At 37.8% G+C, this 72,089-nt stretch overlaps 2 long non-coding RNA genes and 1 pseudogene across 16 annotated transcripts; 1 reads left to right on the plus strand and 2 right to left on the minus strand.

Annotated features, from left to right (window-relative positions):
• Nucleotides 1-473: 473 nt before the first annotated feature.
• LOC138829525 (uncharacterized) lies at nucleotides 474-44,005 on the minus strand. Of its 15 annotated transcripts, none has more exons than XR_011372656.1 (11): nucleotides 43,832-44,005; nucleotides 30,834-30,935; nucleotides 27,964-28,165; nucleotides 27,565-27,704; nucleotides 27,321-27,470; nucleotides 22,700-22,782; nucleotides 21,736-21,875; nucleotides 20,646-20,749; nucleotides 14,847-17,543; nucleotides 3,234-3,403; nucleotides 474-1,641 (listed from the first exon to the last, which is right to left on the minus strand). It is a non-coding gene; the product is annotated as an uncharacterized lncRNA (long non-coding RNA). The 15 variants fall into 15 exon arrangements; XR_011372655.1 differs by lacking the exon at nucleotides 30,834-30,935 and adding an exon at nucleotides 42,257-42,311; XR_011372651.1 differs by lacking the exon at nucleotides 30,834-30,935 and having other exon boundaries at nucleotides 27,565-27,696.
• On the plus strand, nucleotides 42,078-51,574 carry LOC138829527 (uncharacterized). Its single transcript, XR_011372665.1, has 3 exons — nucleotides 42,078-42,329; nucleotides 49,726-49,810; nucleotides 50,963-51,574. It is a non-coding gene; the product is annotated as an uncharacterized lncRNA (long non-coding RNA).
• Nucleotides 51,575-54,917: 3,343 nt separating this feature from the next.
• LOC138829528 (U6 spliceosomal RNA) lies at nucleotides 54,918-55,015 on the minus strand (annotated as a pseudogene).
• Nucleotides 55,016-72,089: the final 17,074 nt, after the last annotated feature.

Raw genomic sequence — 72,089 nt, forward strand, 5'->3', positions numbered from 1 at the left:
GGAATTTAGAAAACAAGCCCTGGCTGAGAAAAATTCTCTGGGGTTGAACAGATAGCTGTTTGGGCTGCCACTGCCCTTTTTAAAAATTCACTGTGTATTTTTGTTTGTCAAGCAGATCACATCTGGGACACTGGCAGAGAGGAAAGTGGGTAGAACTTTTCTTCTTCAGGGGAGAGATAGGGAGAGTTCTTTCTCTGCAAATCCCTTATCTGAGCAAACCTAGGTCCTGGGAATGAATGGACTCGGAGGAAGGCATTAGAGTGACAGGGAGGAAGAGGAAGAGGTGTAGCTTCAGAGTGAAGCCCGCCTCCTACTTCCTTTTCCATCTTTCTTTACTTTTTCTTCTTCTAAAGTTTCTGTTCTCTGCAGAGACCCAAGCATCCAGAATAGAAGCTCCCAATAGATTTATCTACTCATTTATCCTTCTCTGGGAACAATTGCTTTGTTAGCAGTGAAAAGATTTTTTCACCCAATCTTTGTTTTCACCCTTGTGGGCTTTCTGCTTATTATTGGTTGTTTTTTTTGTTGTTTTGTTTTGTTTTCTTGCTTTTCCTTTTTGTACCAGTCCTGGACACTGTCTCTGAATTATTTTTTGCTCAAGGCTGGCACTCTACCACTTGAGTCACAGCTCCAATTCTGGTGGTTTCTTTTGTTAAATTTTTTGGGGGGGTCCGGTCATGGGGCCTGAACTCTGGGCCTGGGTGCTGTCCCTCAGCTCTTCAGCTCAAGGCTAGCGCTCTACCACTTGAGCCACAGTGCCACTTTCTGGCTTTTTTTCTTTTTGCTTATGTTGTGCTTAGGAATTGAACCCAGAGCCTCAGGCATGCAAGGCAAGCGCTCTACCACTGAACCACCTTCCCAGCCCTGGTGGTTTCTTTTGGTAGTTAATTAAAAAAGAAGAGTCTCACAGGCTTTCCTACCCAAGCTGGCTTTGAACTGCGATCCTTAGATCTCAGCCTCCTGAGTAGTTAGGATGACAGCGGTGAGCCACAGGCTCCTGGCTCTGCTGATTATATTTTAAGCTTAAAATGGAAAAGCTTCTCTTTGAAATCTTCGCTTATGTGTCAAATGTCACTGGAGAGTTGGAACCAATTTACCATGTGTTTATATCATTTCATTCATTCCCTAATGCATTAATTCATTCATAATCCTGTAATATCATAAGCACAAGTCCAATGCTGGCCCTTCTTTCTTGCCATAGGGGGGATTTGGGCATGCCCTTTGAGGCCAGACTCCCAGGAGAGTCAAATGAAGAAATACCAAGGACTGAGGCAAGTACTGAGAAATATAGTCCCCAAATTCCTTCCATGGAATTTTGCTCCAGAATCCATGCTGCCTAAATCCTGGAATAGGTCACCTGCCTAATCTTGTTTCACAGACAAAGTTGGCACAAGTCAGCTGATGCTTTCTGTTGATCTCTCCTCCACATCTTCAGGAAGGAGACCACATAATTACATGACCAGAAGATCATGTGACCGTGTGACCACACGTCTCTTTCGCTGCTCCAAAGATAGCAGACACGTGGGATGGGGAACCACATTGGTTTCTGCATCAGGCTGACTCATTCCTTCTGTCTCTACTCCTTTCCAGCATCACAAATCTTGAGATAATGTTTGCTTGTTCTTCAGTTTTCTGGTCTACCTAATGGGAACAAAGATAATGTTTACCTCACAGGGTGATTGCAAAGCTAACTCATGGGAAGTCTCTGGTCTAGGCCCTGCCTCTAACAGTGCTCAATACACTGTATTCTTTTTCCTATCTGAAAGTGTATTTTGGTCCCAAACAGTACTATTTTCATAAGCAGAGAAGCATGATCATATGCTGTTGCTGTTCAGAAGGAGGTCATCAGCAAAAGGTTGTTGCTCAGACTGGGTCTCTCTCCTGCTTGGGGGCTCGAGTTGTTTGGTCACCCCATGCCTGTCGCTCCCTCAACATGTTAGAATTGAGCTGCATGTCTCACTTTGAACTATGATTATTGCCAGTAAACACTGGGCATAAACTGCATTGGAAATGATTCTTGAAGAGTTTAGTGGGACAGAAAATACACAAATGCAGAACATAGGCAACTAGACTAAGAGCCTTGACCATTGCCAAATGTAGAGTAGCAAAGAGATCAAGGAGAAAACTCCATGATTATTTCATCCACATGAGTCTCTCTGCCTTCGCTTGTGTGTGTGTGTGTGTGTGTGTGTGTGTGTGTGTGTGTGTGTGTGTGTGTGTTTAAAAGAGACAATATTATGATGATATTATATTGTGCTATAGATCCCCCAGATTAGTACCCACAGACGGTTTTGCTTGACCCACAGAAGATTTTAGACTTTCAAATTAGTTTGTCAGGTCTGGTGCCTGTGGCTCACACATGTCATCCCAGATACTCAAGAGGCTGAGATCTGAGGATCAAGGTTCAAAGCAAGCCTGAGCAGACCAACTGGAGAGGCTCTTATCTCCAATTAATCAGCAAAAAAGACAGAGGAAGAGGTGTGGTTCAAGTTGGTAGAGCACCAATCTTGAATTTTTTAAAAAGCTAAATCAGAGCATGAAAACCTGAGTTCAAGTTTCAGTGCCCACTACCACACACAAATTAGTTTTCAACATTTAAAGAATAGATGGTTTCATTCTGCATCTGGAGGAATAGATAGCTGGAGTTGAAAATTGCTACCATTAAAAAATGTCATTCTAGCTGGGAGCTGGTGGCTCACATCTGTAATCCTAGCTACTCAGGGGGCTGAGATCTGAGGATCTCGGTTCAAAGCAAGCCGGGGCAGGAAAGTCTGTGAGACTCCTATCTCCAATAAACCACCCGAAAACCGGAAGTGGCGCTGTAGCTCAAGTGGTAGAGCGCTAGCCTTGAGCTGAAGAGCTGAGGGACAGCGCCCAGGCCCAGAGTTCAAGCCCCATGACTGACAAAAAAAGAAAAAACATCCTTGTAATTATAAAATAAATGATGCACAGAGGGGTTACAGTTCCATAAGTCAAGTCATGAGGACAATTCTTCTTAGCCAGTGGTCACCCCTTCCCATGCTCTCTTGCAGTGTTTCCTCCACTCCCATCTCCACCAGTAAGTTGGATAGTTCATTTAAAAGTGTCCATTGAGTACTGTTACAGCATTGGTTCACCCTTTGTCCCTCCATTTCTATGCCTCCAACTTCCCACCATTTGAAAGGCCAGAAAGGTGATTGGGGGGGGCAGGGGAAAGGGGGCGCTACATTTCCTGGAACTTCATCTCCACTCACCCATATGGCTCAGTGGAGTTTGCTGCCTGCATCCCTGAGCAGATCATCTGCTTAGCATGATCCAGATTCTTCTGAGGGTTCTAACTACAGCAAGGCTTGCTCCATTCTTCCAGCCAAAAGGGGAAATAAAGGCAGATTGATATTTTCCTGTCTGTCTGACATTTCACCCCCTGTCCCAGAAAGAATGTGTATCATTAACTTTATTGATCATAACAGCCATTATTTAGTAGAATTTAGGATGATTTCAGCACCTTCTCTCAATGGATTCTTTTGAATTGTAGGCATTAACTTCTCCCACTTGGTAGAAGAGGAGACAGAAGTTCAAAGAAGCTAAGGAATTTACTGGGCCAACCTCTGATGCAGATTGACTGACAAAACACAACCCCCTGCCCTGGAACATTAAGTAAATATGATAAACTGTACTTCTCTTCTGTTCTTTATCATATCTAAACTGCTACAGGCAAAAGAAATAATAATCCTTGGAGAAGTATAAGATGTTATAGTTGTCTAAAATGGTTCTCATATGGGGCTGGGAAGGTGGCTCAGTGGTAGAGTGCTTGCCTGCATGCATGAGACCCTGTGTTCTATTCCTCAGCACCACATAAGCAAAAAGAAAAAAATCTGGAAGTGGTGCTGTGGCTTAAGTGGTAGAGCGCTATCCTTGAGCTGAAGAGCTGAGGGACAGCGCCCCGGCCCAGAGTTCAGGCCCAACGACCAGACCCAAAATTTAAAAAAATGGTTCTCATACAACAAAAAGAGATGACTATAAGGTCAACAATTAAATTAAAACAATCCTTTGAAAGACTCATATTACTTAAAGAATAACCTAGATAATCATGTATTTACTACTGAAATTAAGTTTTGAATGTATAAAAATGGCACTGAAGCAATAGAGAATGGCCCTAGTTCTCTCTAACCAAATAGACTTAGGGTCCCATATGCAGTTCCCCCAAGAGATAGACAATAACGAATAAACAAACATGCAGAGAATCACAGGAATTTGCACACACAAAGATGGAAAATCTCAAAGTCCACCCCCTGACCCCTCATGGCAGTGCTGTTAAGCATTGAAAGGGGCCCACTGCTTGTGTCTTCAGGAACACCAGCCAATCTCAAAAGGCAGACACAGAAAACTCCCATAGCACTGGACACAGACCGGGCAGAGACCAAGACCAGAGACCAGGCACAGCAACACCCAGTCAGAGACAGCTCCCACTGCCCCACTGCTCAGCCCACAATTGATATGAAGGAACATAGTGGCCTACCAACCTGAAATCTGCAACAATAGATACAGAAATCTGCCACAGCACTGACAGTCATCCAAAACCAGTTCTAGGATCAGTAAGTATCAGGCTGGAGCCACTCACCCCACACAGGAGACCAGTACTGCAGCACTGGTTAGTGACCCACAGAGGTTGATCTGGACCTCTCTCCCTGCTAAGAAGGAACAACACACTTGAAGCACACAAAGAGGCCTGAGCCCTTCCATATTCCCACCACCCCAACTGCTGGCTTCCAGTGGAAGGCTACAGGAACTCCAACTAGACAGGTGCTAGGACCCTGTATCCCCCATAGCACTGGCTATCCAGAGAAAGGTCAGTGTGAGAACCAACGTTCACTCACCCACAGGGACATGCCCCCTCATCCCAGAGTAGTCCAAATCTCGGCCCTCCCTAACAGACAAGTCAGGCACTGGTAGAGGGCTCTCCTGTCAGAAAACACAAACATGTGTGCTAACCAGCCACCTGTAGAGCATTTCCACCAGGAACAGCCAAGTGAATGCATGCACCAGCCCTATACAGGAGTGCAAGCTGCCTAGGTGCCAAACCCTGACGAGAACTGCAGGCCCATTAAACATTTGCAGGTCAAATCACAGGTACATGCTGTCCACCAACAGAGCACACCCTTGTTGGTAGCTGCAGCACTGAACCCTGCCAGGACCCACTGGTCCCTGTCTGGAACTGCAAAAAGAGTAAATGTATGAGTAACAGGCAGAGCACATGTAAACACATACAAGATGCACCAGACCAACTGCTGGTCACTTGTTGGAAGAGAACCAACCCAGGGCCAAGGCACAAAAAAAGCCCTGTGCACAGTGAGGACCCCAATCCTTCTGAAGCCAATGCCTAACCCAGACTCCTGAAGCTAACTTCAGTCCCCGCTGCAGACCAGACCAAGCTCCTTTCAGTTATCCCAGGGCTGATTATGCACACAGGTGCTAGCCAGCTTGGGGACCCTGCTTCAGTTACCCTACCCAGTGTAAACCAGCCCAGGCAAAGTGAAGGCTGTTGGTACCTGACAGGCAAAAATTGGGCCAACAGACAAAGATTAGACTACAGCACCGACAATCCCTGAACCCAAATGCATATACCAAAAGGAAAGATTACAAGAGTCATGGACAGTCAAGAAAACAAACCAAATCCAAAAGCCAGCAGCAATCCAGGAAAGAACTACAGTAACAAGGAAGAAGAAATGGAGGACAAAGGAACCAGTAAAGAAATGATGGCCAAATTGGCCAATGAAATAAAAGGGAAGATGGAAAAGCAATTTCAAGAACACAAAAAGAAATATCAAAGAAATTCCAACACTTCAAAAAAGATACAGACAAAAATAGACACAGTATATACCTCATTAAAAGATAGAATTAACAATGAGACCTGATATAGGAACCATAAGTTGTCAATTTCCACAATGCAAACCATAATGGAAGCTATAGGTAACATAATAAGTGAGATGGAAAATAGAATATCAGGAGTTGAGGATAAAACAGAGAATCTGGAACAGCAATTAATAGGTATGGAAAAAAGAACTCAAAAATTACCAAAAGGAAATCCAAGAATTGGCAGAAAAAGCCAAGAACTCAAATCAACATATAAACTGGGATAGGTGAGATGGAAAAATTTCAAAAGAGTAATGGAACACCTATTCAATAAGATCATTACAGAAAATTTCCCCAATCTTAAGAGAGAAAATCTCACCTGCATAACAGAAGCATATAGAACACCTAGTAGACACGATCCTAGAACACTTCTATACATATCATAGTAAAACCATTAGACCTGAGTAGCAAGGAACTGATTTTAAATGCCACAAAATCAAAGAAGGAATTACATTACAATGGAAAAATCAAAATCGCTGAGGACCTTTCCACATAAACCCTCAATGCAAAGAGCCTGATAATGTAGTTTCCAACAACTGCCTACTCAAATTGGTGTACCCAGAGAAGCTATCGAAATGAAAACCTTTCATGACAAAAATTAAAGAAATTCATGAACACTAAACCCACACTGCAAAAAATAATAAAAGAAGAATAAAATCTGAAGAAAACAATTAAGATCAGGGAATCATATCAGACAGAAATCACTAGAAGATCAATTTAGTAAGTGCAGGGAAAGGAAAGAAGCAACAAGAAAACAAGAAAATGGCAGATAACATAACACATCTCTCTCTAATAATCCTAAACATTAACACACTCAAATTCTCCAATCAAAAGAAAAAGAACTACAGACTGGCTCAGAAAAGAAGATCCATGGGGGAGTTAGGGGGTGAGGGGAGATGGGAAGGAATGGGAAGGGATGGGAAGGGGAAACAAAGGAGGAGGCAACAATACTTGATAATAAATGTACTCATTACTTTGCCCATGTAATTGTAACCCCTCTGTACAGTATTTTCACAATATAAATAAATAAATAGCAAAAAAAGAAAGAAAACAAGATCTATTAATTTATTGTCTCCAAGAGACCCATCTCACAGCCAAAGTAAAAACAAACTCCAAGTCATGTTATGGAAAAGATCTTCCACCCAAATGTACCCTGTAAGAAGGCAGTAGTCACCATATGGATATCTGATAAAAAACAGACTTCTCATTAAAATCAGTACAAAAAGACAATGTAGGTCCCTACATATTAATAAAGGGAATGATCCATAAAGAGAAAATCATAGTGGTCAATGTCTGTGCACCAAACAATAGCGCATCTAAATGTGTTAAACAAAAACTCTTGGATTTACAGAACAAGAAAGACCCAAACAAAATAATAGTGGGAGAGTTTCACACTCCATTCTCACCAAAGGACAGGTCAATCAAACAAAACAAGCCAAGAAGCCTCTGAACTAAATGACACCATAACCTCTTCTCAGTAGCTTGTGGAACATTCTCCAAAATAGATAATTTTATAGTTCACATAAAGAACCTAAACAAATAAAGAGAATTGACATAATCCCTTGCATCCTATTAGACCATAGTGGAATTAAACTAGTTTGTAAGAACAAAGCATACTGTAGAAATTAGTCAAATACAGGGAGGCTGAACAGCACACTACTGAGTAAGACCTGGGTCACAGAAGAAATTAGAAAGTTCTTCCAATTCAATGAAAATGGAAACACATCACAACAGCACCTCTGGGATACAGCAATAACAGTGCTGAAGGGAAAGACCTAAGCATAAAGAAAACAGAAGCAGCTCAAGTAAATAATCTCATGATATAATTAAAATTGCTAGAAAAGGAAGAAAAAAGTTAAATCTAAAGGGAGAGAGATGTTAAAAAAGGTTATGGCAGAAATCGAGATAGAAATTTTTTAAATATACCTGAAATTAATACAACAAAAAGCTTCTTCTTTAAAAAGTGATTAAATTGACAGACCACTTGTGAGGTTACCAAAAATGAAGAAGGAGGAGGAGGAGGAGGAGGAGGAGGAGGAGGAGGAGGAGGAGGAGGAGGAGGAGGAGGAGGAGGAGGAGGAGGAGGAGGAGGAGGAGGAGGAGGAGGAGACAAAACAACAAGATCTGGGATGCCACATGAAAAATTACAAAGTAGGCTTCATCCCACAGATGCAAGAAACATACACAAGATATATACATACATACCTACATGCCACATATGCAAATCCATAAATGCAATTCAGCACATCAACAGAGCCAAGATCAAGAACCACATGATCATCTCAACCGATGTACAAACAGCCTTTGACAAAATCCATCCACTCCTATTCAAAGAATATAAGGCACTTATATTCAAAGAACAGAAGGAAAATTCTTTAAAGCAACAAAAGTAATATATCATAGACCAACAGCCAAAAGAATACTACATGGGGAAAAACTAAAACCATTTTCCCTAAAATCAGAAACAATGCATAGATGCCCACTTTCTCCATTCTGCTTCAATATGGTTACAGGATCCTTAGCCAGAGAAGTAAGGCAAGAAAAGCACATTCAAGGGATCCACATAAGGACAGAAGAAATGAAACTATCCTTATTTGCAGATGACATGCTGTTATACCTGAAGGACCCCAAATACTCCACTCCCAAACTCATAATAGACCACTTCAGCAAAGTAGCAGGATACAAAATTAATCCACAAAAATGAGCAACCTTTGTGTATGCCAACAATGCTCAAGCAGAAAGGGAAATCATGAAAACAACACAATTTGCAATAGCCTCAAATATATATATATATATATAGGAATTAACCTAACCAAAGATGTAAAAGATCTATTTAGTAAAAACTATATACATCTAAAAAAGAAATCAGACACTAGGAAAGTGAAAGACCTCTCATGTTCTTGGAGAGGTACAATCAATATTGTGAAAAAGGCTATACTGCCAAGCACCAGTAGCTCACACTTGTAATCCTAGCTACTCAGGAGGCTGAGATCTGAGGATCACAGTTCAAAGCCAGCTCAGGCAGGACCAAGGCCCCGAGTTCAAGCCCCATGACCAACCAAAAAAAAAATGAAAAAAAAATGGCCCAATAATATAAACATTCAATGAAATCCCCACCAAAATCCCAATGGTGTTCTTTACTGAAATAGAGAAAACAAATAAAAAAATTCATGTGGAACAACAAAAGACCTAAAATAGGCAAAGAAATTCAAGTTCTACAAGGAGCCATGGTAATAAAAACAGCTTGGTATTAGTACCAAAATAGAACCAAAGACCAATGAGATTAGAAGACCTAGAAATAACACCACATACTTTCAGTTATCTGATATTCAACAATGGATCCAAATACATACAGTAGGGAAAACATAGCCTCTTCAACTATTGGTGCTGGAAAAACCAGGAAGCCACATGCATGTTTGTCAACATGCACTAACATCAATTCAAAATGGATTAAAGACCTCAACCTCAGACTCAAAACTCTGAAACTACTGTAAGACAGTGTAGGAGAGACTTTAGAACTTATAGGCTCAGGCAGGAATTTCCTAAATCAAATCCCAGGGGAACTACAGATTGGAGAAAGACTGGACAAATGAAAAGACATAGGTACTAAACAAGGAAGACAGCCAATCAATTGGGAAAAATCTCTACCAGCAATACATCAGACAAGGCCTAATATTCCATATAAACAGGGAACTCAAGAAACTAAGCCCCTCCCAAGTCTAATAAACCAATCACTAAATGGGCAATGGACCTCAAAGGAGGTTTCTTAGAATACAAGGTAAAAATGGCAAAGAAACTGTCATCCCTGGCCATAAAGGAAATTTAAATCAAAACAGTCCTGAGATACCATCTCACCCCAGTTAGACTGGTCAATATTCTGAATTCAGACAAAAACAAATGCTGGCAGGGATGTGGAGAAAAAGGAACCTATTGCACTACTGGAGGGTGTAAACTAATACAACCACTCTGGAAAGCAGTCTGGAGGTTCCTCAAAAAACTAAACATAGACCTTCCCAAAATCCAGCCATACCACTCCTAGGCATTTACTCTGAGCATCATGAACCAGAATATGAACAGGATACCTGCACATCCAAATTCATTGCTGCAATATTCACAACCTCCCACAAGAAGCACTCAGATGTCCCACAACAGATGAATGGATACAAAAAATGTGGTACCTATAGCCAATGGAATTTTAAACAGCCATTACAAAGGATAAAATAATGGCATTTGTAGGGGAATGGATGTAACTAGAACAAATCATGTTGAGCAAGGTAAGCCAAGATTATGGAGACAAAAGGTGCATGAGCTGGGCGTCAGTGGCTCACGCCTGTAATCCTAGCTACTCAGGAGGATCACAGTTCAAAGCCAGCCCGGGCAGGAAAGACTGTGAGACTCCTATCTCCAATAAACCACTAGAAAAATGGAAGTGGCGCTGTAGCTCAAGTGGTAGAGCACTCGCCTTGAGCTGAAGAGCTGAGGGACAGCGACCAAGCCCAAAGTTCAAGCCTCATGACCAACAACAGCAACAAAAAAGGTGCATGTTCTCTCTGATATGCAGATGTTAGATTTAAAGCACAACAAGATATGATCAAGTATACAGGGTTCTAGACACAGATATATAGTGAGACCAAAAGAGGATAGCCTTAGGAGAAAAGCACCAAAATGTAATACACAAGCAGCTCTTCATATATATATATATATATATATATATATATATATATATATATATATATATATATATATATGTATATATATATAAATCATAGACATATATATAAAATCATACACATATTGAAAAGAACTCCAAAGAAAACAAAGGACCTTTTCTTAATTTGTCTTATCATTTTTAGATGACTCTATTTTTTTACCTCATATATGGTGTATTCACATGCATATGTGAAAGAAGGTGGGGACAGAGCACAGAATCAGTGGAAGACAAGTAAAAATAGATAGCAGTGGGGCTCATCAACTGCATTGGACATTGATGTAAGTGAACCAAGCAACTAGTGGAGGAGATGGAAAGAAAGGCAAGAGAGAATGAGGGAACAGATGATACTAAGGAAAAGGAAAGAAATGTACTTATCACCTGACATATGTAAATGTAACCTCACTGTATATCACATCTAAAACATCAATAAAGTAATTTTTTAAAGCTATGTATAATGGGGAATGGTAATACTCAGCACTGTGGAGGCAGAAGCAAGGGGACTGCAAGTTCAAAGCCATCTCTACAGTAAAATTTTTTGTCTCAAAAAAACAAAAAAAGGATATGGATGTTACAGGTCTTGATAGACCATGTGAGGTTCTGGGTTAGATCTCTAGCACAAAACAAAACAAAACAACAACAACAAGAACTAGTCTTTGTATAATTAATTTACAGTGATAATTACTGAAAGAAATGGCCTATATAGGGCTGGGAAGGTGGCTCAGTGGTAGAGCGCTTGCCTTGCATGCATGAGGCCCTGGTTTCGATTCCTCAGCACCACATAAGCAAAAAGAAAAAAAACCCGGAAGTGGCACTGTGGCTCAAGTGGTAGAGTGCTAGCCTTGAGCTGAAGAGCTGAGGGACAGCGCCCAGGCCCAGAGTTCAGGCCCCACGACTGGACCCAAAAATAAATAAATTAATTAAAATGCCAAAAAATATTAAAAAAAAAGAAATGGCCTATATAAATAAAAACCAAGAAAGAAACCAACTAAAATGGTGCACAATAGAATCTGGCAGGGGGGAAAACTACAAAGGAAACATCACATCTGCAAAATCTGGTTTCAAGAAACATTAGTATGTATAAAAATCTTCAATATATAATTAATTTTTTAAAAAAGTTTTTAATTCCTCCTAAAACCTCTAGACCAAATTTTTTTTTCACTGAAGAATTCTGTCAGGTGATTTTGACACAGTAAATAATTTTACAATAAATGATGTCCTAGGAGTTGGCACTTGTAGTTATAAAATGTGGCATGGGAAAATTGGGAGGGAGCAGAGGAAGGGGTGATATTGTCCAAAAGAAATGGACTCATTAATTGCCTTATGAAATTGTAACCATTCTGTACATCAACTATATAATTATAAAAATATTTTTAAATATGCCAAGTTAAAAAAAAAACCTCATAGGTCTAAACATAACCCACAAACTACAACACTTTAAATGAAAGCACATGAAACTTCATGTATTTGTGTTGCTTTGAAAATGACCTCTGTGTACACTTTAGTGGGGTTTTTTGTTTGTGGTTTTAGTTTTGTCTTTGGATTGTTGTTCTTCATCACTGATGTCATGAAGCTTGGACTCAGCCTGGGTGCTGTCACTGAGCTCTTTAGTTCGAGGATAGTGGTCTACCATTTTGAGCCACATCTCTAATTTCAGGTTTTGAGGACTGTTCATGAGTGCGCCACTAGCACCCGGCTACACTTCGGATTTTATTATTTTTTGTCGGTTGTGGGCCTTGAACTTTGGGCTTGGGTGTTGTCTCTTCAAAATTCTACCACTAGAAACAGGGTCAATTCCGGTCTTCTGAAGATTATAGTCTTACGGACTTTCTTGCTGGCCAATACTAATACTGTGTCTTTGAGAAATCATTAACGACAGCCCGAGATTTCTATAGGTAACAAAGGCCTGGATATTTTTTCATGACAAGTTGATTAAAGACAAAGCATTGGGGAAGCTTTACAGATATTTAAGAAAAGGACACAAAACACCATCTCTAGAAAGATGGCTTACATTTACATTTTCATTCTAAGAAGGCACCCTCTAAAACTTCCTTTCTATTCATAAAGTACAAGTAATTCCATCAAAAGATAGCAGCAGCACATAAATAGTCTGCAATATGATACAAAAACAGCAAAGATGTAAGCCATAACATATTATGTAAAGAACTGAAAATATTCAAACAAGACCAAGAAAAATGATCCCATTTACACTATGTATCTCCTATAAGCTTACTTATAGTACAGCATTATATGGGCCAACCTTGTCTATCTGCTTGTTTTCATTGCCAATTAGGCAGAAAATAGCCACAAGTGAAGGTGTGATACAAGAGGTAGACCTCAAGCCTTTAACAAAAAGCCAAGTAAGAAAAGCAAGTTCCTGACTTCAAACCCCAGTACTAGCACAAAAAATAAAATAAAACTATTATTATCTCGATGAAAATAATAGGGAAGGTAGTGCCATTACATCAGCATTTTAGAGCTTAAATATAAATAAATTGATGTTATTTAAATGAAATTATGAATGTATATGGAGGAAACAGAGATTATGTTTTCTAACTGTGGAGTCAGGGAGGAACTTTAAAGCAAAATGTAAATATCAGAAACAAGAAAAAAAGATGGACTAATTTTGGCATAAAATAGTATGTTGGTATATATCACTAACAAAAACTAGAATAACATATTTGAAAAAAAATAATCTGCAACATATTTGATAGGTAATATATGTTGTAAAAATATTTTTAAGCTTTCAGATGCAGAGTGGTAGCTCAACAAAATGAAGCTGGAAATTGAAATATAACAGGGGAAAGTAAAGGGGAGGAGTGTAAATGAATGAAGAGTGGGTAGTAATGGCAGTATGCAGTGATAATATTCAATGCATATCCTATGAAATGAGGAAAGTTGAAGAAATGGCTTGGGTTGGTGAGAGGGAGGTGGTAGAATGATGATAGGATTGATATTGAGTAAGATACTTTGTACTTATAAACTGGTACATTGACAGATAAACCCTTTGTACAACTACTTGAAGATAATCAAAATATAAAAAACAAAAAAAATTTAGCTGGGTGCCAGTGGCTACAACTGTAACTCTAGCTTCTTAGGAGGATTTGAGTATTGAAGCCAATCTGGGCAGGAAAATCCATGAGATTTTCACCTCTAATTAATCACCAAAATGTCAGAAATAAAAGTTCTGGCTCAAGTGGTAGAGCACTAGCCCCAAGCAAAAAGAGTTCAAAAATAGTGCCCAGACCCCATTGTTCAAGCCCTGTACCAACAGACACACACACACACACACACACACACACACACACACACACACACACACACACACACACACACACACACACACACACACAAATGTCTCAAAACTCACTAAAAAGAAATCTTCCTAGGCTGGTAGTAGTGACTCACACCTCTAATCCGAGCTACTCAGCTTGATATCTGAGGCACTTAGTTCAAAGACAATCCAAGCAAGAAGATCCTTGAGCCTTATATGTAAATAAATAATAAAAAACCAGAAGAGGGGCTGTGGCAATACACAATACAGGCACAAAAGGCAAAACAAAACTTGTTTCAGTCAAATAACATCATATATTATACTCAGAGTAATATAAATTGTCAAAAAGACCTTTTGAAAATATATACAAAAAGCACTAAAAGTACTAGTACCCTTTAACCCACTGGCTGTAACAAAACAATAAAAGAGAGGCAATTGATAAGCTAAGATGATGTTTACCATGCTAATTCATAACTTAAAAAGTGAAGAAACATATAAACTAGCTAGTAGGTGATTGAATAATACAATACTTTTTATCATGACATTCAGACATACAATGTTAGTCTACGTATATATTTATGTAGATAGATGATAAATAGCTAGATAGGTAGATATATGAGCAGAAATATATTTGCTGCTAATTATTCAATATTAAAAGCCTCCACAAGCATTTATATATTCCTATTCTAAGTTCTTGTCTCCTGCCTCAACATAAAAGGAAAATAAACATCCATAACTAGCATTTTACTTTTACAGGAACTGAGCACAATCTTCTCAAACAGGTCACTCCATCTTTCACCACACAGTCAAGCCCTCTACTTTTTAAATTTACATATCTCCTTTTTAAATTTGAGGCTAGAATTCTTACACTTCTCCCCCCTCCTCTCTCGTGACAACTAAAAGTGTAAATGGTCATCATGTTTTTTAAATACGCTCATTGAAGCCAGGACCCAATCACCTTCTTAGTCTTACTTTATTTCCATTCTTTTTGTTGTTGTTGTTGGTCATGGGGCTTGGATGCTGTCCCTCAGCTCTTCAGTTCAAGGTTAGCACTCTTAACACTTGATGCACAGTGCCACTTCCAGTTTTCTGAGTGGTTTATTGGAGATAAGAGTCTTATGGCCTTTCCTGCCTGGGTTGGCTTTGAACCGTGATCCTCAGATCTCAGCCTCCTGAGTAACTAGGATTACAGGTGTGAGCCACCAGTGCCCAGCCTCACTTTATTTCCAAAAGAAAGCGTCCAGCTCTCAAAGCAGAGCCTTATACAAAACATGTACCAAATAAATTTATTCCATTAACATTTTCTATGTACTTACTGCATGACAGCAGGACAATACAATACTGTGTTTGGATCTCAAAAATCATGAAATATGTTCATGTATAAATATGACTAGTGCTTGGGAAAATTGGGAAGTGGAGTAGAAGTATCAATAGGTTATTGATATATTATTATCCTCACAATAGTATGTATATTAGCTCAAATTCCCAAAAATAGCTCAACAATGTCTTATGCATGTTTTAAATATTTGATAACAATATGTCTATATAAATATATCAAGTATCAATAGATATTTGGGAATAAGAGAGGTAAAATAGAGAAAAAAGGCTTTGATTAACCTAGACATAAACAATAAACAAGTACTACTATACTGAAGCCTGTATCTTGAGAGGTGGAGATTAACACTGTCAAATTCAGATTCACCATACATCTTCCAAGAATACAATTCTGAAGATATATAAGCAAAAGTTATGGTTATAGTTTGGAAAGAATCCAATGATAGATCTGAAGTTTGTCTTCCTTTCTTAGGGAAATAGAAATGTAAGAGGAAGATATCAAAACATTCCCAACACAACAGTTGATTTCCTCCTGGTATCATTTAGTGCATTTTTAATCTAACTTGACTCATTTTCTAAATTGTTACAGTTCCTCAAACTATGGTGCAGAATGACAATATGAAAAGAATGCAAATGCAGTGAGACAAAGGTAATCTCTACAAATTAGTTCATTTAAACTTGCTTGCTATTTTCTCATTCAAAAATGCTATACTGATGCATTTCACTCAAAGTGGATTTCACTCAGTATTCTTTTGCTTGCTTGCATTTTGAGTTCTGCTGCCTACTTTGTTAGCATAGGGTTGAGTAAGGGCAGTTCATGCTGCAAAACACAAGAAAAAAAACAGAATGTCTGTAATCTTAATGCAAAATGTTGCCATCTATTGTTATAGGAAATGATATTGAAATTTCAAAACCTAAATGAGTAAGATGAATCAGTAACTGAATAGAATTTGTCACATAATGTTTCCAATGGGAATAATAAAACAGTACAATCATCAAGGCATTTTTAAAAAGAAAAGAAAAGGTAGGCATGGTGATTCACATCTGCAATCCCTACTCATTAGACTGAGGAAGATCATTGTTCAAGGTCAATATGAGACAAAACTTTACAAGACCCTATTCTCAACCAGAAAGAGTGTAGAGGTGTACACCTATCATCTCAGCTAGGGCACGTAGACACAAACACACACACACACACACACACACACACACATACACACACACACACACACACACACACACACACACACACACACACACACACACACAAAGAACAAGAGGATTACAGCCTATGCTGGCTCATGCCAAAACCAGAGATTTTTATCTCAAAACTCACAAGCACTTCTGTGCTCATAAGAGAGTAATTGAGGGGGCTGGGAAGGTGGCTCAGTGGTAAAGCGCTTGCCTTGCATGCCTGAGGCCCTGGGTTCGATTCCTCAGCACCACATAAGCAAAAAGAAAAAAATCCGGAAGTGGCACTGTGGCTCAAGTGGTAAAGCGCTAGCCTTGAGCTGAAGAGCTGAGGAACAGCTCCCAGGCCCAGAGTTCAGGCCGCACAACCGGACCAAAAAAAAAAAGAGAGAGTAATTGACTACCATGTCAAAGACTTGATTTCAAATCCTAGTATTTCCAGAGAAAAAATACTTTAAATGATGATAATATAGCAACTTTCAATTGACTATCCTTTGAAAAAGGGGACTTAAAGATAGATATTTGAGGCATCTGAACACTGGTTTTAAGGTGAAAGTTTCCAAGAGTTGGCTGGGAAGGAATTCTGGACATGGGTTCTCTGCAGTTTTTCAGTGCATGAAAATACCATGGCAATTCAGAAAATTTCGGCATGAGCCAAGGAGACCTAGGGTTTCTCCTATTCCATCCTGTAATGTTTTCGGAGTGTCTGCTTTGACTTCGAGGTCTTTGATCCATTTGGAATTGATTCTGGTGTAGGGTGATATATAAGGATCTTGCTTTAGTTTTCTACAAGTAGTTAACCAATTTTGCCAGCAACATTTACTGAAGAGGCTGTCTTTCTTCCATTCTATTTTTTTAGCTCCCTTTTCAAAGATTAGATGGCTATAGGTCTGTAGGTTCATTTCTGGGTTTTCAATTCTATTTTATTGGTCCTGAGGTCTGTTCTTATGCCAATACCAAGCTGTTTTGATTACTATGTCTTTATAGTAGAGTTTGAAATTTAGTATTGATATTCCTCCAGCAGTGTTCTTTCCGTTGAGGAGCGTTTTTGCTATTCGGGGTCTTTTATTGTTCCATATGAATTTTTGGATTGCCTCTTCTATTTCCTTGAAGAAAGCAGGCCAAAATTTTCTGAATAGAGACCTGGAAACACAACAAATCAAAGAAAGTTTGGACAAATGGGATTGCATGAAGTTGCAGAGCTTCTGCATGGCAAAGGACATAGCTAGCAAGATCAATAGAAAGCCCACCGATTGGGAGAAGGTCTTCACTAGCCATACAACAGACAAGGGTCTCATATCTAAAATATACTTGGAACTCAACAAATTAAACCCCCACAACAAATCCTCAAAGAAACAACTGTCCAATAAATAAGTGGGCTAAAGACTTAAAGAGAAACTTCTCTGAAGAAGAAAGAAGGATGGCCAATAGACACATGAAGAAATGCTCAACATCCCTAGCCATAAAAGAAATGCACATCAAACAACATTGAGATACCACCTCACTCCAGTTAGAATGGCAAAAATCAAGAACTCTAACAACAACAGATGCTAGAAGGGATGTGGACAGAAGGGATCCTTACTTCATTGTTGGTGGGAATGTAAACTTGTTCAACCACTTTGGAAAGCAGTATGGAGGTTCCTCAAAAGACTTCACATAGAGCTCCCCTATGATCCAGCAATCCCACTTTTGGGCATTTACCCAAATGTTTACAAACAAGACCACACTAAAGCTACCAGCACAACTATGTTTATTGCAGCATTATTTACCATAGCTCAGATATGGAACCAACCCAGATGTCTCTCAGTAGATGAAAAGATCAAGAAAATGTGGTATATATAAACAATGGAATTCTATGCCTCCATCAGAAAGAATGACATTGCCCCATTTGTTAGGAAATGGAAAAACTTGGGAAAATTATATTAAGTGAAGCAAGCCAGGTACAAAGAAACATAGGTCCCATGGTTTCCCTTATTTGCAATATCTAGTATATATATGAGTCAAGCGGAAAAGGTCAGATAATGTGATGTTAGGAAAATGAACCCTTAGATATGTATTTTAATGTTTTTTTTCTTTCATGCATTTGTTTCTAATGCATTTGTAAGATTATTTCTTTGTTGCTTTGTATGTCCCTCCCCCACAGGATAACCCCTGCTTTCACTATATTTGATGTCAGTATAACTTGTGGAGGAGATGGAGAAAAACAAGTCGTTTAAGGATACAGGTGGACCTGTTGCAACAATGAGAAGTACAAGTTGTCATGTCGAAAATGAGCTTTACAACGTTGGTGTGGGGGTGGGAGGTGGGAGGATTGGGTTGGAGGGTGGGGAGGAGGCTGGGAAGGGATGTGAAGTGTAAACAAAGGAGGAGGCTGCAATGCTTGATAAGAAATGCACGAATTATCCTGCGCATGTAATTGTAACCCCTCTGTACAGTATGTTCACAAAAATAAAAAAAAAAAAAATAAAATACCATGGCAAGGGCACTGAAAACCAGTGAAATAGAAATCTCCCTTTTATTTTACTGCAAGTCTTCAGAAATACAAGAGAAGCCTCATTGGTCTAAAGACTGTAACAAGAGTATTGTTTCATTAGGAGATAATGGTGTTTTTCAGCCACTGTCTTCTTCTAATACATGGAACAGATTTTAGTAAATATTGCGCAATTGATTCTGTACAACTTAAAATTTTGAGGCATGGAGTAAAACCAGATCTTTGGAATCAAGAATCAAAAATAGAGCAGTATAACTTGGCAGAGTTAAAGAGGGAACAAGAAACAAAGGAAGTAAACAAGAACGAATAAGGGAAGGGCTAAGAAAATATTATAAGTAAAAGAATCAACACATTAAAAAACTGAAGCCTATCAAAATACATCGAAGTATCCTATTGACTTGGTCAACCCTTCTACATTTAGTTCTATCCTAGTTATTATGGCTGCTCAGTCTCTGAAAGCTCAGATCTACAATGTTTAGAATTAAGAAGTAAATTGATACAATATAAAAAATAGGAAAGTAGCACATTTTTTTTCATTTGCAACTTATTCACATCCTTCAAATTTAAAATACATAATGGGAAAATACAGTTAAATAATTACCTGGTAGAGCCAATAAAATTTGACTCAGTTTGGGGGAAAAGATTAAGGTGGTTATGGATTTAGAATTTCTTACAATGACATTATGTACAAGACATTATGTCGAAAAATGAATCTTACAACTTTGGCGGGGGTGCGAGAGCACGGGATGGGAGGGCAGGGATGGTAAGGTGGAGGCAACAATGCTTAATAAGAATTGTACTCATGGGCTGAGAAGGTGGCTTAGTGGTAGAGAGCTTGCCTTGCATGCATGAGGCCCTGGGTTTGATTACTCAGCACCACATAAACAAAAAGAATAAAGCCGGAAGTGGTGCTGTGGCTCAAGTGGTAGAGCACTAGCTGTGAGCTGAAGAGCTGAGGGACAGTGCCAGGCCCAGAGTTCAGGCCCCATGACCGGACCACCCACCCAAAAAAAAGAATTGTACTCATTACCTTGCTCATGTAATTGTAACCCCTCTGTATGGTATTTTCACAATAATAAAAACTTATTACTAGTAAGTTTTAGCAATGTTTATCTTACATCTCTAATTTTGATGATCATCAAAAGAAGTCTGACTCTTAAAAGAACTTATGTTCTTATACAAATAGAATATTTATCTGAAAAGTAAAGCTTTCCTTTAAATGCTAATTTCTTCAATTGGCTACTTCATCATGAGATTTGAAGTTTATTGTCTTTCTTCTAGAGTTGATTTTTTGTTATCAGCAGTTATAAGAATAAGTCAAATGCATGATTTCAAAAGAACATCTGGATAGTAGAACATTTGCCTAGCACAAGTGAGAGGTCCTGAGTTTGATCCTCAGTAGCCCAAGAGAAGGTGGAGGAGGAAGATGTAGGCAGAAAGGGTGTAATGGGTGTGCAGAAGGATAAAAAGGAAGAGAAAGCAGAAGTAAAGCATCATATTATTCACTGTGAAACTGGTAGAAAAGCATGACCTTATTCTGTTATTTCTGCTGACACTATAAGCAGGAGGATTCATAGATTTCTCATAAGGAACAAAAGTGCTGAGCCATACCCAGGATTGGAAAAAGCAATTGTTCCTGTTTCCATCATGTTAAATGTTTGTATGTTGGTTACCCTGAGGATAATTTCTTTCAAAATTATCTCTATTTTTCCTGCAATTAACTTCATGTCTACGTATCTATAGGTTTAACTTACCTAGGTTTTAGTTTGATGTGTTTTCTCTCTTGAGTTGAAGAGGTAACTGTGAAGAGTATGGGGCTCTGAAATGGAATTAACTTTGTCCAGAATGTTATCTTGTGCTGTCAAAATAGTTACAATAAATATTTAAAGATCTGTGATGTATCATGCATCATATAGCAAGCAGCTAATGTATTAATGACATACTTCTGGTGTACATTAATGACTGAGATTTCTGATGTACTTATTAGTAAAGTTTTTTAATCTCTCTTGTGTACTTACTTGTAAAGTTTTTTTTACTGTCTTCAAGTATAGCTACATATGCATTTGTCTGACCATATATCATTGCAAGTATGGCTAATTTCTTAGGGTTCCTCATTACATGGTCATTTTATGGTACCTCCAAATTTTTTGGTTGTCAGAGCCAAGGGTGTTTTATTTCCCGTCTAACTGCCATGAATTCCCACAATGATGAAAACTCATTGGGTGGTTAGTTGAGATCCTCAGTAATCCGTGGCTTATATTTACATTTTTCTCTTAAGAAGAATTTTTTATTAATATCAGAACTTAATATTAATATTACAATATAATATAATCATATTATAATAACATTATTAGTATTGAGGCTTTTCTTGGCCATTCCTTGAGGATTTTCCTTGGAAATCTATTGTCTTTTTCTAGGTATAATTGTGTATCCTACCCCCAAGGATTTTGAGATCCAAGGTTTCAGAGATCCAAATTTCAAGCAAATCATTCAGAACTCTGTTTATATTGCCTACTTTTATATTAATTTACAGCACTATGCCTTCAAAATACTTTATAAATTTGCCCATTCTTCTGTCCTCAAGAATTTGGACAGGCTTTTAAACAATATCTTAGAAATCTATTCTCTTGGTGCTTTATGTACTACTTCACTTACCTTATTAGGATCTGTTAACCATAATCTTCTGGTACTATTGCTCTTATCTTTTTTCTAATCTTCTCTGTGGGGTATCATGTATCCCCTGAGGTGAGACCAATTTTAGGCCATATATGGTTCCCTCATCTGTCTCATCTTTCTTCCCAGACATAAGTATTAAGAACTAACTTAGCTAGTTTTCTTGCTCACCTGAATGATTTCTCAGTACAATGTAATTCAATAGTACATCTTACAGATGAATAATCAGAGATGTGTGATCTTAGATTTCCTTTTCTTCTTTCTGTTAAGTCAAATATATGCCTTCCCAGTTCTCCAAACCTCAAAACAATCTGTATAAAAAAATAAGGCATCAAAGGTATATGATAATTGGTTATTATTTTTCATGAAGTTTTTTTTTAATGACTGGTAGACAGGACAGACAGAAATGGCTGCCTTGCTTTTGAAGTTTTTTTTTTTTTTTTAATGACTGGTAGACAGGACAGACAGAAATGGCTGCCTTGCTTTCCCTTCATCTGGTTCACCTAATTCCATTTTGGACATTTTGAGATGTGTTATCACCTCAACCTACAGCTACATTCAGAAATCACTAATCATGGAAGTTATTTTGCTACTCTTATTCTGAATGATTATTCAATTATTTTACTGAATATCAATATAAGTTATGATATGCCACTTTCAAAATAAAGAACAGAAAACAATTATCACTCATACAATGCTATTCATTCATTAATCATTTAACAAATATATTTTGAACAGTTTTGTGGGTTGGGGGACATGGGTATATCTGCTGTACTGGAGCTTGAATTCCAGGCCTGGGTGCTGTCCCTGAGCTATTTTGCTTAAAGCTAAAGCTCTACTACTTGAGCCACTTCTGACTTTTACATAAGTTAATTAGATATAAGGGTCTCACAGGCTTTCCTGCTCAGTCTGGCTTTAAATTGTAATTCTCGGATCTCAGACTCCAGAGTGGCTAGGATTGCAAGAATGAACTATTGGGCCGAGCTGAGAGCTAGAGATATAGTGTTGAGCAAAAACATTATATCTAGTCTTATAAACTGTAAGTCTTCTACAGAAAAGGGTCATTAGACAATTACCACACAAAACAAGTAAAGAATAGCATTAATTCCACAAGGTGCAAAGCAATTGTACTCACCTATTCAAGTCCACAATTGAAGGGCAAGCTGATACAAAAAGTTTTCCCAACAGACAAGGAAAGTTTACAGGAACCCAGGAAGCCTGTGAATAACAACTTCCTTTAGATAGGTAGAGTTGAATATCAGCACTTTCCTGTTTCCTCTAAAGATGCTTTTGGTCTAAACCCTTTATCTCTGAGGAGTTAGGTGAGTCACAAAGGAATGGATTGGTCTCAGAGAGCCTTGTTTCCTAGTAGTGATCAAGAACCCTGAGTATCCCATGTTATAACCTCAGGTGAGGGATGTCTTTTTTATACTGTCCTGGAGCAGCTGGAGGTCTATAGACATAATGAGATAAGACAATATTCAGTAAGCTAGAAGACATTTATCTGCACTTGCTGTTAGCAAGGAAGCTTCTCCCCATAGTTTTCAAAGGTCTAGCCTCTCTAGAGTAGGTTCAGTTTTGGACAAGTGGGTGGAAGAGCCATGAAACCGGAGAATCAGCAGGAATTTTGCCAAAAAGAAATTGCCCATTCACTTTAGGGTGAAAAATGTATTTTAGTAAGACTTAGAAGAGTGTGGCTTCTCATCAGTGGCACAAGCTCAGCAGCATCATGGGACAAGCCACTGATACATGCTGCACTGCAGGAACTCCAAAACATGACAAGAAATGTTACAAATGCTATCATACATCATATCTTTTTTGTAATGTGTACAGAAAAGCTATATGCATATATAGAACCAGTAAGTAGTCTCTCTTGGGGCCAAGTATCAGAATGGGGTTTGCCACATTGACCCCAAGATGGGATGCATCATAATTGCATGGGGTATGGCATGGTAGGGTATGTCTGTAATCTAGGCTATTAAAAAATTAGAGGCAGAAAGAATTACTTGAGCCCAGGAACATAAGCCTAGCCAAATATAACATAAGCCAGACAAACAGCAAACAAAAAAGCATTAGTAGCTCCCCAACTGGCAGGGTAAAGAGGCTTCATGGAGGCAGTACAGGTACCAGTCCTTGTCTTTAATTGTTCCAGTCCAGGGACCACACATGAGAGTAATGAAGCCTTTCGATCTGTGAAGATTTGGCCTGAATTATCACAGCATGTAGCACCTAAAATGCATGACCAGTAATAAAACTGCACCATTATATACATCTAATCCAGATAAGCTTTCAGAGAGCAAAAATATTTTTAAAAATACAGAAAAGAAATTCAAATAAACACATGCTCCACTTTTGTATTCTTATTTATTATCTCAGTAGCAAGTTCATAAATAGATGAGGGAGCCATCTGGGGTAGAAATGATAAAGGAATGAAATAGAAGGAAAAAGTTGTTTTTTCTGACTACATTGCCTTATATTTTGTAACGAAAGATCTTCTCAGTCTATGTACTCTCTCAGAAGTTCGTATACAGAACCTTCTATAGAGGAGAAAGAAGATCAACTGACTTGTCTGGATGGGATCCTTACAGATCCCATTTCTCCTAAGCTGGTGGGTCTTAGGATTCTTGCACTGCATATGGAAAAGTCAGACCCATAAAAATACATACTTATATCTATTTTTTTCCAAAAACTTCCATGTATTTATTACTCAGTTCATTCTTAGAGCAAAGTAAAAGAAAAAGGGAAATCAGACTTTTAATTTAAACTACAAATATTTCTGGGTAGTATTAAATATTTCAGTCTGAATTATGTAGAGCATAAATATTTATGAATTATCTTGATTCTTCTCCAATGTAGGAGTTGTGCATAACTTTGTTATGAGCTTTGTATTTTTTTTCTAAAACCATTGGAAAATGGGCCATGTTTGCTTTTGTTTCTTGAATGACTACACTCACTTCATCCTGACAGTCTTTGTAAAAAGACCTGGTAAACAGCCCTTTTAAATATATACATCATGTTGAACGCATAGAAAAACATATCTATTGAAAGTTAAAAATCCATTGTTGTTCTATGTTAAGCAAATCAAACAAATTTGTCACACAATACCCAGTCTTTATAAATTGGTTCTAAATTGATACACTAAAAAAAATCTAGTGATTTTTCATTGTTTATATGGTGAATTTGTCTAAGTTGTCAAATCCCTTTGATTTCTTTTAATTTTATGTCCAAGACTGGAACTCTAAATCAGTATATTCTGCTTTCGCTCATTGGCTCTACCAACTAATCCAAGCTTCCAACCTCAATTTAATCCCCTTTAAAATAAGAATAACTGATTTAGGAGTTACTCTTTTGCTTACTTCTGTTTTTTTCTATAATGTTAAATAATTTTTGATGCAGTTAAATCATATTTCCATTGTTAAAAATGTTTTAGGATGTTGTTCCATTACATAATCCCTGTACTTGGTTTTCTAGAATGATTCTTAAATAACTCTAGTCATTTTAGTTGGACAGAAAGCTCTACAAACTGAGATTTTAACATATATCAAGTATGACTCTATAATCCACAAATCAAACTAATAGATTGAAAGCCAATAAGAGTCAAATTGTAGGTTACTGTCTAAGAACTTGGAAAAATCACCAGGATTGTTATGATGTTGAAAAGATTACGTTACTGCATTGTTGGTGGGATTGTAAACTTGTTCAACCACTTTGGCAAGTAGTATGGAGGTTCCTCAAAAGACTCCACATAGAGCTCCCCTATGACCCAGCAATCTCACTTTTGGGCATTTAACCAAATGTTTACAAACAAGACCACACTAAAGCTACCAGCACAACTATGTTTATTGCAGCATTATTTACTATAGCTAAGATATGGAACCAACCCAGATGCACCACAGTAGATGAATGGATCAAGAAAATGTGGTATATATACACAATGGAATTCTATGCCTCCAGCAGAAAGAACAACATTGCCCCATTTGTTAGGAAATGGAAAAACTTGGAAAAAAATTATATTATGTGAAGTAAGCCAGGCCCAAAGAAACATAGGTCCCATGGTATCCCTTATTTGCAATACCTAGTATATGTCTGAGTCACGCAGAAAAGGTCGATTAAGGTGATGTTAGGGAAATGAACCCTAAGATATGTATTCAAATGTTTTTTTTCTTTCATGCGATTGTTTCTAACACATTTATAAGATTATTTCTTTGTTGCTTTGTATGTCCCCCTCCCCCATAGTATAACCCCTGCTTTCACTGTATTTGATGTCGGTATAATTTGTGGAGGGAAAGGATAAAAACAAATCATTTAAATAGGGATACAGGTGGACCCATTGCAACAGTGAGATGTACAAGTAATTATGTCGAAAAGGAACTTTACAACTTTGGTGCAGGGGGGTAGCAGGGAGCATTGGGTGGGGGATGGGGGGAGGATGGGAAGGGATGGGAAGGGGAAACAAAGGAGGAGGCTACAATACTTGATAAGAAATGTACTCATTGTCTTGCCCATGTAATTGTATCCCCTCTGTACAGTATTTTCACAGTAAAAAGAAAAGATTAGATGATAAAAATGTATTTCAAGTTGTTTAGCATGATTTGTCTAGGCACCAGAGTTCTGTGAGGGGGAAAAAAGGAAATCTATGTTGAAGTTCACATAGATATATAAAAAGTGCTTCAAGTTTATTAGGCATAAAGCCAATAGGCCCCAAAATAAAGTTTAATTATAAAGCCAAGCTGGATATGAAAAACAATGAGGTAAAGTAGAAAATTCTTGAAGGAAATTAATATATAACTGAAATGGCTTCTGGAGCTTTTAAAAAATTATAACTGGCAGACTAAACTAGAAATCAATCATCTTATAAATATGTTAGAAACAATAGCAAGAAAGAAAAACAATTTAAGTCCTTATCTTGAGGTAAATGCTTGATAAGAAATGTACTCATTACCATGCTCATGTAATTGTAACCCCTCTGGTATGGTATTTTCACAGTAAAAACAAAACTTATTAATAAAAAATCAATCAATTGCCTTTAAATCAAACATTGGTTATTCTTCATCAGAAGTTCTTAAAACATGACTGGTGCATATTGTAGAAGGCATGAAATTTTTGTTTTGCTGTTTTCTGGCCCTTCTATACCATTAGGGATACTGTATTATTCTTTGTGTAATCACCTCAAATCCAGATTACTTTAGAATTATTCAACTTGGAAGTTCCTTTGCTATACTCATATCCTGACACACTCTTTAACTATTCTATACTGAGTATTGATATAGTGAAAAATATTCCAGTGTTAAAATAATAAAACAAATAAGCTACCACTAAATGAGAGCTATTCATTCACAATTCAATTAACAAATTATTTTAGGCAGTTTTATATACATAGCCTCTGCTAAGGGCTAAAGAAACAATGATGACCAAGACAAAGGTTATTTCTAGTCTTGTGAGCTGTAAAGTTTTGTATGGAAAAGAGACACTATGCTGGTAGCTCATGCCTATGGTCCTAGCTACTCAAAGCCTCATGTGGTAGAGAACTAGACATCACACACACACACACACACACACACACACACACACACACACACACACACACACACACACACACACACACACACAACAACCTCAGGGACACTTTTCCAATCCTTAGTTCAAGCCCCAATAATGGTACTAAAGAAAGAAAGAAATAAGAGGCACAAAAAAATATCACACAACCCACATGACTGACATTGTTACACAGCAAGGAAGGAAAAGAAGGTACTCACCTATTCAGATCCACAGTCTAAGAACAAGTTGGTGAAAAAGTGTTCCCAGAAGACCAAACAGGAGACCCAAGAAACTTCCCAATAGCAACCTCTTATGGGTAGGCACAGTTAAGTATCACATCTTCCTTCTTGCTCTGAAGAATGCTATGACTAATTACAGAAAACCTAATGGGTTAGGTGATTCACAAAGGAATAGAATGTTCACAGATACCTTCTATAGTTTTCCAGTAGTGTTATCAAGTACCTTGAATAGGTCTGGGAAGTTGACTCAGTGGTAGAGTGTTTGCCTTGCATGCATGAGTCCCTGGTTTCATCTCATCAGCACCACATAAGCAGAAAAAAGCTGGAAGTGGTGCTGTGGCTCAAGCCACTCAAGCTGAAGAGCTGAAGGACAACACCCAGGCCCAGAGTTCAGGCCCCACAACCAACAACAAATAAAAAAGAAACGTCAGTAGTCCAATGTAATACCTTCAGATCAGAAATATCTTTTTCAGTTATCCTCAACACTGAACAACTCTACAGCCAGGGAATGTGTGGAGGCTGAGCAGGCAGTATTTGAAGGAGGAAGGACCATGCCTCCTGCATCTTTTACAGCAATTATATTCAAAACATAATAAAACTTCAGTAACAAAAAAAGAAATACCTTTTCTCATGATACTTGCATAGCTGGAGGACAGCTACACAAAATCCAACACAAAACATAAGTAAGAAATCCTTTCCTTGTTGTGCTTCACTATCCAGGCTTCTCTAAGGTGAACTCAGTTTTGCCTATTCCCCAGTCGATAGAGAAGCCATGAGTCAGGAGCAAGGGCACGACTTTTGCCAGAAAAAGGACTGCCAGTTTCCTTTAAGGAGAGAGGACAAAATAGGTCAGAGGAAAAGTGTGTTAAGAAATAATGTGAAGTCCCATGGTTTCCCTTATTTGCAATATATAATATATATATGAGTCAAGCAGAAAAGATCAGATAAAGTGATGTTAGGAAAATGAACCCTTAGATATGTATTTTAATGTTTTTTTTCTTTCATGCATGTGTTTCTAACGCATTTATAATATTATTTCCTTGTTGCTTTGTATGTCCCTCCCCCACAGTATAACCCCTGCTTTCACTATATTTGATGTCAGTATAACTTGTGAAGGAGATGGGGAAAAACAAGTCGTTTAAGGATACAGGTGGACCTGTTGCAACAATGAGAAGTACAAATTGTCATGTCGAAAATGAGCTTTACAATGTCGGTGCAGGGGTGGGGGGAGGGGAGGGGAAGAATTGGGAATGGGGGGAGGGGGAGGCTGGGAAGGGATGTGAAGGGTAAACAAAGGAGGAGGCTGCAATGCTTGGTAAGAAATGTGCGCATTATCCTGCCCATGTAATTGTAACCCCTCTGTATAGTATGTTCACAAATAAAATTAAATTAAATTAAAAAAAAAAGAAATAAGGTGAAGACTGGTTTCTCATCAGTGGAATGTGCTTACAGCCATGAAGTACAACCCTGTATAAATGCTGTACTTATGGAGGAACCAATAGACAGCTGTCTATTTGCCTATGTGCAAATGGGGATTGGCTACAATGAACATAAGATCATATTATAGAATGATTAAAAAGAATTCTTTTATTAATTTTTTTTTGTCAGTCGTGGGGCTTGAACTCTGGGCCTGGGCGCTGTCCCTCAGCTCTTCAGCTCAAGGCGAGCACTCTACCACTTGAGCTACAGAGCCACTTCTGGTTTTCTGGTGGTTTATTGGAGATAGGAGTCTCACGGTCCCTCTTGCCCGGGCTGGCTTTGAACCGCGATCCTCAGATCTCAGCCTCCTGAGTAGCTAGGATTACAGGTCTGAGCCACCAGCACCCGGCTATTAATAAGTTTTTTTTTGTGAAAATACTGTACAGAGGGGTTACAATTACATGAGCAAGGTAAAGGTAATGAGTATGTTTCTTATCAAGCATTGTTGCCTCCTCCTTTGTTTCCCCTTACCATCCTTGCCCTCCTACTCCCCTGCCTCACCCCACTCTACACCCCCTTCCACTAATGCCCCACACAAACATGCCAAAGGGAACCAGGCACCAGTAGCTCAAACTTGTAATCTTAGCTACTTAGGAGACTGAAATCTAAGGATCAACATTCTAAACCAGCCCAGTCTGTAAGAACCTGATCTCCAATTAACCACCAAATGGCTGGATGTAGAGCTGTGATTCAAGTGGTAGAGCACTAGTCCTGACCAAAATAGTTGAGGGACAGTGCCCAAGGTCTGAGATTAATCTCTAAGACCAACATACCCACACACACACACACACACACACACACACACACACACACACACACACACACACACACACACACACACACACAAACACATAAACACACACACACACACACACCAAAAAACTGGATTGAGCCTAACATGGTAGGGGTGTTCCTATAGTCCCAGGTGCACAAAAAGCTGAGAAACTAGAAATAATTGAGACCTTGTACTAAAATGAACAGCAAACAAAAGGCATTAGTTGTTCCCCACCTCAGCTGGAGGGCCCCTATGGTAATAGTTTAGATAAAAGAATGATCTCTGTCTAGTTCAGCACAGATACTACACAGTGAGTAAATAAGTCTTTAGATGATTACACATAGGGCTTTCAGTCATCACAGTGTGTATCAGCCAGCATTAGTGATCCAGAACCTCAAACGCTCCATTATGTACATCTATGCTGACAAAGCTTTCAGATGATGTAGCCCAGAAAATATCTGATAGCCATTGTCTAGAAACTCACTAAAGTATTAAATAATACCTGTCTTGAATTTCTGATTCATAAAATTATGAGCAAATAGTTGTTTTAAACTGCTAGGATTTGGGTAATTTGTTACATGGCAGAAGCCAGGTGAAGGGAAGTGATAGGGTAGAGAGGAAGGTTAACCAAGAGTTAAGTCCTAAAAGATAGTTAAGTCTTCATGTTAGCTGAGAGATGTGGTTCATTATACTACTTCACTACTTCTGTTAATACCTTAATTTTGGCTTTGTAAAACACACTGACATAACCATATTATATACAGCATATTACAATATAGTACAAAATTATAATCACCCCATTTTGTTTATAATCAAAACTATTATCAGCCTATATTAGAATGTTGCAAATTCTACCAACATTTCACAGATTTTTTCAAGTAAAAGATTTTAAAAAGGGGGATTGTCCCCCAACAAAAAATCTTCAAAGAAACAACTGTCCAATAAATAAGTGGGCTAAAGATTTAAAGAGAGATGTTAAGGGAAGATGGCGGAGGAGAAGCTGGAATCTGAACAAGCTCTCGCATAGAAAGGAGTTTTAGAGTTCCAGTGAACAGTCCTAAGCCAGAGAATCACACCAAGTGTGTCATCACAGGACAGAGAGTTAGACAAGAGAGGGGAAACCAAGGAAACGCAGCAGCTGCCGCTCCGGCGGCGGGGCCGCGGCACCAAGGAAACGCAGCAGCTGCCGCTCCGGCGGCGGCGCCGCGGCGGCGGCGACCACCGCCGCGGAGACATACCTGAGACACAGAGAGTCGGGGACGAAGGAGCCAGACGCAGCGGACGAGCAGATTCTACTCAACACCAACAAGAACCGACAAGGAGCGAACATCTTCATCCTGCTGTTTGCAGACCAGAGACGACCCAGGATCCAAGACTCGGCGTGAGTACAAGCCCGACATCCTCACTCCTCAGGGAGCAGAGGAGGGAAGGCCACCCCTCCCCCCCCAGCACCGGTGATCTGCATCTTGGATACCGACAAAGTTCGGAGGAGCTGCTAGCTCCACCTCAGGCCTTGGAATAAAATGAGTCATTTAGCAGGTCACAAGAACTTAACGGCGAAGTGACCTGCCAGACTCAGCTCCATCCAGGGAAAAGTCACCCAGCTCAGGCTCCAGCCATCGGAGTGCCTTGCTTCACTGGGTAACCAGAGCCAGAGGCTGCCCCTCCCTCTAGCAGCCTCGACAATCAATTGAAAAACAGAAACCCTGAGAATGGCTCCAGGCTGGGCGCTGTGAGCTTTATCACAAAATAGCCCCAGGGAAAAGCTACTGTATATTGAAAGGCCTCAACTCTACCCAGAACCTAGCCTCATCACCACATCCCCCTCTTTTGTGACTCTCAAAGCAGACCACCCTCCCAGAAAACTAACCTGGGAGGGGGATCTCAAAATCTTGGGTAAAGCAGAGCATTTTTCTGCCTCTTCCAACCAACCGACTTAAGAAACCAATCAAGCCACAGGACCTCAAGCTGACCAGAGACTCCAACAAGAGACTGGTTGCAGACAAAAGGGAGATACAGGATTCTTCCCACTCCTCCCCCCCCAAAAAAAAAAATCAAAAGACTTTTTTTTCTTTTTCTTTTTCTTTTTTTTTTCTTTTTCTTTCTTTTTTCTTTTTTTCTTCTTCTTCTTCTTTTCTTTTTTTTTTTGCTTGTTTTTTGTTTTTTGTTACCATATATATATATATATATATATATAAATTTTTTTCCCTTCTAAAACTTTTATTAATCTTTAATCTTTGCCTCTTCTGAAAAAATAATTGTTTTCCAGTAACCTTTTTTTTTTTCTCATCTTATAATTTTTATTTTAGGAATACGTGAATAAGAGTTTTCCTTTCTTTTCTTGTCTTCTTTCTCTTTTTCTTTCTTTCTTAATTATCTTTTTGTTTTTTATCTAGCTCTACTGAACTTCTGATATATTCTTCTCCCGTTCCCATCCTTAAAGCTTTTCACAACTCCTCTATGTCCCTCCCCTTCTCTGAACATATTCACATTCCTCTCTAAATAGACGGTCTTTTAACCTCTATAATAACATTAATTTTTACATTTCTATTCTTTTTCTAGTCTCTCTTTATTCCCCTTTCCGTCTCTTCTTTTTCTCTCTCTCTCTACTTGCATCCTACCCAACTCATTTCCTGCACTGTGATTAGGACATAGTTAACTCTCCCTGTGCCTCCCCACACCAATCTATTCCTATTTTTTACCCACATCTCTCCCTAATCCTAATAATTTCTGGTTTTCCAAATTCTTTTCTGCGGTTCGAAGTCCTTTAACATATAGTCGTTTGATGTTGAATAGATGTATCTGTTGAACTAGATTGTATCTGTAGACTATTGACTGTACAAATGCAAACTTTGGTTGATGGTTGCCTTAAGATAGTGTTCTAGCACAAAACTGGTGCAATCTTTATCTCAAATGGGCCGAGTAAGCCGGAAAAACACAAGAAAAATGGCAAATTCGGGTATCTCAATTCCCAACCTTGATAATCAGGGATTAGAACAGATAAAGAATAATCCAGAGGAGAGTTCCCAAATAGCTCTACAAACACTAAGAGCAAACATGATAAATGAGAAGTTTGACAATGTACAAAGGACTCTGTATGAGCGTGATAGGGAGAGAGAGGAGGCATCCCAGAAGATTATACAGGAATATCATAAGCGTGAGGAAGCTTCTCAAAAACTGATACAGGATTTGCGTGAACAACTTGAGAATACTCAAAGAGAAAGGGAGGAATGGCGTGAGCAGGCAGAGAACACTCAAAGAGAACTGCAGGAATCCCACAGAAGGGAGGAAACTAATCAAAGAGTAATTCACGAATTAAGAGACCAGGTAGAGAATACACAAAGATCACTAAAGACATTCATGGAATCCATTAACAAAGAGCTGAAGGAAGTCAGGGAGACCACAAAGGGAATGCTGAATGGAACCCAACAGAAGGAATGGGAGTCCAAAGAAACCATAACCAATCAACTAAGTGATTTGAGAACAAACACTGAACACCAAATTAAGGAAGTAAAGAAATTCATACAAGACCTAAAACAGAGCTTCAACAAAGAACTTGAAGCCATCAAAGCTGACCAATTAGAAGGAAAAGAGATAAAAAACAAAGTAGAGAGTCTTGACAACAGGTTAGACCATGCACAAGATCGAATCTCAGGGATTGAAGACAGCCTAGATATTATAGAGAAAGAACATACAACCATCCAAGACAAGTCCAAGAAATATGATAGGTCTATCCAACACCTGGAAGACACCATCAGGAGGCCCAATCTAAGGATAATGGGTGTAGAGGAGCACCTAGAAACAGAAGTTAATGGTCTAGGAAATTTGTTTAACAGGATCCTAGCAGAGAACTTCCCAAACATACAAAAAGAGAGGCCTATTCAGATACAAGAAGCTTTTAGAACCCCAAATAGACCAGACCAGAATAGGACATCCCACCGTCACATTATAATCCACACAGGATCAACCCAGACCAAGGAAAAGATCCTTAAAGCTGTCAAGGAGAAAAGGTTAATCACCTATAAAGGGAAACGAATTAGAATTACCTCAGATTTCTCAGCAGAGACAATCAAAGCAAGAAGAGCCTGGAATGACGTATGCCATGCCCTAAAAACAAACAACTATCAACCAAGAATACTGTACCCAGCTAAACTCTCCTTCATAACTGAAGGCCAAATAAAAACCTTCCATAGCAAAGAAAAATTGAAACAATACATCTCCACCAAACCAGCCCTGCAAAAGATTCTTAAAGATGTCCTACACATAGAAAACCAACAAGAACGCAACAAAGGCCAAGAAACTGCACCCAAACTGAGAATCCAAGAACCTTAGGAAGAACCCAGATTTCACAGCCCCCAAGAAGGTGGATAACATGGCAGGAACTCCCAAATACCTCTCAGTCCTATCTCTTCACGTTAACGGATTGAACTCTCCAATTAAGCGACATAGACTGTCTAGTTGGATTAAAAAACAAGACCCTTCTATCTGCTGCCTGCAGGAGTCACATCTTGCCCGTAAAAACAAACACATTTTCAAGGTTAAAGGCTGGAACAAAATCTACCAAGCAAACGGCCCTCATAAACAGGCGGGAGTTGCAATCCTAATATCAGATAAAATAGACTTCAAATTAAAATTCGTGAGAAGAGATAAAGAAGGTCGCTACATACTAATTAAAGGATCTCTCCTTCAGGAGGATATTACAATTCTAAATATCTATTCGCCAAACAATGGAGCACCCAAATTTATCAAAGAAACACTACTTTCCCTCAAATCCAATATAGATCCAAAGACATTAATTGTTGGGGATTTTAACACACCACTCTCCCCACTAGATAGATCAACTCGGCAAAAACTCAACAGAGAAACCGCAGATCTAAACAGCTGCATAGATCAACTAGACTTAACAGACATTTACCGAACATTTCACCCAGCAGCATCAGAATACACGTTCTTCTCAGCAGCACATGGAACGTTTTCTAAAATAGATCACATTTTAGGCCACAAAGCAAACTTGTCTAAATTCAGAAACATTGAAGTTATACCTTGCATTCTCTCTGACCACAAGGGAATAAAATTAGAACTCAACACCAAAAGCCACCAAAGAAAGTCCGGTATCACATGGAGGCTGATCAACACACAGCTGAATCATGAGTGGGTCATGGAAGAGATTAGAAAGGAAATTCAAATGTTCATGCTATTCAACAAAAATGAACACACAAATTACCAGCTCCTCTGGGACACAGCAAAGGCAGTACTCAGAGGCAAGTTTATAGCTCTGAGCTCCTACATCAACAAATTGGAGAGATCGGAAACTAACAATTTAATGACACATCTAAACCTCCTTGAAAAAGAGCAGCAAGATAAACCCCAATCCAGTAGACGGAAAGAAATAATCAAAATTAAATCAGAATTAAATGAATTAGAATCCAAAAAAACTATAGAAAGAATCAACAAAACAAAGAGTTGGTTCTTCGAAAAACATAACAAAATTGATAGACCCTTAGCAAACCTTATCAGAAAAAGGAGAGAACACACCCAAATTAATAAACTCAGAGATGAGAATGGAAACATCACCACGGAAACAACCAAGATTCAGAACATTATAAGGGAATACTTCTCACAACTTTATGCTAATAAGTTTGAGAACTTGACAGAAATGGACCTTTTCCTAGCAAATATTGACATGCCAAAACTAAACCAAGATGAGTTAAACCAGCTTAACAGGCCCATATCAAGCATTGAAATAGAAACAGCAATAAGAGACCTCCCAGCTAAGAAAAGTCCAGGACCAGATGGTTTTACAGCGGAATTTTACAAGGCCTTCAAAGCAGAGCTCACACCAATACTCCTCCAACTCTTCAATGAAATTGAAAGAGAAAGCTCACTACCGAACACATTCTATGAAGCCATCATAACCCTCATCCCAAAACCAGGCAGGGACTCATCAAAGAAAGAGAACTATAGATCCATTTCTTTGATGAACATTGATGCAAAACTTCTCAACAAAATTTTGGCCAATCGACTTCAACAATTCATCCAAAAAATCATACACCATGATCAAACAGGATTCATTTCAGGGATGCAAAGCTGGTTCAATATATGCAAATCAATTAATATTATTCATCACATCAACAGGAGCAAGAATAAGAACCACATGGTTATCTCAATAGATGCAGAAAAAGCATTTGACAAGATCCAACACCCCTTTATGATGAAGGTTCTGGAAAAATTAGGAATCCATGGAACATTCCTCAATACAATAAAGGCTGTATATGACAAACCTACAGCCAGCATTATACTCAATGGTGAAAAACTAAAGCCATTTCCTCTTAACTCAGGAACAAGACAAGGATGCCCACTCTCTCCACTTCTCTTCAATCTAGTATTAGAATGCCTAGCTACAGCAATAAGACAAGATGCAGACATAAAGGGGATCCAAATAGGGAAAGAAGAAATAAAACTCTCCCTCTTTGCATATGACATGATCTTGTATTTAAAGAATCCCATAGACTCCACTCCCAAATTACTCAAGCTGATTCAAAACTTTGGCAAAGTAGCAGGTTATAAAATTAACCCCCCAAAATCAATGGCTTTTCTATATGCCAACAATGAGAAAAGTGTGGCTGAAATTAGGAAAGCAACTCCATTTGTAATAGCCCCACAAAAAATAAAATACCTAGGAATTAACTTAACCAAAGAAGTGAAGGACCTCTATGATGAAAACTTTAAAATCTTGAAAAAGGAAATCAACACAGAACTTAAAAAATGGCAAAACCTCCCATGCTCCTGGATTGGCAAGATTAACATCGTGAAAATGGCAATACTTCCCAAGGCTATCTACAAATTCAATGCGATACCTATCAAAATTACACCCTCATTCTTCAAGGAAATAGAGGAGGCAATCCAAAAATTCATATGGAACAATAAAAGACCCCGAATAGCAAAAACGCTCCTCAACGGAAAGAACACTGCTGGAGGAATATCAATACCAAATTTCAAACTCTACTATAAAGCCATAGTAATCAAAACAGCTTGGTATTGGCATAAGAACAGACCTCAGGACCAATGGAATAGAATTGAAAACCCAGAAATGAACCTACAGACCTATAGCCATCTAATCTTCGATAAGGAAGCTAAAACAATAGAATGGAAGAAAGACAGCCTCTTCAGTAAATGGTGCTGGCAAAATTGGTTAACTACATGTAGAAAACTAAAGCTAGATCCTTATATATCACCCTGCACCAGAATCAACTCCAAATGGATCAAAGACCTTGAACTCAAAGCAGACACTCTGAAAACATTACAGGATGGAATAGGAGAAACCTTAGGTCTCCTTGGCTCAGGCCGAAATTTTCTGAATAGAGACCCGGAAGCACAACAAATCAAAGAAAGATTGGACAAATGGGATTGTATACGGTTGCAGAGCTTCTGCAGGGCAAATGACATAGCTAGCAAGATCAATAGAAAGCCCACCGTTTGGGAGAAGATCTTTACTAGCCATACAACGGACAAGGGTCTCATATCTAAAATATACTTGGAACTCAAAAAATTAAACCACCCAACAACAAATCCTCAAAGAAACAACTGCCCAATAAATAAGTGGGCGAAAGACTTAAAGAGAAGCTTCTCTGAAGAAGAAACAAGGATGGCCAATAGACACATGAAGAAATGTTCAACATCCCTAGCCATAAAAGAAATGCAAATCAAAACAACATTGAGATATCACCTCACTCCAGTTAGAACAGCAAAAATCAAGAACTCTAACAACAACAGATGCTGGAGGGGATGTGGACAGAAAGGAACCTTACTTCATTGTTGGTGGGAATGTAAACTTGTTCAACCACTTTGGAAAGCAGTATGGAGGTTCCTCAAAAGACTTCACATAGATCTCCCCTATGATCCAGCAATCCCACTTTTGGGCATTTACCCAAATGTTTACAAACAAGACCACACTAAAGCTACCAGCACAACTATGTTTATTGCAGCATTATTTACCATAGCTAAGTTATGGAACCAACCCAGATGCCCCTCAGTAGATGAATGGATCAAGAAAATGTGGTATATATACACAATGGAATTCTATGCCTCCATCAGAAAGAATGACATTTCCCCATTTGTTAGGAAATTGAAAGGTTTGGAAAAAATTATATTAAGTGAAGTAAGCCAGGCCCAAAGAAGCATAGGTCCCATGGTTTCCCTTATTTGCAATATCTAGTATAGGTATGAGTCAAGCGGAAAAGGTCAGATAATGTGATGTTAGGAAAATGAACCCTTAAATATGTATTTTAATGTTTTCGTTTCTTTCATGCATGTGTTTCTAACGCATTTATAAGATTATTTCTTTGTTGCTTTGTATGTCCCTCCCCCACAGTGTAACCCCCGCTTTCACTATATTTGATGTCAGTATAACATGTGGAGGAGATGGGGACAAACAAGTCGTTTAAGGATTCAGGTGGACCTGTTGCAACAATGAGAAGTACAAAATGTCATGTCAAAACCAGCTTTACAATGTCGGTGTGGGGGGGAGGGGGGTATAATTGGGTGGGGGGAGGGGGGTATAATTGGGTGGGGGGAGGGGGGAGGCGGGGAAGGGAGGTGAAGGGTAAACAAAGGAGGAGGCTGCAATGCTTGGTAAGAAATGTATGCATTATCCTGCCCATGTAATTGTAGCCCCTCTGTACAGTATGTTCTCAAATAAAATAAAATAAAAATAAAAATAAAAAGAGAAGAAACAGGAACTAAGTGACATAGGGTTGACTGTATTGGTTTATAGAATATGCAAAGTGAGAACTTCACATAAACAGAGGAAAGAGTTTCCATCCAGATATATCTTTGTCAGCTGGAGACTTGACAGGTTAAGATAAACTTAACAGATCAATGTCTCTTCATCCTAATTGGAACTGAAAAAAAACCCAGTAATAAATGTTTACCTATCTACCAGGTCAGCACAGGCTACACACAGGAACTCAGAGTCGCCTATATCATAAAACAGTGAAAAAGCTATTTACTACAGTTTGGGGAGGTCCTTTATCAATTTTATGCTATTCTAGTAATGGCTTAATCTTTTAGCTTTGCATAAAAGATTTAAAACTGCCTTTTGAATGACCATCTATTTCACAAAGATTCCAGAGTTTAAACTTTTCACCTCTGGCTGCACAGAATGAATCAGTAGTACCTGAAATTTACTAACCACTTATAAACTAGGTATATGGAATGAAAGGGTACAGAATGTAATGCAACACAGGCAGGTTTCAGCAGCTCAGCGTGACATTTAGCCAGTGATACAAATTAAACAGCTAGGTGACATGGAAAGACCTAAACGAATCTAGCAAGGTGCTTATTCTTAAACCAAACAGAAGGAAGTTTGTCAGGTGAACGAACACAGCAACACTGTTATTTCAGAGGTCAGAAGGCTTGCTGTCCAAGCACCAGCTATGTCTGTACTTTCTAACATGCTTAATGCATGATACACACCACTATGTGCACAAGTACACACACTTACACACACACACATTGAAAAACCAGTTGCTTTCATTCTAGTAATTTTTATCTTTAGATGTTCTCTCACTTATTCAGAGTATTCTGAACTGTAAGAGACTTGAAAGCTACTATATTATCTAACAGAAGAAAGAAGAAAACTAAATTCCCATATCTTGGTTCTTTCACTATATTCTCAGAAGGGGATTTCGATATATATAAACATAAACTGCAGACTGTGAGTGTCCTGTAAATGTACAAGTCATTTTTACTTTCTTTCTTTTTTTTTTGGTCGGTCGTGGGGCTTGAACTCTGGGCCTGGGCATTGTCCCTCAGCTCTTCAGCTCAAGGATAGCACTCTACCACTTGAGCTACAGCACCACTTCCATATATATACATACATATACATATACATGTATACATATACAACATATGCATGTATATACATGTTATATATTATGTATGTATATCTACATATATGTTGCATGTGTTATATACATGTATATATGTTATACATACATGGATATATGTTATATACATATATACATGCATGCATAAACGTGTGTATATGTGCATACATACATAAACATGTGTGTATATACACATATATACATGTATACACACATATATACATATACATATATTCATACATCTATATCTTCTCCTGAAGTTGCTTTTTAATCAAAAAAAATGTTTAGACTTCAATTTTGTTAATTTTTTTGAAGAACCAACTCTTTGTTTTGTTGATTCTTTCTATAGTTTTTTTGGATTCTAATTCATTTAATTCTAATTTAATTTTAATTATTTCTTTCTGTCTACTGGATTGGGGATTATCTTGCTGCTCTTTTTCAAGGAGGTTCAGATGTCTCATTAAATTGTTGGTTTCAGATCTCTCCAATTTGTTGATGTAGGAACTCAGAGCTATAAACTTGCCTCTGAGTACTGCCTTTCCTGTGTCCCAGAAGAGCTGGTAATTTGTGTGCTCATTTTTGTTGAATAGCATTAACCTGTGAATTTCCTTTCTAATCTCTTCCATGACCCACTCATGATTCAGCAGTGTGTTGTTCAACATCCATGTGTTACCGGACTTTCTTTGGTGGCTTTTGGTGTTGAGTTCTAATTTTATTCCCTTGTGGTCTGAGAGAATGCAAGGAATAACTTCAATGTTTCTGAATTTAGACAAGTTTGCTTTGTAGCCTAAAATGTGGTCTATTTTAGAAAACGTTCCATGTGCTGCTGAGAAAAACGTGTATTCTGATGCGGTTGGGTGAAATATTTGTTAGATGTCTGTTAAATCTAGTTGATCTATGCAGTTGTTTAGATCTGTGGTTTCTCTGTTGAGTGTTTGCCAAGTTGATCTATCTAGTGAGGAGAGTGGTGTGTTAAAATCCCCAACAATTAATGTCTTTGGATCTATGTGGGATTTGAGGGAAAGTAGTGTTTCTTGGATAAATTTGGGTGCTCCGTTGTTTGGCATATAGATATTTAAAATTGTAATATCCTCCTGAAGGAGAGATCCCTTAATTAGTATGTGGCAACCTTCTTTATCTCTTCTCACAAATTTTAATTTTAAGTCTATTTTATCTGATATTAGGATTGCAACTCCCGCCTGTTTATGGGGGCCGTTTGCTTGGTAGATTTTTCTCCAGCCTTTAACATTGAAAATGTGTTTGTTTTTATGGGCAAGATGTGACTCCTGAAGGCAGCAGATAGAAGGATCTTGTTTTTTAATCCAACTAGACAGTCTATGTCACTTAATTGGATCGTTAAGTCCGTTAATGTTGATAGATAGGACTGAGAGGTATTTGGGAGTTCCTGCCATGTTATCCACCTTCTTGGGGGCTGCAAAAACTGGGTTCTTCCGATGGTTCTTGGATTCTCAGTTTGGGTGCAGTGTCTTGGCCTTTTTTGTGGTCTTGCTGGTTTTCTCCTCACTCCAGTTAAAATGGCAAAAATCAAGAACTCTAACAACAACAGATGCTAGAGGGGATGTGGACAGAAGCGAACCATACTGCATTGTTGGTGGGAGTGTAAGCTTGTTCAACCACTTTGAAAAGCAGTATGGAGGTTCCTCAAAAGACTTCACATAGAGCTCCCCTATGACCCAGCAATCCCACATTTGGGCATTTACCCAAATGCTCACAAACAAGACCACACTAAAGCTACCAGCACAACTATGTTTATTGCAACATTATTTACCATAGCTAAGATATGGAACCAACCCAGATGCCCCTCAGCAGAGGAATGGATCAAGAAAATGTGGTATATATACACAATGGAATTCTATGCCTCCATCGGAAAGAATGGCATTGCCCCATTTGTTAGGAAATGGAAAGACTTGGAAAAAACTTATATTAAGTGAAGTAAGCCAAGCCCAAAAAAACATAGGTCCCATGGTTTCCCTTATTTGTAATATCTAGTATATGTATGAGTGAAGCAGAAAAGGTCAGATAATATGATGTGAGGAAAATGAACCCTTAGATATGTATTTTAATGTTTTTTTCTTTCATCCATTTGTTTCTAATGCATATATAAGATTATTTCTTTGTTGCTTTGTATGTCCCTCCCCCACAGTATAAACCCTGCTTTCACTGTATTTGATGTCGGTATAGTTTGTGGAGGGGAAGGGGAAAAACAAGTTGTTTAAATAAGGATACAGGTGGACCTGTTGCAACAATGAGAAGTACAAGTCGTCATGTAGAAAACGAACTTTACAACTTGGGGGGGGGGAGAATTGGGGGGAGAGAGAGGATGGGTATGGATGGGAAAGGTAAACAAAGGAGGAGGCTACAATGATTGATAAGAAATGTACTCACTATCTTACCCATGTAATTGTAACCCCTCTGTACAGTATTTTCACAATAAAAAAATTAAAAAAAAATTTGGACTTCAAAGATTGCAGAGGCGCACCTAGGAGCTAACTGAGATATCATGAAGAAACCAGTTTTAGTGTTCCAGTGAAAAATCCAAGGCTCAGAGTCACCCAAGTGAGCCATCATAGTACAGAGAGTTTGGCCAGAGAGGAAAATTTCAGGCAGCCTGTTTAAGGAGGCAGATTTGAGCATACACCAGTGACCGAGGTGGCAGTGGCTGTGGCTGCCAACATAACAGTAGACCGAGCCTGAGGAAAAGGTGACAGAAACAGAGTGCAAGCAGCTTCTATTCACTACCAGTCTGAATTTACCAGGAGCAAAAATCTTCATCCTGCTGACCACAGATGGACGCAGATCACAGATAGCCTGAAAAACCAAGGGAAGGTAAGTACCCAAAAAGGCATTCCCATTCCTTCTCACAAAACAGAGTTTGGAAGGTAGCTCTTCCCCTATCATCCCAGAAGAATGTCATCTTTCATATTGGCAAAGACGGAGCCAGGGCAGCCAGTAGATACCTCAGGCCTTAGAATTAGACACTGCTGAGCCATTCAACAGTGCAAAGCAACCCAACCACTGGCACTCAGCTCCATACTGGGGAAAGTTGACCTTTCCAGATGGGGGAAGGACCATCCAAGGCAGGGCAACTTTCTTCACAGAGTAAACAGAGCCAGAGGTGGCCCCACCCTCTGCGGCATGGCAGCAGCAGCTCTCCATGCTGCAGGATGTTAAAAATAAATAAATTCAAAACTGGAGAGTAAGAGAAAAGTCCAGGACTAGATGCATTCACAGCTGAATTCTACAAGGCCTTTGAAGCAGAACTCAATTGATACTACTCCAACTCTTCAATGCAAATGAAAGTTCACTACTAATCTCATTCTAGGAAGCCTGCACAACCCTCATCCTCAAAACAGACAGGGAATCATCAAAGAAACAGAACTCAAGACCCATTTCTCAGATGACCATTAATGCAAAACTACAAAATCCTGGCCAATCAACTTCAACAATTCATCAAAAAAATCATACACTATGATCAAACAGGATTCATTCCATGGATGCAAAGTTGGTTCAATATACACAAAACAATAAATGTAATACATCACATCAACAGGAGCAAGGATAAGAATTACATAGTAATCTCAATAGATGCAGAAAAAAGATTTGACAAGATCCAACACCACTTTATTAAGAAAGCTCTGCAGAAACTAGGAATCCATGGAATGAACATTCCTCAATATAAGAAAAGCTGTGTATGACAAACTTACATTATAACTTATACTATAACTAGTATTATACTTAATGGCAAAAGTAAAGCCATTTCCTCAAATTTCAGGAAGGAGACAGATTGTCCACTCTCTCCATTCCTCTTCAGTATAATATTAGAATACCTAGCTAGAACAATAAAACAAGATGCAAACTTTAAGGGGATCTAAATAGAAAAACTCTTCCTCTTAGTAGATGACATGATCTTGTATTTAAATAATCCCCTAGACTCCACCCTCAAGTTATTCGAGCTGATCTGAAACTTTGGCAAAATGGAAAGGTATATAAATTAACCCTCAAAATTCCGTGGCTTTTCTGTATGCCAACAATGAGAGTAACCCTATATCCTCAAATAGTTATACTTTCTTTCTGTTAAAGCAATCAAACTCCTCTCATTGCTCTTTTGGAAACATGTATATATTTCCGTAGTCAGTCTACCATGAACACTACAAGTTACTTCTACTGAATTATAACTCTCTACATACGGAGCAATATTTTTCCATCTCTCCATTCCCATTCCTAACTTCTATTTCTTATAAAATCACTGTTCTATTCTCAATTTCTGAACATTTAAGTCCTACCACGAGTGAGATTATGCAGCATTTGCTTTTTTGTTCTTGCCTTACCTCACTTAACATGATTTCCAAAGGTCACAGTAATGTCAGCATCAAAGGCCAACACTGTTCCAACCACAATAGAAAACAGTTCTATTCGACGTTCTAAGTAGGTGAGTGACTAGTGTCCCTCCATAGAAAACAGTCACAGCTTCTGGTTCTAAACCTTTGAAAGGCAACTGTAGCCAGAGAATAGGATGAATTAAGCAGTTAATAAAATTTAAAATCCCTACCTAAGTCCTAAGTAACATATTAACCTCAGATTCCTAATTAGAAAATGCATGGCTTGCAATAAAAGCATTTGCTATTAATGAATGTAAATTAATGCAACCAGTTTAATAATGTTTAACTATTGAAACTAATATTGAAACATTTGTTTGCCCTCTTTCTTCACAAGTTAATAAAAAACCAAGTAAATTAGAGCACTGTGACATATCTCAATTGAAGAAAGAAAATCCTTCCTTTTAGAATGACGGATTAATGAAACGAATTAAAATCAACCTCAAAGAAATTATGAGTGAAGGGGCTGGGAAGGTGGCTCAGTGGTAGAGCACTTGCCTTGCATTCATGAGGCCCTGTGTTCGATTCCTCAGCACCACATAAGCAAAAAGAAAAAAGCCGGAAGTGGCACTGTGGCTCAAGTGGTAGAGCAGTAGCCTTGAGCTGAAGAGTTGAGGGACAGCGTCCAGGCCCAGAGTTCAGGTCCCATGACCGGACCCTCTCCTCCCCCCCAAAAGAAATTATGAGTGAAAACTATTGTCTACACTACTCTAGAAGACAAAGCCAATTTCAGTGTAGAACTTTTCTGGCATACAAGAAATTCTTACAGTCTCACTGAATTATTTCACTACTATAATATCCTAGGTGTTACATATAGAAGGCACATAGGATGCGTATACAAATAAGAGATGGTGTTAATAGTCCTGTAGTTAGACTTTTCTTCATGTATCCCATTTCAAACACATCTATCCTCAAAACCTTACCCATGGCTGCACATTGGTGGATATCCATAAAGTAGGCAAATAGCTCTCAAGAAAATTCCACAGCAAGGTCAGACTATGCTCAAGAAAACTCTTAAAACTCATTTTAATAATATTTTGTTTCATTTCTCCTCAGTACTATTTCCAAGTTCCTTCCAAAATTTTCCCTTGTCCTTTGATTGTCACCTAATTAAAACTATTAGTTAATGCACCTAATTCTACGTTTACGAGCCTATAATCATAAATTTAGAAGAGATGTTATAGATGTTCAATACATTTTCCTAAAATTGAACTACACACTATGGAAGCAATAATATCAGGGAAATCTCTAATCTTTTGCCAACCTAATTACTTCCTCAATGTTCTAGTGTCAGACTATTTTGAAAGAGCTATATAATCCATTCCCTGAGAGCTTCTATCTACTGATTGAATCTTGCCATTTGAAGCATATATCGTGTTCTATAACTTTGTTTTCCTAGAGTTTCAGAAAACATAAAATTTTAGCTTCGTTTCCTATAGCACAATAGGAAATTTCTTCCTATCTTGATTTCATTCCTCTGAATATTCTGAGACAACCTTATACTTCTTCACTAAAAGCTATTGTTGGGTTGAACCTGATGCCATCCCTTTCACCTATTAGACTCATTTTTGTAACTTGAGTGCACATTTACTGTATGGGTAAGCCCAGGATATTTTTGATACTTGGTGCTAAGTAAAATTATTCTGCTCCACAGTGAGTGAGATAGTTAACAGTTCTAAATAGAGAATATAACATTTACCTCTACAAAATTTAGTCATTTCATCCTGTTCAAATTTCTTGAAATTCAAATTCCGTAATCCAGCATTAAAAATATAAGTAAGTCACTATTTAAACTTACGGAGTTAGATTTGCATAAATAGGTAAAACATTCGTGTGTGTGTGTGTGTGTGTGTGTGTGTGTGTTTTAGAAAACATTGGTTTTCTGTGGTTTTTGCCTTTTCTAAAAGTCCATTATATATGTCTAAAAATACTATTTTTAAAAATACAATAATAAGTAGCTTTCAACTGCTATGGATCTTAATATTAAGACTCTATTAGCCTTTGAAATTCTAAATTTAGTCACATATTGTTAATCTAACAAAACTATGTACACCTTCTTTGGAATTAATCTATGAATTAGCAGAGTATGTCAACATATATAGAAATAAAATTAGTTCTATTATTAACTTCATCATGTAAATCATATTAATGATTACAATGTCATGTTCAATTTCAGAAGACACATATGATTTTTGGTAAGATTCTAGAAGTCGTTGATAAATACTCAACAACCAGCATAAAGTCTTCATGCTCTGTGCCAAGCAAGTAAGGTCTAGTTAAAGTGTGATGGGAAGAGTCAGAGTACAATATATCCTAAAGCCATCCACAGCAATTCAGAGCCAGTAAGTCCCCCAAGATTATTCATTTTTTTTGGTGGGGGGAATCTGGTCATGGGGCCTGAACTCTAGGCCTGGGCACGGTCCCTCAGCTCTTCAGCTCAAAGCTAGCACTCTACCACTTGAGCCACAGCGCCACTTCTGTCTTTTTTCTTTTTGCTTATGTAGTGCTGAGGAATCGAACCCAGGGCCTCATGCATGCAAGGCAAGTGCTCTACCACTGAGCCACCTTCCCAGCCCAAGAATATTCATTTTTTATGTCTTAAAAATAACCTGAATTTCAATGGCTTTGCAGTATCCCACTGTATTTGATTTCAACTAGAATTTATGCCTGAAAACTCTTAACTTCTAATGTTAAAACATGTTAGTTTTATGTACCCAAACATTTTCTTAGTGCTCCAAATGAGGAGTTCTGGTCCTCTGACCTACCCCATGAAAAACATTGTGTGGTCAAATAAGCAGAAAATCTATTCCTTTTGGGTATCTATAATCCTCTTTGTCTATAATCCTCATTAGCTTTCTGTTTAAGATGGGTAGAACATTCCTTAACTCACCTAACCATATTAACTTTCCACAGGCTACCCTCAACATTTATTAACATTTCACTGACCTACAGAAACGTGGGGAAATTTTTACTTCTTTTCTTTAGTTATACATTTATCCCAGTAATATTCCATAGAGCTTTGTATTTCGTATTTTAAATTTGTCCAGATTTGTGAAGAAATCCCTCCTATTCCTTTAAGACCCTCTAAAGGTTAGATGCACATACTATTTCTTTTCTAAAAGAAGTTGGCAATATAGGTGGGAAAAAGAAAGTTTAGTGATAATCCTTATCATCTGAGACACTGAAGATCTTTAATTACTTGGATCTTTCTAACATATTCAGAGAGACTCAGAAAAGACATCAAAACGAAGAGGAGTCACCAATACTTTCTGGAAGTCCCTTAAAAGCACTAAAACCCTCATTTCTGTTTGGCTAAGAAAAATTCCCTTTCTCATTACCTAAAATGCTTGACCAACCTTACCTCTCTGAAATGAGGTTCCCCCCCCCTTTTATTAAAAAAAAAACAGTCTGTTACAGATTATTTTGTTTTATTATTTGTAGTTTTTTCCTAGCTGTTCTGAAAGAAAAGGAATTTCTAAAACCATAGAGAGCTAATGCTATTTTTTCAGAAGTACACAGCAAAGAAAAATGAGTTTATAAATAAAAAAAATGTTTTGACAGGACATGTAACTTCAAATTCCAGACTTGTTTAGAGCTTGTACAAAGTTTTTGATAGACTGATAGAATCAAAAGATGGTAAAATTCTTTAAATGACTCTATGTGTGAAAGGATCCATTTGAGAAAATAATCATAGGTTAGCTGAAGAGGGGGGGAAGGAACAAATATCGAGAGTTCTTTTGGACTTTACCCTGAAGCAAGCCAAGTAAAACGAAATGTTTAATGAAATCTGTCTAAATCCAACCAACACATGCAGAAAAATGCCAAGAGGTCACTCACCCGGAGATACTACTAATGGTGGGACAAGTAAAGCAAAGGATGGACTTAATTCTGGGGTGATTTGAATCATAGCCACAATTAAAGCTTCAGTACCATGTCAAATACATTTCAACACTTTAAAATCCTTTGCTTGCATAAAGGTTTTCAAGTCAACTAATGACTAATGACTACGTGGAACAAAAGCAATGTATGAGAATTGCAATTATCACCACAACAAAGGAAAGAAAGCATAGGTGATATTAATGACCCACTGTACAGAACTCACATTAATTTATCTCCATGAGTAAATGAAATAACTCCTTAAATGTGACTCCCTGCCAACATTCAAGCTCAATGCAATCGATCTTTCACACTGTAACCAGGGGAACCTTACAAACCTCATCATGGTTATTTCCCTACCTAAATAATGTCACTAGCATCCTGCTTCTCCAGAACTAAACTACAAATCACTGGTTTAACCTGAAAATCCTTCCCAGTTTCCCTTTGTCCCACCCTCTTCAGCTACATCATTTGCCCTAACTTCTCCATCCTCACCCCATTTCCACAATTTATCCAGAGCTCCACACATAATACACTTCTTAAATTTTTCATACCTGAACCATTTCATCAGCTTTCTCTCTTCTTGGATTGCCTTCCCTTCATTGCATCCCTTAGGAAATGATCTGTTGATCAAATTTATGTTCAAAGATCATTATCTCTTTAGAGGTCTTCTTTGCTCCCCTAGGTCAAATTAATGTTGATCTTCTTGTACCCACAGGAACCCCTTACAATAGATAATAAATTCTAACACATTAACATTATTAAGAAATGATTTTCTAGACATAGTTTTACTCAATTAAATCCTAACAATAACCTCATGAGGCTGGTACTATGATTATTATAATCAATTTTCAAATAAGACAGTCTGAGATATACAGACACTGAGTGTTCTAGATGAGGTCATTCAAGCATTCGCTGACAAACACAAATTTGGATACAGTTGGTCTGTCCCATTTAAAGATTATCCCACAGTTCCATCGCTTGAGGTTCTCCTGGGATCAAGCTAAAAAGAGAATCCAGGGCTTTGTTTGACTAGAGGTTCCATGAGGCAGGAGTCAACTTCCATAGGAAGCCTCAAAATCAGGGGGAAAAAGCAGATCCATGTTCTAAAATGGGCGATTAAGTCAAGCAAACCAAAGAGATAAGATTTCACAAGCCCTCAAATAAAGAGCAAATACAAATGTCAGAAACTGGGCTCTGAAATAAATAAAAAGTGAGAATAAGTCTGGTTCCATAAGCAGGGTAATTTCTAACTCCTTATGTCCTGAAAAATGAGTTAGGAGAAGTTCTCCCTTAGAGGAAGTAGAAATAAATCTATCCATGTGCTTCAAAGTGTCAGGAAACTATAAACTCCCCCTTCAAAGCTTCTTCACTTCCCTGTTCAGGATAGAGGAGGTCAAATTTTGAACAGCTCCTCACTGGCCTGGGCAAGGTTCTCTCCCATCTGAACAGCACATTCCCCATACAGCAAAACAAGAACCACAGTCATTTATTTATAAATCATAGACTACTCAATTTTAAGATTTCTGTGCATGATGCTGGAATTAACTTCTTGTAATTGCTAAACAAGCACTCAATACTGAGCCAAGTCCCTAGCCCTCATTTATAACTTTTATCAGCTTGCTATTTGTCTTAATTGGCACTGCATTTCAGGTCAAATTTCACCAAATTTCTTCAGCAATATCCTTGTTCCCTCTGGCACCCTATTCTGCAAATTGCATTTTTCTTCACAGATTTAGTGGAAAAGGAACACATTTTTTAGGACCCTACTCAAATGCATTTTTCTTCATGAATTGTTACTTTTTCAACTTTACTGAAAGTAAGCTGATTCTCTCAAATTCCTATACACATTCTTTGTACCAATTAAAGGTATTCTCTGTATTTTTCATGTCAATAGCCATGATTGATGATTCTATTCCCAGTGCAACTACCACTAATACTAGAATCTATCTCTTTTTTTCCTGTGCTAGAACTGAGTTTCAACTCATGGCTTGGAATTCTCAAGTTCTCAGTTGACCATACCTTCACTTCCAACATTTTTCTGATTAGTTGAAGGTAAGAATCTCACTGATTTTCCTACTCCAAACCCCTCTTGAGCAGCTAAGCTTATACATGTGAGCCCCCAGAGCCTGGGTTCACTTCTTAAGAATATGCTATGGGGGCTGGGACGGTGGCTCAGTGGTAGAGCGCTTGCCTTCCATGCATGAGGCGCTGGATTCGACTCCTAAGCACCACATAAGCAAAAAGAAAAAAGCTGGAAGTGGTGCTGTGGCTCAAATGGTAGAGCACTAGCCTTGAGCTGAAGAGCTGAGGGACAGCAATCCAGGCCCCAAGTTCAGGCCCCACAATCAGAACACCCCCCATCCCCCCAAAAAAAGAATGTGCTATGTGCCTTTACATATAGTCACTTATTCAGCAACCTGAAATGCAGTTGTTGTTTCATGTCAGTAAATAAGAATAACTTTGAAAAACTATGAAATAATCTTTTGCTGAAAAGACATATTCTTTTTTTTTGGGGGGGGGGTCCGGTCATGGGCCTGAACTCTGGGCCTGGACGCTGTCCCTTAGCTCTTCAGGTCAAGGCTAGCGCTCTACCACTTGAGCCACAGCTCCACTTCAAGCCTTTTTCTTTTTGCTTATGTGGTGCTGAGGAATTGAGCCCAAGGCCTCAAGCATGCAAGGCAAGCGCTCTACCACTGAGCCACCTTCCCAGGCCTGAAAAGTCATATTCTTATCCTTATTTTATAAACAAGAAAACTAAGATACTAAATTATTGACAATCTTGTCAAGTTGACACAGCAGTTAGCCGTAGAGATGTGAAGTGACTCCAGGCCTGATTTCTACATACAGTTATACTTACTGTGTGCTGACTCACTTTTCTTGTCTCCATGTAATAAGGCTAATATCATGTGAACATGGACTGAAAGCAGAACAAATTATAATCAGTAGAAAATGAGTCTCTCTTCTAAGCTGAGGCATTTTAGAGTACAACCCTGGAAACCACAAAAGAAAGAGCCTGGATCTAAAAAACACATTACACAATGCAGATGTGTTTTACATCAGACCTTCAGAAAGCAAAAGACAAACCAGCGATGATCCCTTAGTTCTCTAATTTGTTTTTCTTGTTGTCAATGCTGCTATAATAGAGACTCTCAAACCTAGTTTCTCAACTCTAACTCTACTCCAACTTCTCATTCAACATTTCAGAGTATTTTTCAGCTAACACAGGCAGAAGAAAGAAGAGAAGGAAATGAATACAGTAAAGGCTACTAGCTTCTTCACATGGAAATAAAACAACAGTGAAGCAATCAGATAGAATATGTGAGGAACTCATGGAGAACCTCACAAATCCTATAGTACCTCAAGTGTAATCTCAGATTCCACAAGATCATCTCAGAGTAAGAGAAGAGGACTGAATGCAAACAAGTTATGCAGTTGTCTTACTCCAACAAAAATCTTTTCTAGTCTTTCTACCTATACTACATTTACATATTAGTTTCATTTCCTGTGTATCAGGAAATCTTGTCTAACATTGGAATACAGAGACTAACATTGGAATACAGACTCTAACATTGGAATACAGGAGTCAGAATAGCTTTTAGAAACAGCACAAATTCATTCATGGACTTCTTTATTTCAGTTTCTATAATAGTAGGCATTATCCTCTCTACTGCCTTTCCTATGCATTGGTCATAATAGATACACTCTTTCCAATACTATTAAATTTAGAAATATTAAATGTGTTTTCCTCCCTCCAAGCAAATTCACCATAGCAATTTACACTACTCACAAAAACCCAAATATATACACATTAGTTAATGGCAGTATTTCTCACAATGGTGAAAAACTAGAAACAGTGTTCCACACTAGTTATATTATTGTATTTTCTATAAAAGATTATTTCATAGTGTTTTTAAAGTGATTCTTCTTTACAGACATGAGACAACCACATTTCAGGCTTGTGAGTAAAATTGTAAATTACAAACATCTGTATTTTGATTCTATTTATGTGTGTGTTTGTATATATGTCTGAGGACTATTTTGTGTATGGAAATAAAGAAGGCATAAAAATCTACTTCAGAATTTTAACAGTTCTTTATTATTGATAGGTTTTGAGATGCACTTCACTTCTATACACTTCTGTGTTGCTTCTGTTTTAAATGTTCATATATCTTTGTGTATATATATATATATATATATATAAAGGATATATATATATATATATATATATATATATATATATATATATATATATATATATATATAGGATTAGAGATATAGCTTAATGACAGTGCTTATCTACCATGCTTAAGATACCAGGTTCAATATCCACTAGCACAAAAATCACAAATGTAATACAGATTCATATTGGGAAAATGTTTAAGCTGTATCTTAACTGCCACTTTCCAGCACACCAAAATTTCATTCAATGGATACACTAAGTGAAATAAACTAAGGTTAGCAATTTAGTTTACAGAGATCATTTCTACCTAGTTTCTATAATCAGAATGTTGCCTGTTATTACTCAATCTATGATGAAAATAATGAGGTTTCAAAAGTACATTCAGAGTTAATTCTTTCACTTCAGATTTCAACATTAAACCATCAAGGTAGATTCTACATATAGACCATAATTCCAATGAAATCTTGGGTAAAAATCTTGTTGCAGAATGAGTTCCTAAGTGATAATGGTTTTCTCTTTCTGACCACATTTCCAATTTATGAAGTCATAAATGTAACAGTACCAGAAATCTTACTGGCTGTCAAATAAAGAAAAAATAAGAGAGGCTCTAAACTATATTTGTTAACACACCAAGCAGTATATCAGACAAGATATTGTAAAATAAGATCTATACTTTAAGCCTCTTTTACCAGTTAAAGGATTTTTTTCAAATAAGAAAGTAATAGACAAAATACACCATCAAGTTTTCTATTTTAAAATCTAACCACCAGAATTTACCAACTAAGATTGAAAAATAGGAGAATAAACAGGAAAAGGTTCTAAAATCCTATTGGAACAATAACCTGTGATATCACGGGTTATTCCACCAGAGTATGAATGAAGTTTGATTTTAGGGCTAGCCCATCCATTAAACAGATGCTACATTAAACTTAAAGTTGCTTAATAACAAAGTATTTGTGTCATTGGCTATTCTGGTTAAATACACACTATGTTCATTATGGTTAAAACAATAAATATTAATTTGTACTTTAAGTCATAGTTCAGTTGGTTGCATAGCTATTCAGGAAAGCTCTCATTCATCTAAATGGTGACTTACAGAGACAGGATTCTTCCATATTGCAGTTTAACATTTGGAATATGTAGTTTCCAAGGTTGCCACAGAACAGATGCTGGGGAATAAAATACAGGATTTTATGGATTGAGCTGGAAATTGCATATACCATTTACAACTATGTGCTGTTGTCTAGAATTTAACCATATTATTTTACCTTGCTCCAAGAAAGGATTGAAAATATAGTTTATGTACCTAGGAAGACAAAATGGATTTGTGAACATGAGGAATGCTGCTGTAGTTTGATGTTAACTGTTCTTTTTATCTTTGTAGAACATATTAGATACTATGGTAATTTCTTTCCTTTTCTGTATGCCTCAAACTCATGTGGCAAAGGAACACTCACTGCTCTAAAGTATAGACCTAAAAGTTATCTCCAGCTTCTCCCTTTCCTCAGTGCTCCCACAGTCATCAACATTCCCGTGGCTCATTTTTTTCAGCCTATTCCTTTATCACCAGCACCACCAGCTCACGTGTTCAACTAGCCTCTCCTGGAAAGAAATCTCTGCCTCCACTCTGACCTCAACCACAATTTTCCCACCCCATCCATTGTCACTTCCACCAATGCAGAAACAATAACAAATCTTTCTTATCCTAAGACATATTACCACTCTCCTTACCTTTACACTTCAGTAGGTTTACTTCAGGCTCTATAAACTGAGACAACTAACTTTTTGATCCTTTTGCTCAATATTATAGTTTAACCAGTTGTATTATATTCTGACTCCAGGACGTCTTTACTGTCTATATTTTGCTGCACCCTACTTTCCAGACTCTTGTTCTCTATTACTTAAACATATGCTTCTGTGGCAGAAAAACAAACATTTTATTCTGCTGAAAATTTTCAGACTATTTTCTTCTAGTTTCAGGGAATAACCAATAAATTCTCATCATCTAAATCACCTATCTCCATAATGGCACATCAGAATTTCTTGATCCTAACTGTAAGTTGGTACTTACTGTTGAGCCTTCCTCTATGGTCACATTCTCCTTATTCTCCCCAACTTCTAGTAACTACAATTCTATTCTCAACTATGACATCAGCTTGGATAAGGTGGGGAAGTGAGGGTGGGGACGTTTTTTCTTTTCATCTTCTCATGACAGTTAACATGATATACTGAGTTTTATTTTAGAAAGGTATATTGTTTTGACTAATAAACCAAAATTAATAAAAAGATAATAATGATAATAACAGTGATTTGAAGAACAAAACTAAAAAATCAGTGGCTTGACAAAAGTTTGTTTCTTCTCTCCTAAAGTCCAAATTAGGTATTCATGATAGTCAAGCAGCTCTTCTCTTGATGTAGGAATACAGATTCTGCCACGGATTCTGCTTAACTTTGATATTTGGCTTCCAGTGTCACTAGTGCAAGAAGAGAAAGGATAATGATTAGGAGAGTTTTGTAGATGAGGCCTGAAAATAGCACATATCATGGGACTGACAATATTACATGGCTAGAACTCTTTTACATGGCTACACATAAAAATCAAAGTAAGGTGTGAACTCAAAGGATACTGGATCTGAAAAATAGCTTTCCTTTAACTATTTTCCTATCACTCCAGCTCCTTCCTCCTCTGCATATTTCTAGTATTTTCTAGAACCTTCCTGATATGCTGCATCAAACTCTGAACTGGACTCTGTTAAATATCTCACAATATCTCCTACAACTACAAAACTGCTCTGCACACTAAATGAGTTCCTTACATATGGACTAAGGAGACAAACAATAATCTCTTAGGAGCTATTAAAGTATATATAGGCATTTCTTCATATTCTAAGTGGTCCCAGACTTCTAGAAATAGAGAGTTTGGCTCTACACATTTTATTATTCCTTTCCTTGCCATATAGATATACACTTGCAATATTTTAAAATATGAAATGCTTTAGCAATTTGTTTGTCATCCTTATACAGGAGACATGCTAATCTCTGCATCATTTTGATCTTAGTATACAGTATATGTTGCTGTAGCAAGTAGTTGATATTGCTTTCTATTGCCTTCAGCATGTTGATGCTCTAGTCAGCCCTTCTTTACTGTTTCTACAATATGCAGCAATGGATTCTACAACATATACAATCAAATAAATACAATCTCTAACAAATGTAATTATTCCATATTATATATTACATTGTTATATATTAATGTAATTACTAACATATATTTGATTATAGTTTACAAGAGAATAAATAAATGCGAAATTGTTCATGCTGTGGCCCCTGGGAGCACTTGTTCACTTTGCTGATGCCCATCCCTAAAATAATATAAACTTGTCTTCTTTCCTCTCTTCCTACCATTACCATGTGTTCATTGAAGAGTATTTAATAAATGAAGTCATCTAAGAATTCTAACCAAATCTACAATTTTATCAGCAATTCACCTTTATATTATCCCAATAAATCAAGACAGAAAGAGATGAAGAAGAAGAAATTAGAGAGCTAAAGAAGTCTTAAAAGTGTGGTGGATATTAAAGCAGATAGTTGTGACAGAGCTATGATAGACTTTTCAATAGCATCCTAGTTAAACCATGACAAGTCTATACATCCCAAGAATTTCATAATGCCTCTTCTTTAAACACAACATAAATATGGAAACATACATATAATTGCATCAAATCAACTTCATGAAGAAATAATATGGCTTGTCAGAGGTGTCTATCTGAATAGCATTGAATAGAGGCACAAATCTATTTCTAAAAGGAAACTAGAAGAATAATTCATGTATTTTTTAAACAAAAGTGGTAACAATTTCCATGATAAAGGGAAAAATACTTCAAATATTTCCAAGAATATTAAAGTCCATGGGCTCAGTCAAAATTTCTATGTACCAAAATCAATATCATTGTATAAGATAATGTTTGTAGAAGTTGTCATTTTAATTGACTTCTGTTCCCTTGGCCATTATTTTTATCATCACAGTGATTAAGGTGCTTTGAACTAAATGTTAATTCAATGTAGTCTGAAATGAAGCAGAACAAAATTTCTTTAAGCCACACTGACCGCTAGAGACACAAGATTATAAATATGCTGGAGTAAAATAAAAATGCATCTCAACAACATCAACATGAGTAAAATGGGTTTATATTTTGTCACAAGTAAGCACAATAAACTGAACTGTATGTAATACTCCACTAAATATACAGCATTGCAAGTTATTAAAATTTCACTGCAAAGACAAAAAGACAGAGGCAAAGAGAAATAATCTAGACCAAAAAAGACTTTGCAACAACTGAAAATGCCCAACTTTGCAAACAATTGAAATGTATGTACCGATTCAAGCCAGCCCAGGCAGGAAAGACCGTGAGACTCCTATCTCCAATAACCACCAGAAAACTGGAAAAGGTGCTGTAGCTCAAGTGGTAGAGCGCTCACCTTGAGCTGAAGAGCTGAGGGACAGCACCCAGGCCCAGATTTTAAGCCCCACGACTGACCAAAAAAAACAAAAACAAAAAACTATTTTCCAATTTGAAAAGCAACAACAAAATCAAAAAGAAATCTACATTAAATTTACCTTTTAAAAATCCTCTATTAGCCAGGTGCTGGTGGCTCTTGTCTGTAATCCTAGCTACGTCTGTAATCCTAGCTACTCAGGAGGCTGAGATCTGAGATTCATGGTTCAAAACCAGTCCAGACAGGAAAGTCTGTGATACTCTTATCTCCAATTAACCACCAGAGAACCAAAGTGGTGCTGTGGTTCAACTGATAGAGCACTAGCCTTGAGCTGAAAAGCTCAAGGACAGCATCCAAGCCCAGAGTTCAAGACTCATGACCAAAAAAAAATCCTCTATTATTATATAATTAAACTGGTTCATAGAGTACATCACTGGTAAAGATGGTTATATTTGGTGTTGAATGTCACTGTAACAAAGGATAACAAAGTGAGCAGCTTGCAGCACACACACAGAAAAATGAACACTCTCACAGTTTTGGAGATTAGAAGGCTGAAGTCAAAGGTGTCAGCAGAACTTTGCTCCTCCTGCTTATTTCTAGCTTTTGTGGTGGCCATGAACTTTTCACATTCCTTGTCTTGCACTTTACCACTCTGATATCTTCTTCTAGTATCTTCTCTCTGCATGTATCACTTTATTTGTCTCTTTCCTTTTAAGGATGCTGATCATTTCTGATAAATGTACCACTCTACTCTCATGTTAATTTTAAGTAATACTACTTCCAAAGAAGGACATAGTCTGAGATACTAGGTTAGCACTTTATCATACTTTTGAGAAGCATACATTTAAAAATGATGATATCAGGCAGGCACTGGTGGCTCACACCTGTAATCCTGGCTACTCAAGGGGCTGATATCTGAGGATCATGGTTCAAAGCCAGCATGAGCAGGAAAGCCTGTGAGATTTTAATTTCCAATTAACTACCGGAATTGGTGCTATGTGCCGGAACTAGCCGGCAACGAAAGGAACTCCTGATTTAGGGGGCGAGGACGGAAAAATAAAGACATAAGACAAAGGATGGGGTTGGGAGGTCTGCAGCTCAAGACTGCAGCCCCGTTTATTTTTAACTCTCCTTATTTATACTATTAGAAGTCAAGAGGTAACCTAAGGTCACCATAGTGCAGAAAAGCAAGAAAAGTCTTTAATAAAAACAAGGGTGCAGAAAGAAACAAGACAAGGTCAACTGATAGAAAGTAAAGAAAATTCTACAGACATAGCAAGGCAAACCCGGACACCTGGTGTTATTCATGAAAGCCAGGTCCTTGTATGTGCCTTCAAGTGAGCACAAGGGTCAAGATGACCTTGGAGTTTTACTGTCGGCTCCCAACAGCTATGGGTCCAAATGATGTAGTGCTAGCCTCAAGTAAAATAATCTCAGGGAAAGCACCCAGGTCCTACGTTAAAGCCCAAGACCAGCAAAACTAATGATGATACCTATCACTGATTATGGGAAAATACATGTGCAGAGAAACCTGACAGATCTACTCTAATAACAACAGAGGCTGGAGGGGATGTGGACAGAAGGGAACCTTACTACATTTTTGGTGGGGGTGTAAACTTGTTCAACCACTTTGGAAAGCAGTATGGAGGTTCCTCAAAAGACTCCACATAGAGCTCCCCTATGACCCAGCAATCCCACTTTTGGGCATTTACCCAAATATTTACAAACAAGACCACACTAAAGCTACCAGCACGACTATGTTTATTGCAGCATTATTTACCATAGCTGACATATGGAACAAACCCAGATGCCTCTCAGTAGATGAATAGATCAAGAAAATGCGGTGTATATATACACAATGGAATTCTATGCCTCCATCAGAAAGAATGACATTGCCCAATTTGTTAGGAAATGGAAAGACTTGGAAAAAATTATATTAAGTGAAGTAAGCCAAGCCCAAAGAAACATAGGTTCCATGGTTTACCTTATTTCCAATATCTAGTATATGTATGAGTCAAGCAGAAAAGGTCAGATAAGGTGATGTTAGGAAAATGAACCCTAAGATATGTATTCAAATTTTTTTCTTTCATGTGATTGTTACTAACACATTCATAAGATTATTTCTTTGTTGCTTTGTATGTCCGTCCCCCACAGTATAATCCCTGCTTTCACTGTATTTGCTGTTGGTATAATTAGTGGAGGGGAAGGGGAAAAACAAATCATTTAAATAGGGATACAGGTGGACCCATTGCAACAATGAGATGTACAAGTCGTTATGTCGAAAACGAACTTTACAACTTTGGTGGGGGGGCAGCGTGGGGAGGATTGCGGGGGCGGGAGGAGGATGGGAAGGGCTGGGAAGGGGAAACAAAGGAGGAGGCTACAATGCTTGATAAGAAATGTACTCATTAATTGTAACCCTTCTGTACAATATTTTCACAATAAAAAAAAGAAGAAAAAAGAAACCTGACAGTTCTAAAATAGGAAACAATTTGGGCATGATGGCACTCACCTGAAATCCCAACTCTGGAGGTAGAGGCAGGAAGATGAAGACCCATAGACCAGCCTGTTATTAGTAGTTGGACATCATCAATAATACAGATAATAACAGATTCTAGTATGGATGTGAGTGAATAGTAACTCTAGTACAATGTTAGTAAGAGTGTAAACTTTTTCAACTACACTGGAAAACAATATGGAAGATCCTCAAAGAACTACAGTAAAATCCAGCAATTCTATTCTTAAAGATTACAAACTAGGATACAGTAAAGTCACTTGCACAACCATGTTTATTGCAGCACTGTTCACCACAGCCAAGGTATGGAATCAGCCCAGGTGGCCCTCAATAGATGAATGGGTAAAGAAATTTATATAACTAAATTTTACTTATCCTTTAGAAAGAATAATATTGTATCATTTGCAAAAAAATGGAAAGACCTAGAAAATATCATACTAAAAGAAATCAGGCTCAGGGAGTCAAAGATGTATGTTTTCTCTCATATATGAAAGCTAGAATTCATTTATAAATATAAGTAAACATCTTCAATGTTATGCAAATATACACAAATGTATCAGCCAAAATCTGGTAGAATCAGGAATGAACTCAGAGTGTAATTGCTAAGAAAGGCTGACTCACAGTCCAACAAAATAAACAACAGGAAACGAGTATTCAAAAGTGAAAAGGATCAAAGAAAGGGAGCTAGACAAATGAAGAACAGGGAAGAATGCAGTCATAAAATTCAATGTTTATCTTACAAAACTGAGAAAGGGGTGAAATTGGGAGGGATGGGGGAAATGATGAAATGGATAATATTAATCAAGATGCATTGTACTCATATATTGCTTTGTTGAACGGCAATTCCTTAACACAACTACTTTAACATACTAAAAATACACTAAAAATAAAATATAAAATAAACATAAACATAAAAAGAAAAGTAATGTCATTTGTCAAAGTGGCATTTATAGGACAGAATCTATGTACTGAGTTTATCTCTTGCAGAGAGTAGAGTTGCACTACAATGTATTACAATAAAAATTATAACACTTAAGGTTGGTCAAGTGGCTTAAACCAGCTCCTTAAATATTGCTAGTGAAGGTGGATATGGCCCAAGGTAGATATGTTCCTGTGTAGTACAGACTGGGATCCAGAACCAGTGCTTTTTGAAGTCCTGTAGTTAATAATAATGAAGAAACTCAAGTTCACATTCTAACCTAAAAAAAAAATCAGTATTTTTATTTTCCCCTTAAGTCTGGTGACGAGAAGGAAACATAAAAACTAAACCTGGAAGATATTTTCTTGCCAAATAGCAAAGAAGTTATCAAAGATTACTGACATCAAACCTGACTGAAGTAGCTCATGTCTGTAACCCTTACTACTCATCAAGTTGAGATCCAAGGATCATGGTTATAAGCTAGCCCACCCAGACAGAAAATATCCATTACATACACACACACACACACACACACACACACACACACACACACACACACACACACACACACACACACACACACACACTCACACACACACACACCAGAAAAATCCATGTCACATTTACCTCCAATTAACATCACCAAAAAACAAGAAATGGTGCTGTGGCTCAAGTGGTAGAGTGCTAGCCTTGAGCAAAAATGCTCAAGGACAATGCTCAGGCCCTGAGTTCACGCCCTCGGACCAGCTCAAGAAGTAAAAAAGTACTAACATTGTGTCATGGGGATTCAGGAGCAAGTAAAGGACGTGAAGTGTGCAAAGACTACAAAATAAGCACATCAATAAATATAAATGGATTAAGATACATCAAATTCATTTAAATCTCAAGAGATCCTGTGATATTCAAAGTTATTATAGCTAAGGGTCTCTGCAGAAACAAGTGATAGATGATACATAGATAGCTAGATAATTAGATAGACAGACAGACAGACAGACAGATAGATAGATAGATACATAGATAGAATTTAAAAATTACTATAAAAGTTCAGATAATCATGGAATCTTAGGAAAATGAAACCTAAGATATGTATTTAAATGTTTTTTTCTTTCATGCTTTTGTTTCAAACGCATTTATAAGATTATTTCTATGTTGTTTTTATGTCCCTCCCCCACAGTATAACCCCTGCTTTTACTGTATTTGATGTCGATATAATTTGTGGAGGGGAAGGGGAAAAACAAGTCGTTTAAATAAGGATACAGGTGAACCCGTTGCCACAATAAGAAGTACAAGTTGTCATGTCGAAAACGAACTTTACAACTTTGGTGGGGAGGGAGGATTGGGTGGGGGACGGCAGGGGGAGGCTGGGAAGGGATGGGAAGGGGAAACAAAGGAGGAGGATACAATGCTTGATAAGAAATGTACCTTGCCACAAATAAAATAAAATAAAATAAAATGAAAAAAAAAAAGAAAGCAGGAAGTAGAACTGTGGCTCCAGGTAGATGTCTAGCCTTGAGAGAAAGAGCCAAGCCAGCATGCAAGCCCTGAGTTCAAACCATAATACCAGCAAAATAACAAATAACGAAAAATATTGTTTTTCCTAGTCTTTCTTTCTTTTGATATATTTTTTGTCAGTCATGGGGCCCTAAACTCTGGGCCTGGGCCCTGTCCCTCAGCTCTTCAACTCATGAGACTCTTTTTTTAAAAATACTTTTTTATTTTAAAAATACTGCACAAAAGGGTTACAGTTACATGAGCAAGGTAATGAGTACATTTCCTATCAAGCATTGTTACCTCCTCCTTTGTCTTTCCCCTATACTCTCTTCCCTCCCCACCTCTACAACTACACTCTCCCCTTCTCTCCTCCCCCCACTCCCTGCCTAAATTGTAAAGTTCACTTTTCAACAAAGTGTCTTGTGCATCTCATTGTTACAATGGGTCTACCTGTATCCCTACTTAAGCATTTTGTTTTTCCCCTTCCCCTGCCCAAGCTAGAGAAGTGTATAATCAAGATGCAGAGCACAGACAACAAATACTGTGGGGGAGGAACATACAAAGAAACAAAAAGATAATATGGTACATTATAAATATGTTAGAAACAATAGCAAGAAATAAAAAACCACTTTTGTCCCAATCTTGGGGTTCATTTCATTTAACATCGTCTTATCTGGTCATATTTACAGAGGGGATGAGGCCAGAAGGGAATCCTACTGCATTGTTGGTAGGAGTGTAAACTTGTTCAACCACTTTGGAAGTAGTATGGAGATTGCTCAAAAGACTCCACATAAGCTTCCCTATGACCCAGCAGTCCCACTTTTGGGCATTTACCCAAATGATCACAAACAAGACCATACTAAAGCTACCAGCACAACTATGTTTATTACAGCATTATTTCCCATAGCTAAGATATGGAACCAACCCAGATGCCTCTCATTAGATGACTGGATCAAGAAAATGTGCCTCCCTCAGAAAGAATGACATCACCCCATTTGTTAGGAAATGGAAAGTCTCTGAAAAAATTATATTAAGTGAAGTAAGCCAGGCCCAAAGAAACATAGGTCCTATGGTTTCCCTTATTTGCAGTAACTAGTATATGTCTGGGACAAGCAGAAAAGTTCCAAAGCTATGTACATATGACCAGATAAGATGATGTTAAGCAAAATGGACTCCAAGGTAGGGACACAAATGTTTTTATTTTTCTTTCTTGCTAATGTTTCATGAGACTCTTAACTGCAATTAATCATAGAACAATCTGGAAGTGGCACTGTGGTTCAACTGGTAGAGTGCTAATCTTGAGCAAAAAATCTCAGAGACAATGCTTAGGCCTTGAGTTCAAGCTCTATACCAAATAAAAAAAAAGAGGAGGGATATGATAAGATTGGGGTTTGAATGCAAGACCCTGTTTGTGTTTTCTTTTTTATAATTTTTTATTGTAAAAATAGTGTACAGAGTAGTCACAGTTACACGAGTAATATAATGAGTACATTTCCTGTTGAGCATTGTTACCTCCTCTTTTGTTTTTGCCCTACCATCCCTTCCTTCCTCACCTCCCCAAATTCCCCTTTTTCCCCCTCTAGTTGTAAAGTTCATTTTCAACATAATATCTTGTACATCTCATTGTTACAATGGGTCAACCCGTATCCTTGTTTCAACATTTTGTTATTTGTCTAGAGAACACAAACAGGATAACAAAATCCTGTTTGTGTTTTCTAGACAAGTATTCCAATATATGAGCCACCAGCACCCACAACCTGTTCTGCTTTAGTTATTTTTCTAGATAAAGTCTTTCATTTTTGCCCATGAAAAAGAAAAGAAAAGAAAAGAAATGTACCTTGCCCATGTAATTGTAACCCCTCTGTACGGTATTTTCACAATAAAAAAAAGGTGATCTTTACTCAATCTACATATCAAAATACTAATCTCTCATGTGAACATCCTCATATTCACCCAAAAATAGCTTTGTCAGCTATCTGGAAATCTTTAGCCCACTCAACTTGATGCATACAATTAGCCATCATAATTAAGGCGATGTGGTGAGCCTTTTCTTTTTTTTCCTTTTGAAGAATAATAGAGAAGTACATCATTTTGAAAACTTGCCAATAAAAGTCAAAAATAAAATATCTGTCCTCCCTTTTTTTTCTGTTGGTCATGATCTGTTGGGCCTGGAAACTGTCCCTGAGCTCTTCAGCTCAAGGCTAGTGCTCTACCCACATAAGCCACAGCTCCACTTCAGTTTTCTGGTGGTTTATTAGAGATTAGAGTCTGACAGACTTTTCTTCCCAGGCTGGCTTTAAACTGCGATCATCAGATCTCAGCCTCCTGAGTAGCTAGCATTACAGGCGTGAGGCACCAGTGCCTAGCTTGGTCTTTCTTTAACTACACAAATTACAACCGTGTTTTTAAGCAAACAGTGCATGTTTCTCTTTATAAATGTATTCTGGACACTCAGCAAATGAAAGAGATCATAGAATTATAACATCACCATTGGGCAGCCCTTAGTGATTTAATGTATCTATGCACTGACCACCATTTTTCTCATGTTAGAAAGACACAGAGAGAGAGAGAGTCAGAAAGGCAGAGGCAGAACCAGACCTTGTAAGTCTGTATCTTTCTTATACTGAGGATGGAGGGCCACCTCCTAACCTATGAGGTAGATATAACCAAAATAGTCTAACCATAATTGGATAAAACCTTGAAAACTTAATTATCAATTTGCAGAAAATAAACAAGGCAGAAGAATTTATTAAACTATACCGTGAAACACTAAGAGAACAATCATAGAGAAAATCTGGGCATGGAAAATTCTAAAGGGCAAACAAAAACTAGGAAGAAAAAAGATGCAGGGGGTGAACCTACAAAGATTAAAAGGTGTCAAACAATTATTGGGGTGTATTTATGTCATTTATAAAAATGTCAGCATGTTAAATGGCATTAAGATGCTGCTGTTAGCTGCTAAGAGTAATAACTATTCTGTTTTTTGTAGAGTCCTGTCATTTTTGGTTGCACCATGAAGGTTTCCAGGTAAAGTCATATGTCTGAGATTTGATTCAGTATCAATTAGTGTGAAAGGTAGAGGACAGAACAGAATTTGCCACATTTGATTGAAGATAGATATAGAGAGGTCACTAAAGAATTCTGTTTACTTTTGTATGAATGTTTAACTTTTTCATAAAAACTTGCAATTCACTGACATAGCTCTTCCTTAGCCTGGGTAAGGCCCTATGTTGAATCTCCAGCACCGCCAAAGACAATAAATGAGAGAAAAAAAATCACTTCAATTTTTTTTCATATGTAGAATAAAAAGGAAACTAAGAACTAAATTTCTTCTATGACTTTGTGATCTGGGAAAGTCATACAAGGATAAAATTTCCTCTTCTGCTATCAAACCATAAACTCTGTGAGTACAAAATCTGTTTTCTTCCTTTTCTGTATTCTTGAGAGATAATTCAGTGCCTTGTATACCATGGACATACAATACATATATGTTGAATTATGTTGAAAAACCTGCTAATATATTAGCTGCTTCAACGAAAAATCCTTTTGAAATTCTCTTTCAGATGTGATCTCTAAACCTGTATAGGAAATATTGTTACCCAATGATAATTCTACCGGAGACCTTGATTCCCACCAAATGTAATCATAAATGAATGAACTCATATAACATATGCACTACTCAGGTAATATTCTATTTTTAGCAAGGTCTAAAAGTGAAGAATTTTACTGCAGTTAGTAGAGACTCTCAACATACATTTTACATATATATTTTTTCAGTGTTTTAAATATGTTGTACTAAAATGAAGCCAGGGAATCCAGGATTGGGGGAGAGTCATTATAGGCAGCCCAAGCAAGTCAGGCCTGACCTCTCCACTACCATGATACATACCACAGCAAACAACTTTACTTTTTCCACCTATATTATTATGATAGTTTCATATAATGGTGTCAATTTTTTAAAGTTTCCTTATTTTAAAAAGATTTTTTAAAAAAAACATTTGTTTTCAAAGAAGTTAGAAACCCTGAGCAGGGTACTGGTGGCTCATACCTATAATCATAGCTACTCAGGAGGCTGAGATCTGAGAATCTTGGGTTGAAGCCAGTCCAGGGAGGAAAGTCGATGAGCCTCTTACCTCCAATAAACTACCAAAAAAGCTGAAAGTGAAGCTGTGACTCTCAAGTGGTAGAATGATAGCCTTGAGCAAAAGAATCTAAGGGACAGTGCCTCTGGGCCTGAGCTTAAGCCACAGGACCAGCCCCCCCCCCAAAAAAAAGGAGTTAGCAACCTTATTTCAGAGTATCATTATTATAAATTTTTCTTCCCCATAACTGTATAGAACTATAACAGAGCAATGGGGTAACTAGCATATTAAAGAACAAAACCTTTGGGGCTGGGAAGGTGGCTCAGTGGTGGAGTGCTTGCCTTACATGCATGAGGCCCTGGGTTCAATTCCTCAGCACCACATAAGCAGAAAAAGCCGAAAGTGGGGCTGATGCTCAAGTAGTAGAGTGCTAACCTTCACCTGAAGAACTAAGGGACAGCGCCCAGGCCCACCTTTCAGGCCCCACAACCGACCAAAAAAAAAAAAAAAACATTTGTTAAAAATATTTTTATATAATGTAAAGTTTTCTGACAATCAAAAATGCCCACTTATTTTACCTTCTTTAATATTCTTGTTATTCTGTATTCTAATTAACACAAATACATAAATCGTGTTCACAGTCTGTAATTAGGCAGTGCTTCTGACATATCCAAACTATGTGAAATTAATAACACAGGGAAAAAGTTCTCAGAGCAAAGCTGATTCTGTTGAGTATTGAAAACCATTCTTCTGCTGTGAAATATAGCCCAAAACAGTACTGGGAATTCAGTATCTGTAAGGATGAACAGTATTTTTTATTATTCAAAACTATTTCAGCGTTTGAATTATTATTATTCTAACTCCAGAGAACTAGAAACTTTAAGATGTCAAATGTAAAACCTACATAAAACCATGTATTTTTTTGTTTAAAAGGAGATCCAATAGCTTTTCACTGAAGAAAAACAAAGTATTAACATATCAAGGCAGAAAATGAAAAAGAAGAAAAAAATTGGGAAGAGATCATAGTGAAATACAGAAAGAGGTAGAGAATATCTAAGAAACCAGATCAGCTGAATCTTAGTTACAAGTATATCCACACAAGCATTTCAGAACTCATTGTCAGTGGGAGTCTTATCTCTGCTTCCTTGATTTGATCTCCATCTGGTATTATTTTCAGAACATATCACTGTGATCTCATAACTCTTAGTAAGCCATTATAAAGTTGAAGATTTGCTTTTCTGCTTTAAATAAATGTCAGGATTATTAAATATACTATAAAATATTATGTCAAAAATCTGCCAGTCAAGAAGAGAGGACTGCACTGCACTTGCAAAATCAATAATGGCTCTCTGTGTGTGTGTGTGTTTAGTGTGTGTGTGTTTATGTACAAACGTGTGCATGTGCCATTAATGAGGCTTAAAATCAGGGCCTGGGAACTGCCTCTCAGCTTTTTTTTTTTTTTTTTTTTTGGGTCCGGTTGTGGGGCCTGAACTCTGGGCCTGGGCACTGTCCCTCAGCTCTTCAGCTCAAGGCTAGCGCTCTATCACTTGAGCCCTAGTGCCACTTCCGGCTTTTTTCTTTTTGCTTATGTGGTGCTGAGGAATCGAACCCAGGGCCTCATGCATGCAAGGCAAGCACTCTACCACTGAGCCACCTTCCCAGCCCCATGCCTCTCAGCTTTTTTGCTCAAACCTAATGCTCTCCCACTTGAGCCAGAGCCCCACTTTCAACTTTTTCATAGTTAATTGGAGATAAGAGTTTCATGGATCTTCCTGTCCATGCTAGCTTTGAACTGTGGTCTTCAGATTTCAGCCACCTGAGTAGCTAGGATTAAAGCATAAACCCTAGTGTCTGGGTAATAACAGACTCTTAATCAGAACACCGGTTAAATGGTCTCACCACCCACTCTATGACATTAATGTTTTGATCAACTTTTTAAGAAGAGAAGACCTTAAGTCAGTCCTACATTTCCATATAATATTAATAGACACAAAATGTAGAAACTCAAAGCCTAAATCTAAACCTATATACCAGAATAAATCATAGCTTCCAGCATTAAAGTACTCAGTTCTGTTTTTTGAAAACTATTTCTCTTAGGGTGAGATTGTGATTGGGACACATTGTATACATGTACAGAAATGTCACACCAAAATTCTTCTTGTGTAACTAATGGATACTAATAAATTAAAAAACAAAACAAAACAAACCTCTCTTGAGCCAGGCATGGGTGGCTCACAAATTCTAACTACTCATGATCTAGGATCCCAGTTCAAAGCCAGCCAGGGCAGCCATGAGACTCTTTTCTCCAATTAAACACCAGAAAAACGGAAGTGGAGCTGTGCTCAAAGTTTAGAGTGCTAGCCTGGAGCAAAGAAGGTCAGAGACATTGCCCAGGCCCTAAATTCATACCTCATGACTCACAAAAATAAAAAACAAAACAAAACCCCTCTCTAATTTTTTTTCTGGAATCCTAAATACGCTTACCAAAGCAAAAATTACACTGAACAAGAGATAGTCAAAATGGCATCATTGAACATTCTAGATCACCACAATAATCAACAGAACCATCATCTTAACCATAATAAGCACAAGGTTCTAGGGTCAGATCTACACTGAAGGCCAGTCACAGGGCCTTAGGCCTCTTATCTATCTCTAATTTCTCATCTCTAAAATATATAAATTGGATACAGCCCTATATAACACTAAAATACTCTGTACAGTTATGTTTCTGCAACTTCCTATGAAGTGCAAAAAAAGTATTCAAACATAAATATCTAAAGTTTACTGACTTTATGACTTACAGTGACCTTACAAACAGTTTTACCTAATATAAGTTTTTGAAAAGCTATAGAAAATGTTATCACAAACATACATTCTCTATTAATAGGGGTTAAGTTATTTCTTTCTTGAATTAAGAAACTATAACAAAGGGACTTAGAAAGTTATAATATTGGTAAAAGCTAATTTGTGATAAGGTATGAACCTGAGCAACCAATGTCCCTTCATATATAAAATTACAACTGGATATCTGTTGCTACTGATCTATCAAAACATCCTATCAACTTAAACTCTCAGAAGAAAACTATAAATTCACTTCTTTTATGATTCTATGATGGTTTAATTATTATTTATATTTATTCAGCATTTTGTAACTACTGAAAATGAGAATTCATAATTAGGAACTGAAGTCCAAAAACTCTGGATATGAGTAAATTCAACTCTTTCACATTAGAGGCCATCTATGTTTCTATATACACATTTATGCAAACAAATATCTACATATACAAATAAACACACCACCCTCCAACTAATTAACTGAATTTCCCAATATTCCATAGCTATATATCCCAAGGCTATTGCTACTATAAGCATAATAGATCAATATATGCAGTTGACAAGGTTATCGTCAAAATTCTTTCGGGGCTGGGAAGGTGGCTCAGTAGTAGAGTGCTTGCCTTGCATACATAAGGTCCTGGGTTCGATTCCTCAGCACCACATAGGCAAAAAGAAAAAAAGCCGGAAGTGGCGCTGTGACTCAAGTGGTAGAGCACTAGCATTGAGCTGAAGAGGTGAGGGACAGCGCCCAGGACCAGAGTTCAGGCCCCAAGACCGGACCACCCCCAAAAAAATTCTTTCTTGACTAAAATCCTAGGCTCCTTGGAAATACTCACTGTCCTGAGAGAAATTAGATATTCCATTTTCTAAAGAAATGAGCTGAGAAGTTTCCTAGCCTTTGTAGTTTCTTAGTGTGTGTGGGGGGGCGGGGGGCGGAGGGGGATGATCCCAGACAGTTTAAAAAAGAAAGGAACATTTTGAAGGATTATTTGGTAGCTTCCAAAATAACAGGATACTGACTGTGAAGTATAAATATGAAGATAATTGCTAGCAAAATACCCATTATAAAGGAAGCTAGGCAGCTTCTAAGGCCAAAACAGAAATGAGGTCAAAGAGCAATAGGTGGGCACCCCAGCACTGTAAACCATGCACACCGGACTTTGGGTAGGACTATAAAGCAAGATGAAGAACATCTAGAACTTTCAGCTCTGTCCATAGAAGGCAGGTTTTGCACGGGACTTCCCAAAACAAAGGGTCCAAATCCAGTGAAGTCCAGCACAAAGAAAATTGATATAGGATAGATAGGTGACAGAAACTGACATTATTATGAATAAGAAGACTTCATTAGCCTTTCAGGAGAAGAGGGGGAAGGAGATGAAATGAGGACAGGAAGCAGGGGAGGGACAGGGGGTGGAGCAGGATAGAGGGAAGAGAGGAGGGGGAAGAGAGGCAGGGAAGGGAAGAGGAGGGAGGCAGCCATGGGCTGTAGTGGCTATGCCAGGCCAGAAGAGAGAACAGCAGCGTGAAAGCTGAGCACAGAGCGCAGAACTGAGGGCTAGTGGGAGAGCAAGCTGCCTGCCAAGCCGGCCTCTGCTGCCTTCTCTTGCAGGTAGCAGCTCCAGCCAGGGCACCGGCCGCCTTGCAGCTCTGCAACAGGCATCCAGGTCCAGGTTGAGGGAGCCTAAGAGCCAGGGAGTGGGCGAGCAATTGAGCCTGGGTATTGAGCACTGCAGCAGGAGGCAGCCAAACCCAGCAGGCACAGTGCTGGTGGCCTTGGGAGTGGGAGCCCATCCCTTGGCCTGCTTGGCCCCTTCTTCGCCTTCCCTGCACTCCCGCCCACAGCACCTGCACGGCCCTACACATCTTACATAGAGCCAAAAATAGTGATTTAATTCATAACTGATCACATGATTGGATATTAGAAATAATCATCTTTATTTTACACTCATTTACAGTGAAACAATGTTCCAGTTAGCTTTAAAAGGCATATGGTGCCAATTAGTAAAATACTGAAAGCAATATTTTACTGCTAGCTTGCAAAATCATAAATGTTTAAAAAAATGAAAACATTTTTTAAAAAATAGCAAAAGTAAGCCTAAATTTTTAAGAAGAATGTTACAGGTATCAGGAAAACACACTTCAAATTATGCTACAGAAACACAGTATACAACCAGATTGGTACTGGCACAAAAATATACCCAAATACTAATAAACCTTAATAAGAAGACCAGGAACAAAACCACACAGCTACAATCACCTAATTTTCAACAAGGAAAATAAAAACGTGCAGTAGAAAGCAATAGCATCCTCAACAAATAGTGCTAAGAAAACTGGTTATCCACTTGAAGGACACTGAAAGTTGACATCTCTCACTTTCTCCAAAAATTAATTCCACATAGTCTGAAAATCTCAAAAATATGACCTAAAACTCTCAATCTACTACAGGAAAGTCTAGAGATTTCCCCAGAAGATAAGCGGCACATCTAATTATTTTCTGAGTAAGATTCCACTTACCCAGAAAACAAGAACAGTAACAAGTGGGACTGCACCAAATTAAAAAGTTTAAGTACAGTAGAAGCAACAATCCACTGAAAACAAACAATCCACTGAATGAGAGAAAATATTCACTAGCTATTCAGGTAAATGAGTAAATGTCCAGAATATACAAAGCTCTGAAAAAAATAAACAGAAAATGAATAAATAATTCAACGAATTAATGGGTAAGAAAACTGAACAGTTTCCAGATTAAGAAATCTAAAAAGTATTTTAACATCCTTAGCTATAAAGGAAACATGAGTTAAAAGTCCTAAGGAAACCTCAAAGGTTCCATCTCACCACAGTCACAATGACAATCATCAAAAAAGCAAACAACAAATGCTGGTAAGAAGTCAGGGGGAAAAGACCCTCAAACATTGATGGTGGGAATATAAACTAGTGTAACCAAAATTATTATGAAGCTTCCTCAAGAAAGTAAAACTAGAACTATCTCCTAACTCTGCCAACCCACTACTAGGCATATATCCAAATTAGTGTGAATCAAGAAAACCATCTGCATGCCAGATACTGTTTATTATGGTCCTATTTGCAATAGCCAAATGACTAAATCCTCTGAATTAATACAACAGATATTGTACATATACCATCAAATATTATACATCCATAAAAAATATGAAATGCCCTTTGGAAGGGAAAATGAATGGAATTGGAAAACATCATTGTGAGCCAGGTAAGTCAAGCGAAAAAAGACAGCATTGTGTGTTTTTGTCTATATACATATGTCTATATTCCCATATATATATGTATATATATATATATATATACATATATATATATATACATACACTTATAACATGATTCTAATTACGTAGAAGGATAAGGGGAAAGGGAGGTAAAAGAAAAAAATGATGGCGAATAATTTTTGGTTATGTTTATTCCCCCTCTCCAAGTTGTATAGTTCATTCCAATATAGCATCTACTGGGTTTCACTGCTGAATTGGTTCATCTTATGTCCCATCATTTCTGTCTTTCCCCTTCCCCTCACCAAGTCAGGTAAACTTTACATAAGAAAAAGGGTACAGAAATCAAAAACAGCAGCAGAAGGGAATAAACCAACAGGGGAAAAAAAGGACAAAAAGAAAAAATAGAACACCAAACAGTACAATAAAAATCTCTTGCTTCCATTTCTTGGAGTTCATTTCTATAAGTATCATTTTATATAATCACACATAGCCATTGAGCTTTTGCAATCCTCTCCTAATAATATCCTCCTTTGTGAATGTCCAAGTGCAATTACCAGTCTTTTACTATGCATT

The sequence above is a fragment of the Dipodomys merriami genome, unplaced genomic scaffold, assembly GCF_024711535.1.
Source record: "Dipodomys merriami isolate MVZ:Mamm:240054 unplaced genomic scaffold, mDipMer1.0.p SCAF_1734, whole genome shotgun sequence".
Classification (NCBI taxonomy): domain Eukaryota; kingdom Metazoa; phylum Chordata; class Mammalia; order Rodentia; family Heteromyidae; genus Dipodomys; species Dipodomys merriami.